We start from the raw sequence: 72,089 nt of genomic DNA, 5'->3' as shown, positions 1-72,089 counted from the left end.
TGGGCATGAGTTTGAGCAAACTCCAGGAGATAGTGAAGGTCAGGGAAGCCTGGCATGCCGCAGTCCATGTGGTTGCAGAGTTGGACATGACTTAGCAACTGAACAAAAACAAAAACCAAAATTGGATATCAGACATTGTTTCAAATTCATTGTACTAGCCTGCCTACCTAGAATCAAAGGTGTATACTATATAAATTTATTTAAAAAATGGGTTGTATCTTTTTCTCCTTTATTGTTACTAAGCAAAAAGTTGCATGTCCTGTTTCCATTGCCCTAGGTGTCTACAACACTGGAGCCAGGAGTTCTGGAGCACGCGGTTCTGAAGTTCAGGATTCTGGATTTGTTCCTTTACAGGGGAGCCGAGGAGGTTCTGTGTTGATTCATGTGATCAAGAAGCAAGAAGCTGAACCATAGGAGGTCTCATGGGGCTTTTCCCCTGAGTCAAACTACAGAGACCTGCTGCGAGTCTGCCATGGGGCAGACACTCCCACCATGTACTTCCAGCACAAGTACCAACAGAGGATCTATGTGCCCAATGCGATGTCCCTGAGGATTGAGAACCTGACCCAAGAGGACAGTGGGAAGTATTGAAACAGGCTCAATCCAGCTTCCAGGGAGGAATAGATCTTACCCAGGTTTTCCACCTCACTGTTATGGTAAGTGACACCTCCTCACCCCATCCCATGGCTTCCCTCCTTTGTGGTAGAAGTGTCACATATGCACCAGTTGTCAGGATTATTTCCAGACACCAGCCTTCAGACTCTATTTTCTCCTTTGAAATTAGGGTAAGTGGATTTATTGCAAATGATAAACATAGTTGTGATCCACACCAGGGATAAAGCCACCTCAGTATTTTGGAAGAGGAGAATGGAAATTTGGGGAAATGATATTGCCATAGCAATTATTGTTCTTTATAGGCCTATATTTACTTAAATGTGTGCATTAGTTGTGTATTGCTGCTATCATTCAGAAGCTTATCACACATGTATTTATCATCTTACTGGGCTGTAGATCACAACTCAGACACTGGGTCTCACTGGGCCACAGACAAGATTTTGACAGGGCTGTGTTGTTTTGTAGAGGTTCCAGAAGATTCATTTACTTGTATTTTCCACCTCCTAGTGGTTGCTTACATTACTTGGCTCATGACCACCTTCCAACACCTTCAATGCCTGCAATAATGGGACCAATTCTTCTCACATTCTTATCCCTCTGACTCCTCCGCTTCTTCCTTCTTCCACATTTAAGGACCTTTTTCTTTAAACTGGTCATTACACTAGGCCCATCCAGGTAGTCAACAATCTTCTTAAAGTCAGCTTATTAGTAGCCTCAATTCCATCTGCTACCTTAATTCCACTTTGCCATGTAACCTAACATAGTCACAGGTTCTGAAGATTGCACATGGACATATTTGAGGTCAGTTATTCACCTACCACAGTTCTGAAATCTAAGTGTAGTCAGTGCCTCCTCTCCTGTTACTCAGCACCAGTCTCACTCACAAAGAGTCTACAAATCCAGCCCTAGAAGCTTCGGTAGATGGAGGAGAAAGATTACACAGCAACATTTCCAAAGAACCTCACTTAGCCAATACTTATTTCCCTGAAATCTCTGCCTGAATAGAAAGTATCTGCTGTGAGACAGTGGCTCTTTAAGCTTTAGGCTCCGATGTGATTTCTGTGGCAAACTTATCAGTGTGTCAATTCTCAAGTTCAGTGGCATGTTCCAACCAGACTCAGAGTCATCATCCTAGTTGCTACCACTGTGCCTCCAGCAACTGTGTGTCCACTACTGGGAGCACAGGGCTTTTCTCTGGGCTCCCAGCACTGGTCATGTCCTTCTTCTCTAGAGCCTATGCAATCCCAGGCACTGTCTCAGCAGGAGAAGAGGACAAGGCCCTGATCTAGGAATGACCCTTGTGTTCCAGACTTCCTCCCTCCAGGAGAAACCTCATTTTCTCAGAAATAATGGGTCTCATGAAGGTGGGACCCAGGCTTTATTTTCTTATTGGAAAATTTTAAGGGTCTTCAGTCTAGTGAAACCACATAGGGCTTAACTCAGTGGCTCTCTCTTTATTGTCACCTGCTATATATTAAATATTGGGCAAATTGTGTTTTATCTGTAAAACATATCACTTAAGGGATGGTGGCATAGTTTCAATGAGATAATAGATGAGAATATGCATAGTGGAATATTTTCCAATCATGTGAGCGCCATTCTTTTATCCATCTTCTCCCAGATCCTGTGCCCCTTCCACAGATCATGCTCAAGTCTGCATCCATCACACCAGACTGGTGCAATACCACTCTGGAGTGCACAGCCTCAGGGGACACAGAGGATCTGAAGGTGACCTGGGAGAGCAAGGGCCTGCTCAGGGAGCTGGAGCAGAAAGTAACATGGGGACCACCCTCCAACTCCTAGACTCTGTCTGTGAGCCTGCTCCTAAGCCAGCCCAGTATCAGCTTGACCTGTGTGGTCAGCAACCAGGTGGACCAGAAAACTGCCACCTTAGACCTTGGAGAAGTACGTGCCCATGGTGAGTGTACCTTCCAGAGGGGATGGGTACCCTGAGAGCTCAGGTAACACTGAGTCCTTGATGTTCAGGGCTTTTCTCCCCATTGTTTTAATAGCAATGCCTTTTATCTGGTTATTTCTTACAATAGTCTGGGACACACATTCAAGTTATTTTTGCTGCTAAATGTCTTCACTTTCCTGCCCTCCTCTAAATCTCTGGTCCCTGCAAGGCCAGATCGTAGCCTTACAATACCCTTCGCCACTCCCATTCATTGCTCATGCATGGTCTTCAGAAAAGTAAATCATTTTGGATCATTTCTCTCTGCTCTTCACTGAGTCCACCCTCCAGGATTCCTCATAGGATTCAGGGGTCAGATGGGTCTCTGTCCATGTGTATGGTCCCACACATTTCACCGTGAATTTCTTGCTTATAGTTCATAGAATGTGCCTTGGTATTTCAACTCTGGATATGCTGTTTCTCTATCACTAGTCCTTCTTCATTCTGTGTCTTTGATATCTGTCTTATTTTTTATGAGGATTCTCCACAATGACTGCAGACTTGTGATCATGTGAACATGCATACACACGTGGCCCTACCCTAACAAGGGGCCCAAAATTCATTTAGTATTTTATATGTTGTCTTGAAATTTTAATAACTTTTTATCAACTTTTCTGATTGTTTTTGCACAGAGCCCTGCACTGGTTTAGCCATCCTGCCCTCCAGCATCACCTCCGTTAAGGCGCTTTCCTTAGTCACCCCCACAAGGGTAGTAATGTTTTGTTTATGCATTTCTCTCCTCCATAGACAAGAATATCTTGAGAGTGATGTTTTGTCCTCCTTTTAATTCTTGGACAAAAAACAACTTCTGGCCAAACTTTACTTGCAATCAGTGTTTTATTAAATCAATGAATGACCTGATAACTGTGTGTAGTCTCACCCTCTTTCTACTATCCTCTACATATGAGCTGGTGGAGAGACCTGAATGTTAGCCTCAATGTGTGTTACTCTCTAGACACAGGCTGAAAGGTCAGATAAATTTCAACACTCAGTATGACCAGCAAGAGCCCTCTGAACACCCTTCCCACAGCTCCTCCCTACTCTATCCCCCTGCCTGCCCTAGTTGGGTGCGGGAACCTCCCAGGGCCTCCCCTTCTGAAACAGTCATTTTCTGATCAAGGTGCGCCTCCTACCTGGAATGCAATGCCCACCCAACTGTACCTGGAAACTCCTATTCCTTCCTAAAGTCTCGTTGTGCATTACTTTTTCTGAGAGGGCCTCCCCAAAGTCCTGTGTATAAGACGTAAACCTCGATTGCACTGCAGTCCCTCTGGCTGGCAGACCTTGGTATTTTCTCAGTCCTCCCCTCTAGATGACCATGTCGTGTTCATCTCAGTATTCCTGGAACCAAACAAGAGCTCAGGACCTGGTTGACTGAATGAACCTGCCATGCTCCTCCTTCTTCAGCTTCTGAACCAGCACCCTTAGACCTATCCACCTGCTCTCTCTCTATCTCCCCTTGGCAACGGATATCTCATGTTCTCTCTTGTCTTAACATTCCTCACTCTGTGTGAGGGAAACAGGTCCACATGCAGAGACCAGTGCTGCCCCTCTGTGAGGCATCCTAGGTGCTGTCGTGGCTATGCTGTTGATCCTCGGAGGCGGACTGTACCTTTGGAAGACATGTGGTAAGAAAAAGAATAAGGAGACTGGAATGTGGAGACAAGTTGCCGTTCTCCCCGCTGCTCCAGATCCCTGCCCTCCCCGACTGGACTCAGAGTCCCTCTCTTTTGCATCTTGATATGCAAGGAATCCCTCTGCAGAGGGAATGGCAGGTATCACCCTGGCCCTGGAGTTCATAGTGATGGATGAGGAGTCAGGCTCCACTCTGTGTATGGCTCATTCAGGTCTCAGGACTGAGGGAGGACTAGAAGGACCATGCTGGTGGCATCTACTATTTAGAGCCGAGTCAGTAGGATTCTAGAGAGGGCATGGGCAAGATGACTGCTGGGAGCAGAGGCAAGACTGGGATATCCGAGATCCCTCACTGACTTTGCCTGGATTTGTCCAACTAATCACTGCTGCTTCTGCACCCTCTTGCCTCTTTAACTCTTTTCCCACAATGCACTGTCGACTAAGAAAATGTATTAGTAGGACAGTGAAGTGCTGGGTTTTTTAGAGGGAATTAGTAAGCAGTGCATGTCAATGGGAGTTGGTTCCATGTGAGTCCCTCTGGGCTTATGTATCCCTCAGCTGACTCAGGAACCCTGTTTCTTGCATCACGAGGGTTTTGCTGAACAATGTCTGGAGGAAAAGGAATATTTTACTAGTGTCTTCGGTGAGGTCCATACCCAAGCCATGTCATGAAGATAATTTAATTGGAGGAAGCAGGAGAATCGACAAGCCTGGTACATTTTTGCTGTGAACCTGACCGCTTAGATACCTGCCTCTTCCAGCTCTGCTCCAGTTCCAGATGCCCTTGGTCTGCTCTACCTTGACCCTCATGGCTTCAGCTCTTGGGGCACTGGTGGTCCTATTACTTCCTCTCCAAAATACCCTCCCTCTAAGGATTCTTACCCCTGCAGGACAAGAATTCTTCCTGTCATGGACTTGGCTCCTAATCCCTCTCCTGCTGAAGCTTCTTGAAGAGGAAATCCCTGACTATGCTCATGTTAATCCCCACAGCCTCAGCTCTGGGGCTGGAACGGGTCTTTCTGAGAACATGAGACCAGGCAGGGACTGTGTAGAAGTCCTAATCATGCCACAGAGAAAAGAGCCAGAATTGGTCCTGGATGCTGAGTTGGGAATCCATGGGGGCAGCATGAATGGATGGGAGCCCCCAAGCCCCAGGTTCCTTTGCACCTTCAATAGGGCCAAGAATCTGTGTTGGGCTGTGTGTGTGCTCGTGTCTGTGTATTGGGAAGAGTGTCTATTTCAATCATAAACATTACTACTTATTTGACATCTCCATTTGGATGTCTAGCATGTCTGAACTTGAACTCCCTTAACATGCTTCCCGTACATGCAGTCTTCCCATTTAATAAATGTTATTTCTCTCTTTCTTTTTCTTTTCCTTACAAAACATTGGTGTCATCCTTGGTTTATTCTTTTTTTCTCATATACCATGCTCTCTCAGAAAATATTTATATATTTTACATATATATGTTATATTATATATTTAATATATATAATGCTGGAGAAGTCTCTTGAGAGCCCCTTAAACAGCAAGGAGATCAAACTGGTCAATCCTAAAGGAAATCAGCCCTGACTGTTGGAAGGACTGATGCTGAAGCTCTAATACTTCACTATGTGATGCAAAGAGCCAACTCACTGGAAAAGACCCTGATGCTGGGAAAGACTGAGGACAGGAGGAGAAGGGGGCGACAAAGGATGAGATGGTTGGATGGCATCACTGCCTCAATGGACATGAATTTGGGAAAACCCTGAGAGATAGTGAAGGACAGAGAAGCTGGGCATGCTGCATTCCATAGGGTGACAAGAGTTGGATGACTTAATAGCCAAACAATTATATAATATATGTATGTATATGTATACATACACACACATACACATAATCCTATCACCACACACACATACACATAATCCTATCACCACTTCCCTGATTCAATATGACCATCATCTCTCATCTGACAATTATAATAGCCTCACTGTCTCTTTGTTTCTATTCTTGTCTCTTTCGGGTCTATTTACAAATGTGTGTCCAGAGCAATAATTTCAAATAGGCATGCTTGCATGCTACGTTGCTTCAGTCTTGTCTGACTCTTTGTGACCCTGTGGACGGTAGCCCATCAGGCTCCTCTGTCCAAGGGATTCTCCAGACAAGAATACTGGAATGGGTAACCTTACCCTCCTTCAGGGGATCTTCCTGAACCAGGGATTGAACCAGTCTCTTTACGTCTCCTGCATTGGCAGGTGGGTTCTTTATCTCTAGCACCACCTGGGAAGCCCTCCTTTCAAATATAAATTGTATTAAATCACTCTAGCTCAGTACTCCTCCGTCACTTCCACCTTCTCTGAGGGACCCGGCACCATCTGACCTCACCTCCCATGCTCCCTTCTTTCCTTAGTCCATTTTGTACACTGGCTTTTTGCTATGCCTTCAATAAAACAGGCAGGCTCATGCCTCAGAGTCTTTACTTTTCCATGGAATTCACTTCTTCCATGAATCTGTGTGTGTCATTCCCTCACTTTCTTTGGGGGTTTGCACATATTTTCTCTTCCCCTCTGCCCTATTTAATAATGCAGCCTTCTTCTGGCGTCCTCCTCACTCTTCCTTGCTCTATTTTATCCATAGCACTCAACACAAGGTTAGAGGCAGAGCACATTCACTCCGGGCTGTTCTTTGAAGACAAACACGTGAACCAGGTCTCAACAAGTAACCTGGAAATGCTAGTATTCCGACGTCTTCATTATTCCCAGGAAATTGCAACACTGAGAAGTTAATGCACTTTCCCTGGATCAGGTAGCTAATACATGGGCAGAATTGTAATCCAAAGTTGGAATCAGATTCAGAGGTCACTGATCTTGACCACTAATTAAACTGACTTATAATGTATAATCTATCTACAAGATACTATTTAATTCAAAAAAATATTAAAGCTCATTTTTATATATTTAAATTGGAAGGTGTGCATGAAATATTAAAGATTTTATAATTAGAGTAATGTGCAGTATTACTCTACAATTATAGATATAAATGTATGTATATTTATATGTATTGTTGTGTTATAAAGCATATCTAAATGTTAATGTGTCAAGCAGTCAGCAGTGGTTATCTTTCGGGGTATGTCTCTTTCTTTATATTATCAGATTTTGATAACCGTTACCAGACAAACCATCAACTATCAGAAGTTTTGAGCAGAGCAGTGACATGATTAGAGTTCTGTTTCTGATAGATAAAACTACATTTACATCAGTACCAGGCTTATAATCTTGGAATCTAAAGTACTTTTTTCTCAGACTCTACGTTTACTTTTTATTGTGCTCAATATCAGTATCTTTATTGAAAGATTGTTCAAAGTAATTTCTAGTATTTTTATTGAAATCAGCCTAAATATCTCTAGATCTGTCTAGACAATACAGGAAAAGTGAAAATTTGGCTTAAACTAGAAAATTGTTCACAATCACCAATCGAACTTGCAAAAATAAAGATGCGTGGACCCTTTGAGCACACTTGATGTCATATGTCCACATTTCCATAGTTTCCTGGATCACATGCAAACTTTTATTGTCTCTGTGTCTTCCCACAACTAATATTGGCATCACATTTCCTGGGGTGGAAAGCCCTACACACCGCACCCCAATCTCCAAGGGGAAAAGTATCCCAGGAGTCTTAACACATTCACTTCGCTGAGCACTCTCTGCATCCCAACAGACTTCTCCAAGATCTCAGGTGACAGTTTTCTATTCCATCTGATTACTGATCACACAGGTGAGGTTGGAGTCAGGATAAGTCAGAGGCCAGCTCACAGGGAGAGTCCAGGAGGGGGCTGGCCCCCGTTTTACTTTCTGCTCCAATTACCTGGGGAAGCACTTGCTCACCCAGGTCACCTTCAGGTCCTCCGTGACCCCTGTGGCCCTGCACTCCAGGGTAGTTTTGCACCAGCCTGGTGTAATGGATGGTTAGTTGGCCAAGATTTGGAGACAAATAGAGTTTTATAATGCATTTGTAGAGCATGCTACTCATCCATTATGTAGTTTCTGAGAAGCCAGGTGGGATGAAACTGCATTTCACAGCCAAAAAATTGAAGCTTCGAGAGGTATAATTGCTTGCTAAAATCAAATAATAAAGTGATACGAAATCTCTTTTTTTAAGAGAATGAAAGCCAGCCAGAATCTCTCAGCTCCTTCCACCATCCATATCCCCTGTCTGTACCACACAGCTTAATTCACACCAAGTGTCCTTCACATACATCATCAAATCCTTCACAAACTCTATAACCCTTGGAGGGTATAATCAAATCTCTTTTCTTTAATATAAATTTATTTATTTTAATTGGAGGTTAATTACTTTACAATATTGTATTGGTTTTGCCATACATCAACATGAATCCGCCACAGGTGTACACGTGTTCCCCATCCTGAACCCCCCTTCCTCCTCCCTCCCCATACCATCCCTCTGAGTCATCTCAGTGCACCAGCCCCAAGCATCCAGTATTATGCATCAAACCTGGACTGGCTATTCATTTCATATATGATATTATACATATTTCAATGCCATTCTCCCAAATCATCCGACCCTCACCCTCTCCCACAGAGTCCAAAACACTGTTCTATACATCTGTGTCTCTTTTGCTGTCTCCATACAAATCTCTTGAGATAAAACTTTAGAAGCAGAGTTCACAAAGAGATCTGAAAACTGGTTTTCAAACTCAGTCTCTCACCTATTCTAAGACACACAAAAATAGAATTTGGTGCTAAGTGGGAAGAGAATTTCTTTGGGTGAGCCCTACTTGGAGTCCACCGCCAATGTTGCCTATTCTTAGTTTCACTGATCTATTCTTTTAGTCTCTATTTCATTTATTTCTACTCTGATCTTTATGATTTCTTCTCAACATAATTTTGGATTTTGTTTGTTCTATATCTAACTAGCATATTCCTTACCTCCTTTTTTTTTTTTCTTTTTTTGGTTTGCTTTCAGGGAAAACACTTAAGATTTACTCTCACAGCAGATTTCAAGTATCTGCAACTAAAAGTTTGTACCTTTGCAATCAGATATTGATATTTTGTGGAATGTCCTGCGTTTGTGATTTGTATGATGGTTCTTTCACAACCAGACTGCAGTTAAAAGGTTTCTGAAGGAAGATCACAGAACAGATGTGCTATTTTCACTATCTCAACCATTAACATGAGATGACTTGATTTTGACCATGACCTTCTGCCTGAGGTAGTACCTTGTAACAATTTTTTTTCTTTCTTTGAGTTGTTATCTCCATTTCTGAGATCTTTTCTCAATTTTCAGATTATTCCTTTCTTGCGCTGTTGGGCAAGGGTGTGTATTTTTCTAGGAAGGCATTTCTGTACTTCCATCAGAACCTCCAAAGGGAAGGAGCTTGAACTAAGTCCCAGGAGAAGATCAAGAATGAGGCTGTAGTCTGCTGCTAATTGTGGTTCAGAGAAGGGAAGGGATGGTGTTCTGCATGTCAAGAACCTCATACACAGTGCTTTCTATATATAACACTTTTGCATTGATGTACAACTTTAAATCAATGTCACATAGTCCTACATAAAAATATTAAGGTATTAAAATATCCATACAATTACAGATTCATGAAAGGCAGTAGCTACTATTAATTGTAAGAAACAAGAGAGGTTACCCCTGAGGAGAGTGGTTGTGGGAATCAAAGGCGAAACGGATACTCTTCCTATAAACAGTGGATTAAACTTTTAATCGTATGTATATTATCACATGATCTTTATGGCACAATTTGTTTTCTTTGTGTCACTTTTTAAAATTAAGCTGATAAATGTTAGATTGCTTTTAAGCAAGTGGCATTTGTTGACTATTTATATTAGGCACTGAGTGATACATCGTTCACTTAACCCTTACAATAAATGGATGAAGTCTGTCATGTTAATATCCTCATTAAGATCATGAGAAATCTGAGGTGCACTGAGGCTGAATAAACTGACCAGGCTCACACCATGGGGAAGAAGGTCAGACTCACAACCCCAGCAGGCAGTTGCTCAGTTGTGAGTGCTCAGGATGAGAATGTGGCAGGAAACGACCTACAGGTTCCAAATCACTGCCCATCATTCATCCCAGCTGTCTCCATAGTGATCTGTGAGGCAATGGTGACTAATCTCCACTCTACAGAAAAGAAAACCAGCTCTCAGAGAGGAGAAAGTGATCATGGAAAAGGTAACAGAGATCTGACATGGGAGCTGGACTTGCTGTTGATGTGTGGTCTTCTCTTAGTCTTTCAAATCAGGCGACCTTCCAGGGACCAAAATAGTTTCTCCAGGGTTGGGTATTTCCCCATGAATTAATTGTACTTCATGGAAAACCCTGTGAAGTCTTTTCCACTTGTGTCCTCAGGCTTCCCACAGGCCCTTCAGAGAGTGGGTGCTGAATAAACATTTGCTAGATGTTAGGATGACTCAACTTCCACCTGAAACAGAGAATTCCTATAATACATATAACTGAAGATAAGGGCTTTCCTTGGTCTCTGAGCTAATCTTTCGCCAGAAGATATTCCAGACTCCAGTCAGCGCTCAAAGTTGCAAGCCTGACTGAACTCTGCTCCTCTGCCTGCCAACCACCCAGTTCCCAGTGACCCCTACATCCAAGGCTGCCTCCTCCCACTACCCCTGACCTAACCCGGTGAGGATCAACTTCCCCTTGAACCAGTACAGCTGAGACACAGGACCTGTGCAGGTTCAGGATGGGGACAGTGACTGTGGGTGACATGCCAGGAGTTTCTCTCAAACATTCCATGGACTTAGTGAGCATTGGTTGACTGTTGTTCACATCGTCTAGACAGCCAGGAACAGAACTGAACGAAAATGGCCCTGGAGCTCAGACTCGATACTCTGGACATCATCCCAAATAACATTAGGTGTTTCTCCTTCTCCCAGAAGAGTCTGTAGCCAAACTCAACTTCCTATGAGATCCTTAGCTCTATCCCTGGACCAGAGGACTTACAAATGTTCCACTTCCTCAAGTCCATGGTGCTGGGATGCCTACAACCAGAAAACCCTTTAAAATTGCTGACAGCTAACCTGGACTCTTATTGCCTGTCCCCTCACTGTAAGCAGTGAGAATACCCCAGGAGCAGGATCCTTCTTCTGAGCACAGCCCCACTCTGTGCATCCAGCAAATGGTTGAGGTCTGACCACTCCTTTCTATGGATGTTGAGAGAGCCAGGATCACATTCCCCTTCTCTTCTTGCCAACCTCTCTTGGTAACTTTTCTCCATAAAGCCAGTTCCTTAACTGTATGAATTTTCAGGAATTCTACCTTTGACTGGTATACATCATGTTAATAACAAAAGACCCACCTTGCAAACCAGCACAAGACTGGAAGTCAACAGTGAGTCATTAAAATGATTTGTTTAAAAGAATCAAAGGCAACGGGGCTGTTTCTCCAGGCCCCACACTGCCCACAGCATCCCTACCCAGCCAGGGAGTGTCCCTTCTTCCCAACAATGCCTGCTGCCCATCACTATATATTCCACTTTCCAGCTTTCTTTCTCTTGCCTCAATATCTCTGGGAGAAAAAAAATATATCCAAAAAGCCTAAGGATTCTCTTTCTCTTAAATATAGATTAAATAATTCCCATTTGTAATGTAAAGATCCGCCTACTGAAAAGTGAAGCAGCACCCTCTTATCAATGAAGGATGATGATGAAGAGTGAGGCGTGGGAGACAGAGGGGTAGGTCCTGCCTCGGGCAGCTTTGTCCTGGTCCTGGAGGAAAATTCTAAGGAACTCTCAGGCTGGGAGCTGTGTGAATAGCAGAGAATAAAATGCTGAGACTGCTCTGGTGGCCAGGAGGACAAAACTCAATTTCAGGGTGCTGGAAAGAAGTGCTGGTGCCAGGATCTGAAGCAGATCAATACTAAGAATGGGAGCAAAAAGAATCCTCCTTCAACATGCTGTTGGGCCCATATCAAAGAAGGAGGGTAAGGGTGAAACTGTAGTAAGTCCCCACCATGTTCAGGGCACTGTGCCAGGATCTTGTATACATTCTCCCACGTTATCCCTATAACTCTAATTCTGCTCCTAACTACCTGGTCTACACAAATGCATACACCTGGCTCCAAGGGACATGAGAAAAAAAACTTCTGTAATGTTGGGTGAAGCCAGAGGAGAAAATACAAACTCTGTGCATTCATTGTGTGAGCCCCCAAACAAGCAATGGAAGTCTCCATGTTCGTGGATGCCAACCAAGGGGGGTGAAACTCTAGAGAAAAGTGAGTGTTTATCTCTGGGAATGGGGACCTTGTCATTGGTAAGGAACACACAGAGATTGTGAGGATGTAAGGGTGTTCCATCTAGTGACTTGTGGTGCTTTTGTTGACTGTTTCTTGATAATTCATTAGGCTATTCATTAATTGTTATGTTCTACTGTTGTTTTTCACAATTAAGGTCTTTAGCAAAGAATACTATGAACAACCTTGAAGCATAAATTATTTACAATATTTTTGAGTTTTTTCCTTAGAGTTTATTCCCAGATATGAGTAATGAAGCAGATGGCATGAACAATTTAAAATTTTTGATACACATTACATTTGAAATTTCACCACTGCAAGTAAATTCAATTGTGTGTCGAAACGTTTATTAACGGCTTATATTTTTATTTTCTGAACTCTCTATACATCAGATCAGCTCAGTCACTCAGTCATGTCCGACTCTTTGCGACCCCATGAATCGCAGCACGCCAGGCCTCCCTGTCCATCACCAACTCCCAGACTTCACTCAGACTCGCATCCATTGTGTCCGTGATGCCATCCAGCCATCTCATCCTCTGTCGTCCCCTTATTCTCCTGTCCCCAATCCCTCCCAGCATCAAAGTCTTCTCCAATGAGTCAACACTTCACATGAGGTGGCCAAAGTACTGGAGCTTCAGTTTTAGCATCATTCCTTCCAAAGAAATCCCAGGGTTGATCTCCTTCAGAATGGGACTGGTTGGATCTCCTTGCAGTCCAAGGGACTCTCAAGAGTCTTCTCCAACACCACAGTTCAAAAGCATCAATTCTTCGGCGCTCAGCCTTCTTCACAGTCCAACTCTCACATCCATATATGACCACAGGAAAAATTATAGCCTTGACTAGACGGACCTTAGTCGGCAAAGTAGTGTCTCTGCTTTTGATATACTATCTAGGTTGGCCATAACTTTTCTTCCCAGGAGTAAGCGTCTTTTAATTTCATGGCTGCAGTCACCATCTGCAGTGATATTGGAGCCCAAAAAAATAAAGCCTGACACTGTTTCCACTGTTTCCCTATCTATTTCCCAGGAAGTGATGGAACCGGATGCCATGATCTTCATTTTCTGAATGTTGAGCTTTAAGCCAGCCTTTTCACTTTCCTCTTTTACTTTCATCAAGAGGCATTTTAGTTCCTCTTCATTTCCTGCCATAAGGTGGTGTCATCTGCATACATGAGGTGATTGATATTTCTCCCGGCAATCTTGATTCCAGCTTGTGTTTCTTCCAGTCCAGCATTTCTCATGATGTACTCTGCATAGAAGTTAAATAAGCAGGGTGGCAATATACAGCCTTGATGTACTCCTTTTCCTATTTGGAACCAGTCTGTTGTTCCATGTCCAGTTCTAACTGTTGCTTCCTGGCCTCCATACAGATTTCTCAAGAGGCAGGTTAAGTGGTCTGATATTCCCATCTCTTTCAGAATTTTCCACAGTTTATTGTGATCCACACAGTCAAAGGTTTTGGCATAGTCAATAAAGCAGAAATAGATGTTTTTCTGGAACTCTCTTGCTTTTACCATGATCCAGCGGATGTTGGCAATTTAATCTCTGGTTCCTCTGCCTTTTCTAAAACCAGCTGGAACATCTGAAAGTTCACGGTTCATGTATTGCTGAAGCCTGGCTTGGAGAATTTTGAGCATTACTTTACTAGCATGTGAGATGAGTGCAATTGTGCAGTAGTTTGAGCATTCTTTGGCATTGCCTTTCTTTGGGATTGGAATGAAAACTGACCTTTTCCAGTCCTGTGGCCACTGCTGAGTTTTCCAAATTTGCTGGCATATTGAGTGCAGCACTTTCACAGCATCATCTTTCAGGATTTGAAATAGCTCTACCAGAATTCCATCACCTCCACTAGCTTTGCTCATAGTGATGCTTTCTAAGGCCTGTCACATCACTTCATGGCAAATAGACTGAGAAAAATTGGAAACAGTGACAGATTTTATTTTCTTGGACTCCAATATCAGTGCAGATGGTGACTGCAGCCATGAAATTAAAAGACACTTGCTTCTTGGAAGAAAAGCTATGACCAAACTAGACAGCCTATTAAAAAGCAGAGACATCACTTTGACAGAAAGAACTGTATAGTTAAGAAATGATTTTTCCAGTAGTTATGCATGGATGTGAGAGTTGGAGCATAAAGAAGGCTGCTGCTGCTGCTAAGTCACTTCAGTCATGTCTGACTCTGTGCAACCACAGAGATAGCAGCCCACCAGGTTCCCCCATCCCTGGGATTCTCCAGGCAAGAACACTGGAGTGGGTTGCCATTTCCTTCTCCAATGCATGAAAGTGAAAAGTGAAATTGAAGTTGCTCAGTCATGTCTGACTCTTAGCGACCCCATGGACTGCAGCCTACTAGTTTCCTCCGTCCATGGGCTGAGGGAGAACCGAAGAATTAATGCTTTCAAACTGTGGTGCTGGAGAAGACTCTTGAGAGTCCCTTGGACTGCAAGATCAAATCAGTCAATCCTAAAAGAAATCAGTCCTGAGTATTCATTGGAAAGACTGATGCTGAAGTTGAAGCTCCAATAATATGGCCACCTAATGCAAAAGCTGACTCATTGGGAAAGACTCTGATGCTAGGAAAGATTGAGGGCAAGAGGAGAAGAGGACTAAAGCGGGTGAGATGTTTGTATGGCATCGCCAACTCAATGGACATAAGTCTGAACAATCTCCATGAGATAGTGAAGGATAGGGAAGCCTGGCATGCTAGTCCATGGGGTTGCAAAGTGTAGGACATGACTTAGTGACTAAACAATAAGCAACAAAAGAACCCACGTGGAACCAATGCTGCTGACATGCACTGTTTATGGATGCCCCCCAAGTTCCCAGTACTACACGGGCCTCAAATGTAAAATTTCCTAGTTCAGAAAGAGGCAGTGGGACAAGAAGTAGTGGTGATCAGGTGCCGGGGACCAGCCCTGGTGGATCCAGGGTAATTCCAAGCGGGGATGGCATGGCGAGAGAGATATATAGATTTAGACAGAGATAAGGAAAGAGTTTGCAGTTAAGAGAATAGAGGAGAGAAAGAGCTGTGTATTCCTTGGTTTACATGGAAAGCCAATAAAGCCTCAGACAAGAGAATTACACCATCTACGTAAGGCTACAGGCACCCACTTGAATAGCGGAGGGTGCCCCGCCTTGGGCTCCCTCTTGCGTGGGTCTTAGAAGCCCAGGCAAATAAGTAGACACGATGAGCCTCTATGCTCCAGATGGGAATCAGCCAGAAAATAGAGTAAGAAAGAAAAAGAAGAGACGGGGGAAGCCAGATTTCTGAGAAACTTGTTTGTCCTTTATTTTCCAGGAAAGGTTTTATCCTTTTTTTGTACATAGAGATCAATGGATAATACAAAGTCATGCAGGGTCAGCAGCCCTGACCCTTATTGAGACCAGGCTTTCTCTCTGCATACCTAGCTGTATACACAGGTCTTAGGTGATTTACATCATCTTCTGGCCAGGAGGCCTGTTTGCATTTTATGGCCCTTTTCTGATAAGGGTCCATCAACCAGAAAACTTATTTGCCCTAAAAGTGTTGTTCTTACTAAAGTCTGGTGCCACTCTCAGAAAGCACTAATTAAGGTTACATTCTTACATAGCAAGGACACAACAATTTATAAAAAGGAAAGAGGAGTACAGTGATTTATAACAACGAGAAAATTCATTAACTCAAAAGTCTAGTATTGCTAACATCAAAACTACTATATTCTTTTTTCTACATCCCAATTACATTGATTAATATCCTCCAGGTACCTAAAAGATAAAGGATATGGAGGCCGGCGGCACCCATTAACTCAACAATGAAAACCCTCCACCAATATAATTCTTAGCTCTTTATAAAAGGCTCTGCGTTTTTAAGGTGTTTTAAGCTTCGTGCCTCTCGCAGTTGGGAGACTGTAAACAATCACATGCGTAGTTGTAAAAATCTGGGTAAGGCAAGCTAGCCATCAGAGGGGTTTGAGCTGAAACACTCCTTTTATATGCAGGAGACTGTTAACTGGAGCTCTAAGTTAACTTTTTCCAGAGAAAGGTGGTCAGGGATAGCCCCTGTTAATGTCAGAAACGTTGGTGAAAGTCATAAAATAATAAAACAGACAGATTCTGGTTTTGGGGTAGATGCTCAAGAAGGCCCATGGGGGTTTCCTCGAGGCCTGATCTCGCCTTTGCCTATCAGGCCTCTTCATCATGACCTTTGCCACGGGTGGGATTCCCCATGCTGGCTTCTGGCAATTAGGTTTGATAAGCACAAGTGCAGCTGCAGAGGAACCTGGTGCAGCCCTCGATGATCACAGCTCCCGCCTCTCACCTGGTACATGCCTTCTTGATATTCTTCTTAACTTGGCTCTGTCCCGTTGCCATCATCATGGCTCCTGTGATCCTCCTGCAATGCTTCTGCTGAGTCACACACATACACAGAGTGGAGCTTGAATCTCAGTCTCAAAAACCTGAGCCCAGCTCCATGGTTATGACCCCAAAGCCATTTTCACACCCATCAGCCCTTTTGCAGGGGGAAATCTCTGAGCAGCAAAATGAAGAAGAACGGGTTTCAGTGAAAGAGTGGAGTTATCTGGGGAGGAAAAAGAAGTGCAACTTGCCTCTTCCAGTATCCATGTTCCTTTACCTCTTATACATTTTCCAAAAGCACAGTCAAGTTCCCAGGAAGAATAGCACAACCACGATGGTCCATAGGATGCCTCCAAGGGGGCCAGCAATCGTCTGTCTGTGTGAACCTGTTTCCCTCACACAGAAAGAATGGAGAATGGTTAAGGGAAGACAGAATTTTAAATACCCATTGCCACAGGGAGATAGAGAGAACACATGGAGAAGTCTAAAGTCCTGGTTCAGAAGTTGAAGAGGTAAGAGTGCAGTAGGTTCATTCATAACTGAACTGAGAAAATACCACCTTGTACACATGCCTTCAGGGTGGGCCTTCCAGAGGATGTGATGCATAACCTGAGTCTTGAGGGAGGAGTAGGAGTTCCCCAGATATTCAAGGTGGGCACAGAATTTCAGAAAGGAGGAGCACCATGCTCAGGGAATGTTACTGTCAGATCATCAACCCTGGGGGGTTGCCATCACCCCATGCTGCATGCTGGAGAGGGACAGAGCAGGAAGGAGCCAAATGAAGAGGATAAGAGGGAGAAAGAATCTCCTTCTCAAGGGTCTTGCTGAATGTTTATTTTATCTGAGAGTCCATGATGAGGCTGAGGGGAGGGTAATAGGGGTTTAAGTGATGCTGATATATCAGGTCCCTCCGGCAGCTCAGGTATCCCTTGTGGAGGATGGGTTAGAAGGGCAAACCACACATATTCTTTCATGATTCATGAATGTGAGCAAACATTGCCAGAATATTTGCTTAGGAGATGAATTCAAAGAAAACAAGACATGGCCTCTGCCCTCAAGGTGTTCTAAGTTACACAGGAGACAAGTCCATAAACCATTGTTAACTCAGTGTAGGGTGGCCTTGGATCACTCCTTTAAAAAGGTTACAGCACCTGCAAGGCCCTGTACCAAATGAGATGGAGGTTCCTTTTCTTCGAACATTATTAAGAGCAGAACCATAACCAAGCACACAACCCTGTGTAACCATATTTATCACTCCCCCATGAAGCTGGCCTTTAACTGAGAGACATCCTTCAACAGGAGTAAGTAAGAAAGTGAAGGATTCTTGACTTTGGAGGACTGATGGTAGAGGAATCAGCATTTCCAGAGGGTTGGAAGCTTGTAATAGCAAGACTCATTCAGGGTCTCTATGTAAACAATTCAGTGTGAAATATGTGAGGAGAGAGACGTGGGCAGAGAAGCAGTTGAGCCCTGAATCCTACAGGGAGACACTGGAGGTCAAAACCCTCAGATGACACAGTTGACACAATCCAATTCACTTTTTCTAAAGACCACACTAAACACACAATGAATGATGAATGAGTGTGGAGAGAGTTACTGAAAGGCTACTGTCTGGATCAACAATGGCAAGAGGTGGAAAGGAGAGCATGGATGTAAGAGAAATTTAAAAGCAGAAGCAAATTGGTTGTGCTTCCCAGGCTCCTGTATCGGGTGACCCCGGTGGAATGTGGTGCTAATAACACAGTGGGGAGAATAGCCCAGAGCTCTCACCCCAGTACGCTTGAATTCTGGGAGTGTCCCTCCCCTCTGGCAGGTTGTACTCACTATGAGAACAGACTTGCACAAAGTCTACAGAGGCAGTTTTCTTGTCCACATGGTTGCTGACCACACAGGTGAGTCTGGCATTGGGCTGACTCAGGGACAAGTTCATAGTCAGTTGCCAGGTGTTGGGAGCTAGTCCTGGTCTCCCACTCCACTCCAGCTCCCTGGGAAGGCCCTCACTCTCCCAGGTCACCTTCAGCTCCTCTCTGTTTCCTGGGGACTTGCACTCCAGGGTGACATTGCACCAGCCTGGTGTGATGGATGATGACTTGACCAGAATCTCAGGAAGGATCACGGGCTCTGGGGCAGGTGAGACAAAAGAATGAAGCATCACATGCGTGGAGAACATGGCAGTTCACACTCTCTCATCCATTGTCTCACTGAAGCTCTGGCAACCTCCCTATCAGGATGGTCAATGCATTTTCCAGAAGAAACACTATTTTGCCAAATCCCAAATATACAGCAATGGCAATAAGAAAGGAAACAATTGAGGTAAGCCCTATGTGATCTTACTAGATTACCAAGCCTTAAAATTCTTCCATTAAAAAGAAAAGCTATATGCTGGACCTCACCTTCCAGGATTCATTGTATATAAGAAATTGGGATGTTTCCTTCTTTCCAGGGGAAGAAGTGAGGAAAGAAAGGACTTGACCTGGTCCAGGACCATTGCCCTGCTTCTCCTGTTCAGATGATGCCTGGGACTGCACAGCCCTTATGGAGCATTGACAAATTGCCTGTGCTGGGATGCCAAAAGTAGAGACATTTCTGAGAGATGCAGTGGTAGTGACCGGGAACTACAAACCAAGTGCAGTTAGAACATGCCACTAAACTTGAGGTCCGCACAGGCAGAGAAGTCACGGAAAAGTTTGTCATAGATATCACATGGGAAACAAAAGCTGTCAAAGTCACTCATAGCAGATATTTCCCTATGCAACAGAAACTTTAGGGGGAAAAAGAGTTGACTAAATGAGGCTGTTAAGATGTATCGCTGTGTAAATTTTCCCCTATATCTATTGAGGACTTTAGAGCTAGATTTGAGAGGTCTTTGTGAGCAATTGTATCTCTGGCCTTTTCATACCAGAGTTTGAGCAAGCTCCGGGAGTTGGGGATGGACAGGGAAGCCTGGCATGCTGCGATCCAGGGAGTGGGAAAGAGTCAGACACAACTGAGTGACGGAACTGAATTGAGACCTCTGGCTGGTAAGAAGAGAGAGGACAGGGGGGACTACCTACATATGGGTTTCCAAATTGTGGTAGATGAATAGGGCCCCAATCTCCAGAACCTCTGACTGTGTTAGGTTATTTGGCAAAGGGTAATGAAAGCAACCAATGAATTAAGGATATTTATTAACTGACCTTCAAATAGGGAGATATTCCAGAATATATGGTTGGAACCAAGGTAATTACAAGGGTCCTTACAAGAAGAAGGAAGAAGAGGAGGAGGTCAGAGAGATCAATGTGAGGAGGAATTGTCCCTCCATTGCTGGCTGTGAAGATGGACAAGTGTGACCATGAGCCAAAGAATGCAGGCAGCCACTAAAAGGTACAAGGTGAAAGAAAATGTTTTTCCTCTGGAACCTCCAGGAAGGCACACAGCCCTGACAGCACTGAGAAATGGAGCATTTTCTGCCATATTAATATACAAGGATGTCACAGCCATCAGTGATTCCAGCCCCCAAATGTGAATTTCTGAGCTCAAAAGGGGCCCAGGAAGAACAGTGCCTGTTATCTTCCAGCCATCAGTCATTTCCCATGGCGATCTCTAAGGGGCTGCGGTGGTGGAGGCAGGAGGTGTGTGAAAAAGCCCCAGAGAGCTGAGATGAATATGAAAGGAATGACTTCAGTAAGCCCAGACTTTTGCACCTTCCCACACATAGAAAGTGCTAAATTCCTTGAGATATCTGTTTTTCTTTAATTAACAATTATGTTTTGATGTTCAGACTACCCGCCCCTTGTTGCAAACTTCTATATGACCTGACTCCTCCCTCTGCCTCCTCAGAGCAGTTCTCTCAGGGTTACTTGAGATGCTGTCTCTCAGGCTTGAAATCCTAAATATGTCCACCGAATAAAACATAATTCTCAATTTCTAGGATGCGACTATTTTTTAAAATTGACTTGATTTAGCCCAGTGAGACCCCTATCTGACTTCTGATATCCAGAAAGATAAAATAATACCTTTGTGTTTTAAGCCACTAACTTTGTACTAATTTGTGATAGAAGCAATAAAAGATTAATACACAAATCAAATAAACTGAGTCCTATAAAGAATAATAATTATTGTGACAAATGCTAATGAAGAATTATGGATGGAGGTTCATAACATTGTACAGGAGGTGGTACTCATAATCATCCCCAAGAAGAAATGCAAAAAGGCAATGTGGTTATCTGAGGAGGCATTACAAATAGCTGAGAAGAGAAGAGAAGTGAAAAGCAAAGGAGAAAAGGAAAGATATATCCATCTAAATGAAGAGTTCCAAAGAATAGCAAGGAGAGATAAGAAAGCTTTCCTCGGTGATCAATGCAAAGAAATAGAGGGAAATGATAGAATGGGGAAGACTAGAGAGCTCTTCAAGAAAATTAGAGATACCAAGCGAACTTATCATGTAAAGATGGGCACAATAAAGGACAGAAATTGTATGGTCCTAACAGAATGAGAAGATATTAAGTGAGGTGGCAAGAATACACAGAAGAATTAAACAAAAAAGATCTTAATGACCCAGATAACCATGATAGTGTGATCACTTAAGTAGAGCCAGACATCCTGGAGTATGTAGTCAGGTGGGCATTAGGAAGCATCACTACAAACAAAGCTAGTGGAAGTGATGGAATTCCAGCTGAGCTATTTCAAATCCTAAAAGATGATACTGTTAAAGTGCTGCACTCAATATGCCAGCAAATTTGGAAAACTCAGCAGTGGCCATGTTGCAAAAGTACAACTATTGAGAAACCAAGCACCGCACTTGGAGGGTTGGAGGACTCAGGTTTAGTAAGCCAGCGGTCCCAGATGAGCTACCGCTCTGAAGTTCTGGGAGCCTGAACTTAGGATGAGCTTTACTCTTATAGGTTCCGTACACACAGTTACACTTGGCACCGGTTGATTGATTACCTGGTTGCTATGGTATACGGGCAGTTACAGAGCACGGGAGTTGCTATGGGTTATGTGCAGGGAATTGCCAAACAGAAACTCATAGAAACAGGAATAGAACATTCCATACCTATCAGAACATCTTATGCTAATAGTTGATTGCTAGGTCATCTTGTTCCTATCTTGGCGCAGCAAGCATACTTTATAGAAGCAGAACTAGCATGAAGTTATTTCTGAATGTAAGTTTTAATTTTTCCTCTTCAGTCTCCCCTCTTGGAGCCCCTTAAATCTTATAAGGCATCAACTTCCTGATCTTCTTGGCCCAGGGGCTGATAACCTCTCAGGCTAGGAGGTGTGTGGTGCCCTCTGTCTGCGGCAGCTTCTGCTAGGCTGGAAACTGTCCTCAGGATTAATGGCAAAAGGCACGATAAGAGGAGACAGGTCCCAAGGAAGAGTTGGACTATTCATACTAGAGTTTTGAATCCTCCTAGATAAGAAAACCATCCCTCAAGTAGCTCTCCAGGATTCCATCCCTTCCAAGTCTGGACTGGAACATGAGCTATTTTAGTCATTTTCCTGGTTATTTCTTCCGTGACCTTGCCTTTATCATCTATCTGCAGACAACAGTTGCTAAGACTGAACTTCCCACATATGCCCCCCCACCCCCTGTAGCTGGTAAGTAATCTAGAGCCAGGTGGTTCTGATAGATAACATTATGCATCTTGGTTTGTTGTTCTGCCAATAAGTTAAGAAACTTGACCATTTCATTAGTAAAGATCTCAACCACCGCCAGGAGCCAAATAATTCTGTTAAGCATGTAAATTGGGGTTTGGTAGCCCCAGGACCCATCTTCTGCCCAATTGGCTAGCGCATAGTATTGGATTATATATTCAGGAGGCCATTCATCATCTTTCTAATTTCCAATCTGTAGAGAGCTGCACTTTTTGATGAGGCCTCTGTCTTTATAAACTGGGACTCCCAATGATTCACCTTGGGCTAGGGGAAGTAGGAAAAAGGAGAGATGATTAATCCCCAATAAGCATGCCTCCTGACCAGTTGGCTGGCAAAATTGAATATGCGTTAGCCCCACAAATCCATTATAATAATCCTTCTGGAGCAGGCCAAGGGCCTTCAGTGGACAAGTCATCCCATCTGGTCTTTAAATTGGGGAAGCTTGCGAGAGGGTGAGGATTAGGCTCTGTATAGTTTGTGTTTCCCCACCAATCAGAGGTGTGAGTAGTTACACTATAATATCTTTGGCCAAGACAAGTGAGGCTTCCTACCAGAACATTGAATATTGGGCCCCACAGCACTGGAGAGTTTTTGCCAATTATGGAAGTCTTTAAATGCCAAATTCTGACCCTGGTTTTCTTGACTTCCGCTGAGCTGTTGAAGGGTCTCTGGAGATCTGATTCTTTAGCTTCCCAGGGCCTTTGTTCTCCCATCTTAGTTAACCCACACACATAGCAAGAAATAACCATTAATGTCTGGGCTATGGTCTCTGCTAAAGCTAAGAACAGGTTTTTAGTTTTGACTGAAACAGGAGGGGGACCACTTTCTATCTCTTTATAAAAAGAATGGAAGAGCTTGTGTGTGGATGCCAGGAATGGAACAAAAATACTCTGGAAATCCAACACAGTTCCTGGGTCAGCACCTCTCCCATTGATATAAATACCAATTTTAAAACCTTTTTTTTTTTTTTCATTTTGTGTCCCCAGGGTTGAAGATAGTGAAACTGACAGGATTATACATCCCTAGTTCACAACTGGGGACAACAGTTCCCTTCTGAAGGAGAGTTATCTACTTTTATCTTTCCAGGTTGTCCATGTGACACAGCTCCAGTGAGGACAGTAAGCCCAGTAATCACCATAGCAAGAGCATTGGGTGGGTGCTAATTCACACATATATTTGTCATTAAACACATACTCTTGTCCCATGATAAGCCCCACATTTTATAGTATTCCAGGGGTTTCTGTTAATAGCAGCACACACATCAAAGTGAACTGATGCCAGAAATTCTAAATTTGTAATTCATGTCTGGTTAATCAGAAGCCCTCCTTCTTGGTGCCGAACCTCTAACCAATCTTCATTAGGAGGCGATCTGGGGGTCAAAACAAGAGTATTGGCCTTCTTGTTGACAAATAGAATAGGTTGCCTTGTTATGAACACAGGTTTCTTGGGCCTCTCCTTGGCAGGGGAAGTGAGTATGGTGAAGCAAGGTCCAGGTGACCCCCTGACCTGATCTAGTCATGTGAATGCATGGAGTACATGTGGGGTCTGTTTTACTTTCTAATACACTATAGCTCAGCAGGATATAAACTGCTATTATACAAAACATTTAATCCCACTTAATAATCCCATTATTTTGAGGATAGATTGTAGCCAAAGCAATCTCTCATGTTTGACTCACAGAAAGCATCAAGGCCAGTTGTGCAACCAGTCCCTACCTGGCAGGGTGTCATTGTAATCCTGACTTTCAGATGTCCCTTGTCAAATTCCTCAAGTTTCCACCATGTGTGGACTGCCAGCCCTGGAGTGACAGGAGCAGGGTTGAAGATCTTGGGCAGGATTTGGGTGTATATAAAGGAAGACCCAAAGTGGCTGGTTCAGATGAGCCTCAGTAGTCCAGTTCTCTCGCACTTCTAGAGGGGCTACTATCTACACCCAGGTATGGTGAATCCAAGAAGTGACACTTGTAACTTACCAATAGTAGGGGTCACCAGGATGACTGTTTGAGGGCCTGTCCAGACTGGCTGAAGTGGTTCCTCTTTCCAATCGTTAACCCGTACCTCATCTCCTGGCTTACAGGAATGAACCCAATTGCCCTAGGAACAGGGGTCCTTTCTAAGGTTTCTCGAGTAACATGGTGAAAGACTTCCCAGGGCCTGGAGGTGTCAGGACATCCTCAGGTCAGCTGGTTGTTGGGAGTTTCCCTTGAGGTTCCCTATCACTGGAGGTGGTCTCCCGTCTAAGATATCAAAGGGAGAATAGCCTGAGGACCACAGGGTGCACTGGGCCCAGAGCAAGTCTGGGGTAGCATGTCAACCCAAGGAAACTGGGTCTCCTGACAGAGCTTTACTAACATAGTCTTGAGGGTCTGATTCATGTGCTCAACTTTCCCTGAGCTTTGTGGCCTGTAAGCAGTGTGGAGCTTCCATTGGACTCTCAGTGTCTTGGACAAAGTCTGGATTATCTCAGATACAAAGGCTGGCCCATTGTCATACCCTATGGAGACATGTAGTCCATACCTTGGGGATATCTCTCTTAGTAGGGCCTTGGCCACCTTGCATGCCTGTTTAACATGCCTGGGATAGGCCTCAGCACATCCCTAGTAGGTGGAGACTACCACAAGTAAATATTTAGAACACTTGCAGGGCATGACTTCAGTGAATTCAATTTCTAAATCTTCAAAGGGCAGTGTCCCAATTGTCTGAACCCCTGGGCTGGGTTTTGGTCCTTGGCTGGCATTGTTATGTGCACAAGTCATATACTTAGCACAGATCTGGGGACACAGGGTCAGGAGCTTAGGAACGAAATAGTAGCAGCTCAGTAAACTTTCCAGCACAGTTTTCTTTAGGTGAGTTGTCTCATGGAACTGTTTCACCAGCTGGACTGCTATACTGCTGGGGACAAAGACCCTTTGGTCTGGAAGCCTCCACCAGCCCTCTTTTTCTTTTGTTCCTCCCTCATAGAAAGCCCATTGGTCTTCCTTGGTATATCTCAGGGATGGAGGCAATTCTGGGGCCAAGAGTACCTTAGAAATTGGCTCATGGCCTACCGTGGGACTTGGTTGGGTTGCTGCCTTCTTGGCTATCTGGTTGGCCAACCGATTCCCTTTGCTAACTGGATCAGTTCCTCTTTGATGGCCTTTGCAATGAATGCCTGCCACTTGGGAAGACTTTCAAACTGCCTCTAACAGCTGAAGGATTTCTTCTTGTTTTTGATCTCTTTTCTCCCTGCTGTCAGTAGTCCCCTTTCTTTATAAAGGACTCCATGAACATGTAAAGCAGCAAAGGCGTACCTTGAGTCAGTGTAGATATTGACTTGCTTTCCTTCAGTGTGCCTTAATGCCTGGATAAGTGCCCACAGCTCAGCCCGTTGTGCTGCCCACCCTTGTGGAAAGGCCTCAGACTTTACTATCTTGTCTGTTGTTGTTATTACATAGCCTGGCTTGTGTTGTGTGCCCTGAAGAAACTGCTTCCATCAGTGGACAATTCCACTTCTGGGTTTTGGAGGGGAACATCCATCAGGTTTGGCCTGCTCAAGTAAATTTCATCTATGACTTCATTGCAGTTATGATCAGGGGTTCCTGCCTCCTTAGGTAAGAAGATAGTGGGATTCAGCATTTGCACAGTCTCAAAGTGGACCCGTGGCTTTTCACAGAGTAGTCCCTGATAGTGAGTCATCCTGGTATTGGTGAGCCACTTGTGCCCTTGGCTGTTCATCAGCGCAGTAAGAGCATGGGGAAATTTTACATTTATATTTTGTACTAGTGTAAGCTTATCTGCTTCTCTAACCAGGACCACAGTGGCAGCTAATGCCTGGAGACATAGAGTCCATCCCATGGTCACAAGATCCAGTAGTTTGGGCAGATATGCGACCAGGCACTGCCATGGCCCAACTGTGTGAGGACCCCCAGTGCAGTGTGATTTTACTATACACGAAGGGGTTAAAGTCCCATGTCACATCTAGCAGCTCTAATGCTGGAGCGCTGGTCAAAAGTCTCTTTATCTCCCTGAAGGCTTTTCCTTGTTTAGGCTCCCACTCTAGGGGGTCCTTACCAGACCTTGCTATGGTTTCGTGCAATGATTTGGCAATTTCAGAAAAACCAAGTATCCAGATCTGGCAAAATCCAGCAGCCCCAAGGAACTCACAAACATTTCTTGGTGCCTGGCCGAGGTATTAAGCAGATGGTTTTTTTCCTATTATGCCCAAGTGCCCGGTAGCCTCTAGAGGTGACAAACCCAAGGTACTGACCTCCTGTCTGCAGATCAGAACCTTTTTCCATGACATCTTATACCCCGTGGTGGAGAGTAGAGTCATCAGGGCTTTGGTGGCTTTCCAGCAGTCCTTTTTGGTTTGACTGGCTAGAAACAGGTCATCTATGTTCTGGAGTAGGGTGCAGTTCAAAGTTTCTCTGGGGAAGGCAGCAAGATCCACAGCCAGGACTTCACCAAACAGGGTAGGTGAGTTCTTGAAGCCTTGCAGCAGTCAGGTCCAAGTCAGCTGTGTCTGTCTCCTAGTGGGTCTTCCCACTCAAAGGCAAAGAAGGGCTGGCTGGCTCATGACAGCAAGACAGAAGAAGCCATCCTTGAGATCAAGAGAGGTGAACCAGCTTGCATAGCTGAGTAAGAGGCTCAGGAGTATGTAAGGGTTTGAGACCACTGGATGGATAGTGATCATTGTGTTGTTGATGGTGCAAAGATCCTGGTTATGGAGACAGTCGTTCCCTCCAGGTTTCTTAACTGGTAGGAGCAGAGTGTGGAGCAGTGAAGAGGGACTGACAATCAAAATTTTGGTGCCATGCAGGCATTGGATTCCCAGGCATGCCTCCTGTGGTATTGGATATTGCCTCTCTCTGACAGGCGTGGCCCTTGGCTTCATGTCCACCATGATGGGCATGTAGTTTTTAGCCAAACCTGGGGGCCCCTTTTCTGCTCAGACAGCAGGAAACTCCTTTAGCAGGCTGGTTGGATTTGTCTGTTCTCTCTCTGTGGAATAGAGGCACACTTCATCTTCCCTGGACATGGTCACAGCCATCATCAGAGCTAATTGCCTCCACAGGATGAGGCTCGCATGCTTCCTGGGGGCAAAGGTAATCTGCACTCCAAGCTTTGTCAGTAAGTCTCTGCCCAGTAGGGGAATGGGGCACTCCAGGAAGTACAAGATTCGTGAGTCACTAGGGGGCCTTGCTGGCATGAGAGGGCCTTACAGAATGAGTGGGCAGTCCTGTCCCCTGTGGCCCTAATAATAGTTGCTGTTTGACCTGTTAGGGGAGTCACAGGTGTGATTATCACAGAGCATTCAGCTCCGGTGTCCACCATAAAAGTCATTGATTGTCCCTCTACTTTCATTGCCACCATAGGCTGCCAGGAGACCTAGTCTGATTCTGCTCCTGCCAAGCTGATAAGGTCTTGAATGACTGACTCAGGCTGGTACCTTCCTTTGTTGAGTTGATTGAACTTCTTTGACCATTCACACATCCTTCTGCAATGGAAGCATTCATTCTTTCAGTGTCCGGTCTCTTTGCAATAGGTGCACTTATCAAGATGTAGTAGTGGTCTCTTCTTGTCTTCCCCTTTCCAAGGGGGAACAGTCTGTTTCACTGGATCTGAGTTCCCCAGTGCAGCAGCCAGCAATGACAGCTTCTACTTCATTCACTTGCCAGCGATCCTTTGGGCTTCTCAGTAGTGGTTCACAAACACCCTGTTTGCAACCTCCAGCAGCTGAGTGGCATTCATCCCAGTGAAGCCCTCTGTTTCTGGAGCTTATGTCAGATGTCAGCATAAGACTGAGCCACAAACGCCGTGTTGACCACGCGTTGGTTTTCTTGCACTTCAAGGTCAAAAGGGGTGTACACCCAGGATGCTTCACATAGTCTCTCATAGAACTCCATGGGTGATTCACCTGGCTTCTGGTGCACCTCTGTTGTCTTAGACATATTGGTTTGTTTTCTGGCTCCTGCCCTCAGCCCCTGTAGCAGGGCTTTCCAGTATTTGTCAAGGGAGTCCTTCCCATCCAGGCCATTGAAGTCTCAGTTGTGCCAAATGTCCAGGGTAGCCCCGAGGGTGCCTACCCTTGGATCCATCTCTGAGCCTCTGAAAGGATTCAGCAGCATTTCTCAGTGTTGAAGAGAGTCAGGAGAAGATGGCAACAATTGTCTTGGGTAGGTTTGTGGGTGTGAAAAATAGACTCAAAAAGATCAATCATTGCCTGCAGTTTCTCTGAGTAAGATGGAGTGTGGTGTTTCCAGTTGAGGAGGTTGGTAGTGGTAAAGAGTTGGTAATAAAGGAATGGGCATCCTAGCTGGACAGAGTCATCCTCATTAATCGGGGGGCGGGGAGGGGGGCTCAGGTCTCATGTAAAGGCATCAGCAGGGCTGTGGGCTGTTGAGCTGGCTGGTTGTCTGAGCGAAGTTGCTGTGGGCTCTGAGGGTGCTCTGGATTTGGAGGTGATGGAGACACAGATGGTGGAGGGCTGTCTGGTAAAGGGTGAGGAGGCTGAATGACGACTGGTGGAGCAGTTGGAATGTAGGGCAGAGGCACAGGAGGCTCTTCTTCAGGGTCCCCTTGGTGGATAACCTTTTTACGGCCCTTTTTTGCTTTCCTGGTGGCTCAGAGGTTAAAGCCTCTGCCTGCAATGTGGGAGACCTGGGTTCGATCTCTGGGTCAGGAAGTTCCCCTGGAGAAGGAAATGGCAACCCACTCCAGTATTCTTGCCTGGAGAATCCCAAGGACGGAGGAGCCTGGTGGGCTACAGTCCACGGGGTCGCAAAGAGTCGGACACGACTGAGCGACTTCACTTCACTTCACTTCACCTCACTCGCCTTTTCTTGGAGCCAGCTGGGCCACAAAGATCCTACAATGTCCCTGCTGGTTTGCATAGAACTTAACCCAAGGAGTTAGCTGATTGGTATTTGCGACCAGGAGTCTATGTATGGAAACTGGTCTGGGTGCCCAGGGGTCCCTGTCACCGCTCAGTATACAGCTCTAACCGTAGGAAGGTCTAGAGTACCCTCTGCAGGCCAACCCACCCTGAAGGTGGGCCATTCTGACTTACACAAGGTGCAGATCTTTCCCGAGGTCATCTTAACCCCATAGTCTCCAGAGAAGTTTTTCTTAAAATTTTTCATCATACAATCTAAAACAGTTGGCTTAGAGTAGCTTCCCCCATATTGATAAATGGAACCTACCTCTCTGACCAGGAAGGAGATGGGTGCACACGGGAAGGGCCTAGTCTTAGGGCCTTATAGCCTAGGTAGCACTGACATCACCACTCCTGGAAAGCCCAGTATTCCCACACAGTGCAGTTTCGGGTCTCCTTGAAGATGGCCCTGATCGCTAAATGCCTCAGGGAGACAGGACTGAAAGGAGGCAATCCCTTGTCATGGGATTCATGGAGGAATAATTTCAGGTGGGGTTCCGGAGGGGGTCTGGGGTGATTGACCCTCTCGCAGGCACTGAACAAGTGGAGAGAGCAGTATGCATACTCCTTGCCTAGGTGAAGGGCCTGAAACCCTTGGGGAATCAGGGAATCATACGGAAAAGGTGAAAGAGGAAGGCAGCCTCATAATGAGAATCCAAAAGTATGCAGGAGCATGTCAGAGTGTGCCCCTCCACACCCGCTGGCTCAAGGGACCAAGAGAAAGGGAGGTACAGAACCGCCTGGCAAAAGAGGAAAGTTTTTTGAGGAAAACTCAATTTCTCAATAATTGGCTCAAAGAGTCAGCTGATGGAAAGGGAAAATGAGCATTCAAAATGTTAAGAAAATAATTTTGGCAGAGGGTCCTAGGGCAAAAGAGCCATTTGTACATACACAACTTCTAATTCAAATCAGTAACCAGTTGTCCCCCTCCCTGTGTATCCTTCCTTGTGTTGGTGGCATGAAGACAAACAAGTGTGGGTACCCCCTCCAAGAGGAGACCATTCAGGTGCCCACCTGGCCATGTCCCCATGGGGAACTTAGATACCTCTTAGCTTTGGTAGGTCAGTATAAGCCCCTGACCAGGATCTGACTCACAGGGAGGGACTGGGTCCCTAAGAGACAGACTCTTCCCTGAGCCATATGAGGTCACCACAGAGCCACAGGTTAGGACCCACTCAGAATCCAAAACCATGAGTGCTGTGTAGCCACACAATCACCCTGGAACGAGGACAAACCAGGGCATTCACTCACACACACATTCAGACCAGAGGTCGTCACAACAGCTCCCTTCTCCGTAGTTCCCAGTGTTCCCTAACTGTTGCTCAAGGAGATGATCAATCTCCTCTTCTACCCATTGAGGTACAACATGACTGGGGACTGGCCCTGGGGCCTTACCTTATTGAGAAGTCTTGCCTGGTGAGTTGGTCCATCCCTCCAATGAGTCCAGTCAGGGCTCAGCCACATGGAGTGTCAAAATGGCAGTCCAAAAGAGAACCCAGAAAACCATCAAGGTCCTCCTTGTTTGTCTCGGATTTCCTTCACTCCGAACTGGCCAAGCCACTGGTGCAGTGTCTCAAGGGGCCAGTGTGGTTGGAATCTCCCTGGGACTTCCAGAAATGTTTCAGAAGTCAAACCATTGAGAAACCAAGCACCACACTTGGAGGGTTGGAGAACTCAGGTTTATTAAGCCAGTAATCCCAGACAAGCTAAACTTCTGAGGTTCTAGGGGCCCGAGTTCAGGGTGAGCTTTACTCTTATAGGGTCAGTACACATAATTGCAGTTGGCACTGATTGACTGGTTATCTGGTTGCTATGGGTTATGGGCAATTACAGAGCATAGGAGTTGCTATGGCTTACACGTAGGAAATTTCCAAACAGAAACTCATAGAAGCAGGAACAGAACATTCCACACTTAGCAGAATATCTTATGGTAGCAGTTGATTGCTAGGTCATCATGTACCATCTTGGCCCAGCAAAAATATCTAACTGAAGCAGAATGAGCATGAAGTTATTTCTAACTGAGTGTAAGTTTTAAATTTTCCTCTACAGCCACAGGATTGGAAAAGATCAGTTTTCATTCCAATCCCAAAGAAAGGCAATGCAAAAAATGTTCAAACTACCAGAAAATTGCACTCATCTCACACGCTAGTAAAGTAATACTAAAAATTCTCCAAAATAGGCTCCAACAGTATCTGAACTGAGAATTTCCAGGTGTTCAAGCTGGATTTAGAAAAGGAAAAGGGACCAGAGATCAAATCAACAACATCTGTTGATTATAGAAAAAGCAAGAGAGTTCCAGAAAAACAGCTACATCTCTTTCACTGACTATGCTAAAGCCTTTGACTGTGTGGATCACAACAAACTGTGGTAAATTCTTAAAGAGATGGGAATACCAGACCACCTTACCTGCCTCCTGAGAAATTTGTATGCAGGTCAAAACCAACAGTTAGAACTGGGCATGGAACAATAGACTGGTTCCAAACTGGGAAAGGAGTATGTCAAGGCTGTATGTTGTCACCCTGCTTATTTAATTTCTATGCAGAGTACATCATGTTGAAATGCCAGGCTGGATGAAGCACAAGCTGGAAACAAGATTGCCAGGAGAAATAGCAATAACCTCAGATAAGCAGATGACACCAAGCTTATGGGAGAAAGAAAAGAGGAACTAAAGAGCCTCTTGATGAAAGTGAAAGTGATGAGTGAAAAAGCTGGCTTAAAACTCCACAACAAAAAACTAAGATCATGGCATCCAGTACCATCGCTTCATGGCAAATATATGAGGAAACAATGGAAACAGTAACAGACTTAATTTTCTAAGGCCCCAAAATCACAGCAGATGGTGATCACAGCCATGAAATTAATAGACACTTGCTCCTTGGAAGCAAAGCTATGACCAACCTACACAGCATATTAAAAAGCAGAGACATTATTTTGCCCACAAAGTTCCATGTAGTCAAAGCTATAGTTTTTCCAGTAGTCATGTATTGATGTGAGAGTTGGACCATAAAGAAAGCTGAGAACCAAAGAATTGATGTTTTTGAATTGTGGTGTTGGAGAAAACCTTTGAGAGTCCATTGGACTGCAAGGAGATCAAACCAGTCAATCTTAAAGGAAATCAGTCCTGAATATTCATTGGAAGGACTGCCCCATTGGAAGGACTGATGCTGAAGCAGAAGCTCCAATACCTTGGCCACCTAATACAAGGAACGGACTCTTGCCAGCATCAGAAAAGTCTCTGATGCTGGGAAAGACTGAAGACTGGAGCAGAAGGGGAAAACAGAGGATGAGATGGCTGGATGGCATCATCTACTCATTGGACATGAGTCTGAGCAAGCTCTGGGAGTTGGTGATGAACAATGAAGCCTGGCATGCTGCAGTCTATAGGGTCACAGAGTCAGACATGACTGAGTGACTGAACTGAACTGATGACAAATACACTTCTCACAAATTTTCTTTCTCCTTTTCCAAAACACTGAAATTATTTTATCCCTGGTTTGAATCCCAGCTCTGCTCATTTGTGGTCAACTTACTTATCCTAATTCTGAATGAGAAAATAGGATATGAAGACTGATGTCTTGAAGGGATCCTGAAAAATGGAGCCTGTGTGAAACTCCTACCACAAAAGCAGGAGGGAAGCCATAGGGTAGGGTGCGGAGGTGTCACTTACCATTGACAGTGAGGCGGAAAACCTGGGTAAATTCTATTCCTCCAGTGAAGCTGGCTCGAGCCCGGTACTGCCCACTGTCCTCTGGGGTCAGGTTCTCAATCCTTAGGGATGTCACATTGGGCACATGGACCCTCTGCTGGTACTTGTCCTGGAGGCTGACCCAGGTTGGGGTGTCTTTCCCACGGTGGACTCGCAAGAAGACTCTGTAGTTTGACTCAGGGCCAAAGCCCCACGAGACCTCCTCTGGGTCAGCTTCTTGCTTCTTGGTCACATGAAACAACACAGAACCTCCTCGTATCCCCTGCAGGGGAACATGAGCTCCAGAATCCTGAGCTTCAGAACCACGTGGTCCAGGATTATGGGCCACTGTGCTGCAGATGCCTAGGACAATGGAGATAGTAGTTTTTCAGTTAAGAAAAGAAGAGAAAGCAACAGAACTCATCTTTTTCATGAAATCCAACCAATACACTCTCCTGATTCTTGGAATGCAAATACAATGAATTTAAAATAATTCTGGAATCTAATCCTGGTTCTGATGGTGCCTAACCTTGAACAATTTACTTAAACTTGCTAACCCAGATTTTCCTTGCTTGGCTGATAATGATGTGTGTGAATTATGTGAGATCATGGTCTGAATCACATTTTCAGGTACATATAAGTGTGAAATTGTAGAAGGAGCTACCCCAGTGTCTCGCAAAGACACTCCTTCCCCCTGTTAACACCGTTTTGACACCTCTTCCCCTGGAATATGGGCTGCACCTAGTGATTTGCTTCCAAGGAATAGAATACAGACACAGATGGATGTCACTCCATGTTACTAGGTTACACAAGACAGTGATGTCCTTCTTCCTTACACACATACTCTCTTTCTCTCCTTCACTCTCTTTCTCACTCTGAGGAATACACCTGTCATGTTTTCAGCAGCCCTAAGGAGGGGCCCACATGGCAAGGAACTGAGGGAGCCTCTGGCCAACAGCCAGGGAGAAACTGAGGCCCTCAATCCAACAGGCACATTGCCTCCCATCAGCAATTGCCCAAGTGAACTTAAAAACAGATCCTTCTTAGATGACCCCGGGCTGATGCAGCCCCAGCCAAGACTTTGATTTTAGCTGGGGACCCCTTGAGCCAGACAGGACCCAGCTGAACTACCCCTAAGCCCTGACCCACAGAAATTGTGAAACCATATTGGGTGGTGATTAAGGCACTAAGTTTTGGGGTGACTGGTTATACAGCAATAGACACCTAATACAAATATGAAGGCTGCTCTCCTTCCTGTTCTTTACAGGCAGTGTAGTAGTCAGGACAGATAGACTGTGCTGTGTAAAAAACAGTTATAATACCCCAGGGTCTTAGAACAAGGGGTGTTTATATCACCCACCCCAGGCCCCAAAAGAGAGTGAGAGAGAAGTCCTATCACACATGGAGGAGGTGCCACCTCCTTGTAGCTGCACCCATGGAACTCAGAGCATCCTCACAGGCTCCCAGCCCCACAGCAGGGAGGGGAGACTGGAGAATCACCCAAGGGTTTCCCTGCTTCTGTCCAGAAATAGTGTGATTTCTGTTTTTGCTTTTTTGCCACCAGTGGTCACAAGGCCCTGGCTAACTGCCAGCGACTAGAATATGAGAGGGAGCACGTGAGTATTTAGTGAATTCTGCTGTCCCTGCCACCAAGTCAGCACTTCCCAACAAGCCCCTGAGAGATCGTAATGGGCCTTCCTCAGACACTTTACTGCAGAACTGTGACCAGTTGGCACTTTCCCCTCAGGGCCAATTGCTCCAGAGCTTATTTTCTCCCTTGAGGCTTAAACTCCAGGGACCTGATACCCTCTGCCCTTTAGGAGACCACGGTAGGACAGTAAGGACCAGGGAAAGTGCCACAGAATAACTTTATCCTGAAAGGAAAAACAACCTCCTTCTTCCAGCATATCAAGGTTTGCCTGGGTGGGGCTCTGACTGCCGGGGACACAGTCTTCTCTCCAAATCAGTACATTCTCATCTCAAACCTGCCTCCCTCCTGCTGTACTAATGCCCATTCCTGGTCTCACTGGAAGCAGAGAATAGCTCATGCCAGCATTCATAAGCACAGGTGTTTCAGATATTTTTGTATTCATTTAATCATCAACTCATTTAATAAGGCATTTCCTCAGGATCAGGCCTTCACCACAGTCCTTTCAGCTCCTCTTACAGAACTCACAGACCCTCTTACAGACCCTCATAATGAGGTTAATGACCTTTTAGTCCCAAGTCAAAAGGCTTCACAACATGTATCATTAGGGAAAGTGGTCCATGAGAGTAAAAGTTATTCATTCATCCATATATCCTGTCTGGCTCCTCAGAGCTCATCCTTTGTCCCTTCTTTCCATACCTCACTCCCCTATGAGACCCTAGTGCAAGACTACGTCTGGTGCAAAGGACTGCTGCCCTGAAAAGCAGCAGTCACCAATCTTTTGAAACTAGTGACTGGTATCATGGAAGACCATTTTTCCGCAGACTGGGGATGGTTTCAGGATGATTCAATCATATTACACTTACTGTGCACTTTATTATTATAATGATACATTGTGATATATAATGAAATAATTATATAGCTCACCATAATGCAGAATCAGTGGAAGCCCTGAGTTTGTTTTCCTGAGCTTTGGTAGTAATTTGAGTGATGGGGAGTGGCTGTAAATACAGATGAAGCTTCACTCACTCACCTGCCACTTATCTCCTGCTTTGTGGCCAGGTTCCTAACAGACCAGGGACCAGTGCTTGTCCATGTCCCAGGAATTGGGGGCCCCCACATCTGGTCCCTTCACTTCATGGGAAGTAGATGGGGAAACAGTGGAAACAGTGTCAGATTTTATTTTGGGGGGCTCCAAAATCACTGCAGATGGTGACTGCAGCCATGAAATTAAAAGATGCTTACTCCTGGGAAGAAAAATTATGACCAACCTAGATAGCATACTCACAAGCAGAGATATTACTTTGCCAACAAAGGTCCATCTAGTCAAGGCTATGGTTTTTCCAGTGGTCATGTATGGTTGTGAGAGTTGGACTGTGAAGAAAGCTGAGTGCTGAAGAATTGATGCTTTTGAACTGTGGTGTTGGAGAAGACTTGAGAGTCCCTTGGACTGCAAGGAGATCCAACCAGTCCAATCTGAAGGAGATCAGCCCTGGGATTTCTTTGGAAGGAATGATGCTAAAGCTGAAACTCCAGTACTTTGGCTATCTCATGTGAAGAGTTGACTCATTGGAAAATACTCTGATGCTGGGAGGGATTGGAGGCAGGAGGAGAAGGGGACGACAGAGGATGAGATGGCTGAATGGCATCATTGACTCGATGGACGTGAGTCTGAATGAACTCCGGGAGATGGTGATGGACAGGGAGGCCTGGCATGCTGTGATTCATGGGGTCGCAAAGAGTCGGACACGACTGAGTGACTGAACTGACTGACTGACTGACTGTAAAGTACACACCCTGGTGTGAGAATGGACTCCCCCACACAGTTCACAGAAGGTCAATTGAGAAGAACTGGGCAAAACTTTTCTACCAGTCCCTCTAAACAAATCAGGACAAAAACCCGATGGCCAGAAGGTCCCCATGACACAGTGCCCTATCCCTCTCTCACCAAAAACAGAGCTGGCACAAAGCTTGATCTTAGAATATAGCCTCCAGAACTAAGGGAAACAAATGTCTGTCGTTAAGCCACTTGGTCTGAGGCATCTTGTTTTGGCAGTCCACACAGTGTAACACGCCCTGCAGATTTTAGAGAGAATATATTCCTGCTGACACCTTGATTTTGGACTTGCGAGGACCAGAACTGAAAACATACATTTTTGTTCTTTTATGTCATCCAGATTTGGGATTCTCAAGAAGAGATTAGTGCCTAAACAGGAAGAAGAAAAGAAAGAGAGAAGTCTCTCTCTCTCTCTCTCTCTCCCCCCGCCCCTTTCTCTCTCCCTTTCTCCCTTTCTCTCTCAGCCCTCTCCGCATGTCTGTCTGTCTTTCTTATGTAATCTTTGAGTCCCAGAAACTGTAGGAAAAACAAAAGAACTCTAACATATCTCTCTAGTGAAATAAAATTGAGAGAAGGGAAAGCTTACATTTTACTGTTGACATTAAGGTACCTAGTCAAACGGGATGTAATGTCATGCAAAGTTCATTGTTATTTCAAGATGTCTGTTTACAAATGCTTTCCAGGTGGCACTGGTCATAAAGAAGAAGCCTGCGAATGCAGGAGACTTAAGAGACATGAGTTCAATCCTCGGGTCAGGAAGATCCCCTGGAGGAGGGCATGGCAGTCCACTCCAGTATGCTTGCTTAGAGAATCTCATGGACAGAGAAGCCTGGAGGGTTATAATCTGTGGGGTCACAAAGAGTCAGATACAACTGAAGCAACTTAGAATGAATGTTTACAAATGCTCTCTAATCCACTGAATTTTATATAACTCTGACAAGTTCATATAATGACTGAGATACTAAATTCAACAATTAAAACAATAAAAGTTTTTCAAAGTTTCTTCAGAATTGATACTTCACTGGGTCTTATTATTTTTCATCAGTTTTTATTTAATTTCATTATAAACACATAACCTGTGATGAATGAGATATACAGAGAACAAGATGGTTGAGGAGTAGGTGGATGCAGAGCACATCTCCCTCCACAGATACATCAGGAATGCACCTTCAGACACAGAAGTGCTTGCAGAACACCACCTGAGAGCAGACAGGAGTACCTGACCGCTGGAAAACAATATATGGAAGGATGAAAAACTCGGTAGGATAAAGGAACTAGTGGGGGAAACACTAGGACTGGACCTGCCTCAGCAGTTGGGGAAAATGAAGCAGGCATCTGACCCCACATCAGGGCAATTGTCTGGGTAAGAGGAGAAACATTTAAGGCTGAGAGTGAAACAGCTGATCTGTGGCAGCCTAAATGGAAAGAGAATCAGTCTTTGCTGTAGTCATACCCCAGACAGGGACACAGGTCCCCTAGGCAGTGTCTGGGAGCTGGAATGCAGGGATTGTGGAGTAATCCCAGGGCAAGGGCTGCTGTTGACTGCAGAGAGGCAGACCTAGGGGACCTGAGGCAGCATGTTGTGATGGGAAACGCCTGTGGAGGAAAGTCAAGCAGCCATGGAAGCAAGGCAATACTGCTGAGTCATGCATTGGGGGTGGAGCTAAGGGGGTTGCACAAGTGAAACCCAGGGGCACCTTGCTGTGGCTTTTTTCTCCAGTGTCTGCTTCAGTTAGTTGTGTTCTTAACTGGTAGATATCATTTTTGGTTTCCTTTGTTCACCAGGTCGATCTATTGTACTTTATTTTTGTTTGTTCTGATTTTGCTTAGGAGTGTATATGTATATGTGTATATTCCATTATTTAAATAATTACTTTCCTGATTTTGTAACTGCCATTTGTCAAATCAAAAAATTCCTAGAAACAAATGACAAATTGATGACAAATCAAGACCTATGAGATGCAGCAAAAGCTGTTCTAAGAGGGAAGTTCATAGCAATACAATCCTATCTCAAGAAACAAGAAAAACCTTGAATAGACTACTTAACTTTATACCTAAAGCAACTGGAAAAAAAGAACAAAAATTCCCAAAATTAGAGAAGGAAAGAAATCATAAAGATCAAAATGAAAAAGAAATGAAAGAAATAATAGTAAAGATTAATAAAACTAAAAGCTGGTTCTTTGAGAAGATAAACAAAATGGACAAACCTTTAGCTACACTCATCAAGAAAAAAGGGAGAAGAATCAAATCAACAAAATTAGAGATAAAAAACGAGAGGTTAAAAGACAATGCAGAAATACATAGGATTATAATAAAAGACTATTATGAACAACTATATGGCAATATAATGGATAACCTGGAAGAAATGGACAGACTCTTAGAAAAACTCAATATTTAAGACTGAAGCAGGAAGAAATAAAAATTATGAAGAACACAATTATAAGCGCCGAAATAGAAGCTGTGATCAAAATTCTCCCCAAAAAAGGGAAGCCCAGTAACCAATGGCTTCACAGAATTCTATCAAACATTTAGAGAAGAGCTAATGCCTATCCATCTAAAACTCTTTCAAAAACTTGCTGAGGAAGGAACACTTCCAAACTCATTCTATGAGGCCACCATCACCCTGATACCAAAATCAAACAAAGACAACACACAAAAAAGAAAACTATAGGTCAATATCACTGATGAGCATACATGCAAAGATCCTCAACAAAATTTTAGGAAGCAGAATTCAACACCACATTAAAAAGCTCATACACCATGATCAAGTTGGGATTATTCCAGGGATGCAAGAATTCTTCAATAAACACTAATCAATCAATGTGATACATCGTATTAACAAATTGAAAGATAAAAGCCATATGATAATCTCAGCAGATGCAGAAAAACCCTTTGACAAAATTCAGCACACATTTATGATTAAAACTCTTCAAAACATGGGCACAGAAGGAACCTACCTCAACATTTCCTTCTCCAGTGGACCACATTCTATCAAACCTCTCCACCATGACCCAGCCATCTTGGGTGGCCCCACATGGCATGGCTTAGTTTCACTGAGTTAGACAAGGCTGTGGTCCATGTGATCAGATTGGCTAGTTTTCTGTGACTGTGGTTTCAGTTTGTCTGCCCTCTGCTGCCCTCTCTCAGCATCTACCATCTTACTTGGGTTTCTCTTACCTTGAATGCGGGGTATCTTTTCACAGCTACAGCAAGCAGTGCTCCAATGAAGAAGGGAATGGCTAACCACTTCAGTATTCTTGCCTTGAGAACCCCATGAACAGTATGAAAAGGCAAAGAGATAGGACACTGAAAGATGAACTCCCCAGGTCGGTAGATGCAAAATATGTTACTGGAGATCAGTGGAGAATAACTCTAGAAGGAATGAAGGGATGGAGCCAAAGCAAAAACAACACACAGATGTAGATGGGACTGGTGATAGAAGCAAGGATCTATGCTGTAAAGCGCAATATTGCATAGGAACCTGGAATGTTAGGTCCATGAATCAAGGCAAATTGGAAGTGGTTGAACACGAGATGACAAGAGTGAGCATTGACATTCTAGGAATCAGTGAACTAGGATGGACTGGAATGGGTGAATTTAACTCAGATGACTATTATATCTACTACTGTGGGCAGGAATCCTTTAGAAGAAATGGAGTAGCCATCACAGTCAACAAAAGAGTCCTAAATGCAATACTTGGATGCAATTTCAAAAATGACAGAATGATCTCTGTTCATCTAAGGCAAACCATTCAATATCACAGTAATCCAAGTCTATGCCCCGACAAGTAACACTGAAGAAGCTGAAGTTGAACAGTTCTGTGAAAACCCACAAGATCTTCTAGAACTAACACCCAAAAAAGATGTCCTTTTCATTATAGGAGACTGGAATGCAAACGTAGGAAGTCAAGAAACACCTAGACTGACAAGCAAATTTGGCCTTGGAGTACAGAATGAAGCAGAGCAAAGGCTAGTAGAGTTCTGCCAAGAGAACACACTGGTCATAGCAAACACCCTTGTTCAACAACACAAGAGAAGACTCTACACATGGACATCACCAGATGGTCGACACTGAAATCAGATTGATTATATTATTTGCAGCCAAAGCTGGAGAAGCTCTATACAGTCAGAAAAAACAAGACCAGGAGCTGATTGTGGCTCAGATCATGAACTCCTTATTGCCAAATTCATACTTAAATAGAAGAAAATGGAGAAAAACACTATACCATTCAGGTATGACCTAAATGAAATCCCTTATGACTATACAGTGGAAGTGAGAAATAGATGTAATGGACTAGATCTGATAGACAGAGTGCCTGAAGAACTATGGATGGAGGTTCATGACATTGTACAGGAGACAGGAATCAAGACCATCCCCAAGAAAAAGAAATGCAAAAAAGCAAAATGGCTGTCTGAGGGAGGCCTTACAAATAGCTGTGAAAAGAAGGGAAGTGAAATGCAAAGCAGAAATGGAAAGATATACTCATTTGAATGCGCAATTCCAATGAATAGCAAGGAGAGATAAGAAAGCCTTCCTCAGTAACATAAGCAAAGAAATAGAGGAAAACCTAGAATGGGAAAGACAAGATCTCTTCACGAAAATTAGAGATACCAAGGGAACGTTTCATGCAAAGATGGGCTCGATAAAGGACAGAAATGGTAGGGACCAAACAGAATCAGAAGATAATAAGAAGTGGCAAAAATACACAGAAGAATTGTACAAAAAAGATCTTCTTGACCCAGATAATCACGATGGTGTGATCACTCACCTAGAGCCAGACATCTTGGAATGTGAATTCAAGTGGGGCTTAGAAAGCATCACTACGAACAAAGCTAGTGGAGGTGATGGAATTCCAGTTGAGCTCTTTCAAATCCTGAAAGATGATGCTGTGAAAGTGCTGCACTCAATATGCCAGAAAATTTGGAAAACTCATCAGTAGCCACAGGACTGGAAAAGGTCAGTTTTCATTCCAATCCCAAAGAAAGGCAATGCCAAAGAATACTCAAACTACTGCACAGTTGCACTCATCTCACATGCTAGTAAAGTGATGCTTAAAATTCTCCAAGCCAGGCTTAAGCAATACATGAACCATGAACTTCTTGATGTTCAAGCTGGTTTTAGAAAAGGCAGAGGAACCAGAGATCAAATTGCCAACATCCACTGGAGCATCAAAAAAGCAAGAGAGTTCCAGAAAAACATCTACTTCTGCTTTATTGACTATGCCAAAGTCTTTGACTGCGTGGATCACAAGAAACTGTGGAAAATCCTGAAAGAGATGAGAATACCAGACCACCTGGCCTGCCTCTTGAGAAGTCTGTATGCAGCTCAGGAAGCAACTGTTGGAACTAGACATGGAAAAACAGACTGGTTCCAAATAGGAAAAGGAGTATGTCAAGGCTGTATATTGTCACCCTGCTTATTTAACTTATATTCAGAGTACCTCATGAGAAACGATGGGCTGGAAGAAGCACAAGCTGGAATCAAGATTGCTGGGAGAAATATCAATAACCTCAGATATGATGACACCACCGTTATGGCAGAAAGTGAAGAGGAACTAAAGAGTCTCTTGATTAAAGTGAAAGAGGAGAGTAAAAAAGTTGGCTTTAAGCTCAACATTCAAAAAACTAAGATCATGGCATCTGGTCCAATCACTTCATGGCAAACGGATGGGAAAACAGTGGCTGACTTTATTTTTTCTGGGCTCAAAAATTACTGCCAATGGTGATTGCAGCCATGAAATTAAAAGACACTTACTCCTTGGAAGGAAAGTTATGACCAACCTAGACAGCATATTAAAAAACAGAGACATTACTTTGCAAACAAAGGCCCGTCTAGTCAAGGCTTTGGTTTTTCCAGTAGTCCTGTATGGATATCTGAGATGGACTATAAAGAAAGCTGAGCACCGAAGAATTGATGCTTTTGAACTGTGGTGTTGGAGAAGACTCTTGAGAGTCCCTTGGACTGCATGGAGATCCAACCAGTCCATCCAAAAGGAAATCAGTCCTGGGTGTTCATTGGAAGGTCTGATGTTGAAGCTGAAATTCCAATACTTTGGCCATCTGATGCAAAGAGCTGACTCGTTGAAAAAGACCCTGATGCTGAAAAGATTGAGGGCAGGAGGAGAAGGAGACGACAAAGGATGAGATGGTTGGATAGCATCACTGCCTCAATGGGCATGGGTTTGGGTGTACTCTGGGAGTTGATGATGGACAGGGAGGCCTGGCGTGCTGTGGTTCATGGGGTCACGAAGAGTCAGATGTGACTGAGTGACTGAACTTAACTGAACTAACCTCAACATAGTAAAGGCCATTTATGATAAACCCATAGCAAAATTTACTCTCAATGTTGAAAACCTGAAAGCATTCCCCCTAAAATCGGGAACAAGACAATGGTGTCCACTTTCCCGCTATAGTTTTGAAAGTCCTAGCTAAAGCAATCAGAGAAGAAAAAGAAATAAAAGGAATCCATATTGGAAAAGAAGTAAAGTTCTCACTGTTTGCAGATGACATGATACTATACATAAAAAACCCTAAAGATAGCATCAGAAATTTTCTACAAATAATCAGTGAATTTAGCAAAGTCACTGGATACAAAATCAATAAAGAAATCACTTGCATGCCTATATACTAACAATGAAAAATCAGAATGAAAAATTAAGGAATCAATCCCATTTACCATTGCAAAACAACAACAAAAAATATCTAGGAATAAACTTACCTAAGGCGACAAAAGAATTGTATACAGAAAACAGATCACATACAAAGACATCAGATAGTAATAAATATGGTGAAAATTAACTTTACAGTAATTAAAGAAATAGATGTTAACTCAGTGGTAAAGATATACAGATAATAAGCAATGGTTTGCTCATACATTTTCTGGTGTCATTATAAACTGATTCTACCCATTTGGAAAGCAGCTTGGTTATATGTCGTAGGTCAGGGTGCTCCTACATTTTGACTCAGCAGTCCCATTTCTGGGAATCTAGCCAACAAAATACTCCAAAATATGAGAAAAAGTTCTGTGCTGCAAGTTGTACATCACAGCAATATTGAAAACTTGGTGACCACTTGAAGATGCTAGAATAGAGGCTATACCCAACTCCCTGTACTCTGGACCACGACGTTGCTTCGTGTTTCTCTTCTTTGTACACATCATTCTGATCTCTCCCTAAGCACTCTCCTTGCCCTGTGTCTGTGAGCTGAGCCCTCTTACTTATCATCAACACTTTCAATCAGCATTTTCCAGGCTCCCTCTTTCATATCCTCAGCACCTCCTACCTTCTCCCAGTTTGACACTTGGAGACCACCTGTAATTACTTGTTTACCTGCCTGTCTCCTCCACTCTACTGCACCCTCCTTCAAGGGTGTGGTCTATCTCCTTTTAATCTGAGAATTACTAGCACCCTGCCAGTGTTTCAGGTGCTTGATAAATATTTATATTAAAAATCGGTGAGTCATTTACTCAAATATTTTACAGACATTAAGGATGATGATTATAAAGAGTTATGTGGTAACATGTGACTGTATTATAATGCTCAATTTTATTTATGTGGAAATATCTCAAAGTAATAGGAAAGTTAAATGGAACAAGCAAGATGCAAAATGGTACACAGTGTAGGTTGCCATTTTTTTAATAATAATAATAAATCATGTTGCCAAAGAATGGAAAATTTATATGTGCACACTTTCTCTTGTTAACGAGTAGGCTATGTATGAAAAAAAATTTAGGTGTTAATTCTTTCAAAATGATAATATGGTTAGACTATGGGATTGTGGGTGATTGTGTTTTCATGTTTCTGGTTTCTATTTAATGTGGTTATATTGCTTTTACAATGACAAAGATAAAATTATAAGTAAAGACAAACAAATAACTAATTTAAAAAAAAGAAAATTGTATGACACTGATGAAAGAAATCAAAAATGACATAAACAGATGGAGAGATATTCCATGTTCCTGAGTAGGAAGAATCAATATTGTGAAAATGACTATACTACCAAATGCAATCTACGGATTCAATGCAATCCCTAGCAAATCACCAATGGCATTTTTCACAGAACTAAAACAAAAAATTTTGCAATTCATGTGGAAGCACAAAAGACCCCAAATAGCCAAAGTAGTCTTGAGAAAGAAGAATGGAGCTGGAGGAATCAACCTTCTTGACTTCAGATTATACTACAAAGCTACAGTCATCAAGACACTATGATATTGGCACAAAAACAGAAATATAGATCAATGGAACAAGATAGAAAGCCCAGAAATAAACCCAGGCACCTATGGGTACCTTATTTTTGACAAAGGAGGCAAGAATATATAATGGGGCAAAGACAGCCTCTTTAATAAGTGGTGCTGGGAAAACTAGACCATTACATGTAAAAGAATGAAATTAGAACACTTCCTAACACCATACACAAAGATAAAATCAAAATGGATTACAGACCCACATTTAAGATCAGAAACTAGAAAACTCTTAAAGGAAAACATAGAACACTCAATGACATAAATCAAAGAAAGATCCTCTATGAAACATCTTCTGGAATAATTGAAATAAAAACAAAAGTAAAGAAGTGGGACCTCATTAAACTTTAAAAATTTGCACAGAAAAGGAAACTATAAGCAAGATGAAAAGACAACACTCAGAATGGGAGAAAATAATAGCAAATGAAGCAACCAACAAAGGATTAATTTCCAAAATATACAAGCAGCTCATACAACTCAATACCAGAAAAACAAACAACTCAATCAAAAAAGGGAGAAAGGCCTAAACAGACATTTCTCCAAAGAAGACATACAAATGGCTAACAAACACCTGAAAAGATGCTCAACATTGCTCATTATTAGAGAAATGCAAATCAAAATTACAACGATATAGTACACTCATTGTACAACTACAATCACCTCACTCTGGACAGAAAGTCATCATCAAAAAGTCTACAAACAGTAAATGCTGGAGAGGGTGTAGAGAAAAGGAAACACTTGCACTGTTGGTAGGAATGTAAATTGATACAGCCAGTAAGGAAGACAGTATGGAGATTCCTTTAAAAACTAGGAATAAAACCACTATATGACACAGCAATCCCACTCCTAGGAACATACATGAGGAAATATCAATCTCACTCCTAGGCAATATCATGAGGAAACCAAAATTGAAAAAGACACACATATCCCCTTGTTCATTTCAGCACTATTTACAACAGCTAGAACATGGAAACAACCTAAATGTCCATCAACAGATGAATGGATAAAGACGTTTTGGTACATATACACAATAGAATATTACTTTGCCATAAAAAGGAATGCATTTGAGTCAGTTCTAATGAGGTGGACGAACACAGAGCCTATTATACAAAATGATCAGTCAGAAAGAGAAAGATAAATATCATATACTAACGCATATATATGGAATCTAGAAAGATGGTACCAAAGAATTTATTTGCAAGACAGCAATGGAGAAACAGACACAGAGAACAGACTTACAGACATGATAAGAGGGGAGGGGAGGGTGAGATGTATGGAGAGAGCAACAAGGAAACTTACACTACCATATGTAATATAGATATACAATGGGAATTAGCTGTATGTCTCAGGAAACTCAAACAGGGGCTCTGTATCAACCTAGAAGGGTGCGATGGGGAGGGAGATGGGAGGGAGTTTCAAGAGGGAGGATATATATGTATATCTATGGCTGATTCATCTTGAGGTTTGACAGGAAACAACAAAATACTGGAAAGCCATTATCCTTCAAAGTAAAAAATAATTAGAAAGGTAAAAATAAATAAATAAATGAGATATATAACTTTCTCATGACAGTCATTCTTTAAGTTCCCTTTTTGCTTAGTTCCATCCTCTCTGCTTCGCCCTCCTTTCTTTCTTCTCCAAGTTCACCCCCTGCTGCAACCCACTTAGCAGTTTACTGTTCCTTCCATGGTTTCTTCATTCTTTTACAACATGTGGCTATACAGACACCCTTAAATTTTGGAGGCCACTCTTCCTTTTACAAAATTAGAATTTTATAGTCTTCAACATCCTGCATCAGCCCAAGAAAACTAGACTCCAGATGCTTCCTCCAATTCAGATACAGGGTTCTAGGTCTGCCCCTTCTGCATGGACAGTGGCAGAGGCTGTTACATCCCCTCTGTCAGGTCAAGGGGGCCTGGTTCCCACTCCTTTGGTCCCCAGAAGCTGTTTCCGTATCTCTCTCTATTCCTCTCCCCAAGTAGCCCCAGGCTGTCTTTGCTTCCCTGTTATTGAAACAGTAGTGACCTCACCTCCCTAGTAATGGATCCCTTACTCTAGCCAAGGCTGCCTCCAATCAGGGGTCGCAGCCTCAACACAACTTAAGACATCAGAGAGAGAAGAGGTCCCTGTATCTTGCCTCCTGCCACAAAGAGCCCAGGCTACTCACTGAGGAGAAGGCTGGTGAGTCCCAGGAGCCGGGTGGTCCGGTAGAGGTGGGGGTCTTCTGAGGAGGGTTCCATCTCAGGCTGCCTGCCAGCTTATGCAGCTACAGAGGAAACATTTAGGAGGAACAGCGAGAGAGCGGGAAAGGCTTCACTCCTAAGAGTTCTTGGGCTCTTGCCCACCCCAAGGGTGGGGCTATCAAGTTAGTTCTGGATGTCAGCTCACAAGGCTAGAATAAGCCATTCAGATGTTTCTTATTATCCCCAGAACCTACAATAGGACCTCAATAAACTATTGCAGAATAAATATATAAACAATTCTACTTTATGACTATGTTGCTGATGGATAGGGAGGCCTGGCGTTGTGCAATTCATGGGGTCGCAAAGAGTTGGAGACGACTGAGTGACTGAACTGACACTGTATTGGCAAGGTGCCCCATTCCTGTGGTCATGCTAATTTGGTGACCTCACACTCCTTACCCATGCCCCCATTATAATCCCTTTACTAGTTTCCCCTGGTTAACAGCTCAATCCAGGCATCCTTGGTCACTAATATCAACCTATGATCCAGCACAGAAATTACACTATTACACCCAGGATGGGCAAGATATCTTCTTCTTTATACCATTTAATGAAATAAATTTCCTGCTTGATTTTCTGTGAACTTCAACTATCAGTTGCCCAAGTAAGAAGCCATTAGCAAAAGAAACTAAAGGTTGTGAAAAGTGTCGAGTTCTTACATGCCCAGTACAAATATTAGCATATATCTGTTCTTGCACCCTTCTGGTTTTCTTGCTTGTCATTAGAAGCAGTTATCCTCCCTACACACAAGGCAATGCCAGACTCCATGGTCTCTGATAGGCTCTTATCTGCATTACACCCACCACTTTCCTTTCATCCTCTGCCAGACCTGTTCCTGTTATCACAGAGGGGCAGGAGTAGATATCTACACTCCTCCTGTCCACAGCCTCAGTTGCCTCAGACTCGCTTCCACCTGCTGAGGCTCAGGCTCTGGTGTCTTCTCCCTAGACTGAGTCCCCACACCTGAGAACTGTCTCATCCCACACTCCACAGGAGCAGCCCTATCTACCTAACTCCTGCTCCATGCCTCCTTCTCCCCACTGAGGCTTTCTCCTCAGCTGCCCGGACCCAATGCTGCATCCACAAGACTGGCATGCAATCAGTCATGCATTCAAGGTTTTCATGGGTGCACTAAACCCATTTTTGGATGTGAAAACTGAGATCAAGTGTGGCTGCATGACCTGCAAAAAAATCACACAGTGAATCAGGGAAAGGTGTGTACTCTCAACCACAAACTCCAGAAAAAATTTCACTACACCACAGCCATTGTCCCATCCCATTCTGTGACCTCACACAACTCACAAGAGTCCATTTTCTGCTCCCTTAAACTGTTCTGTAACATCTCAGACAAGAGAAATCGACCAGGCTCATTGCCTCCAACCCCATCTATTATCAAGGAAATTACTTCAAAAGATGGTCTGTGTGTCCTGTGGTCACTAACTTCTGTATGCTGTCAAAATCCAGGCAGCTCATCCATTGGTCATTCTCAGGTGAAACTGAATGAGTCTGGTATGTACTTCTCTGTCATGTCCCTACATGTGTTGTGAGCAATCTTTGTGTGAGAAATGTTTGGTTTTGAAAATCATTTGCTAAAGGGGGTTGGGAAGGAGGAGCCTAGAGAGAAAGAAGCAGCAATGTGGTACAGGCCAAGGACACTGGGAGAGAGCCACACAGTAGAATTTATATGCTAGCAAAACACCTAGAACTTTTAAAAAGTTGAGGTAGCCTATCTCATATTCAACATACTAACCATCCTGTACTAGGCATAACACATAAACAAGCAAACATACCAACTCCAGAAATCTTGCAAAGAGTTTACTGAACACAAACACTTTGTGCTGGGAATCTTTGGGGAATTAAAGGAAGACAGACCTGGATCTACGTAATGTGTGTGTCAGGAAGATCAGATAGGAGGAAAGTATAGAGTCCAGGGATATGAAGAGTCCAGGAAACAGAGATCTGAGAGATGACCAGGAGAAATTAAGCCCAAGAGAATGCACAGAAATTGTCAGGAACTCTGGATGTCCAAGAGTGGGTGATCATGTCTATTTTTGTTTGAATTTCCAAAAGCAAACTATTCCAATGGAGAGCTGAGTTATGTGAAGAATGCATTTATTAAATATCTATTCTATGTGTTTTTAATTGTACATTAAAATTAACTGCACATTATTGTTATACATAATTATGTGCAAAAAATTACACATAAAAATTTACCTACAATATATGCTTAATTAAATCCTCCTAATGGCACCCCAACCCAGGACTCTTGCCTGGAAAATCCCATGGACGGAGGAGCCTGGTAGGCTGCAGTCCATGGGGTCTGAAGAGTCGGACAGGACTGAACGACTTCACTTTCACTTTTCACTTTCATGCATTGGAGAAAGAAATGGCAACCCACTCCAGTGTTCTTGCCTGGAGAATCCCAGGGACGGGGGAGCCTGGTGGGCTGCTATCTATGGGGTCACACAGAGTCAGACACGACTGAAGTGACTTAGCAGCAGCAGCAGCAGCAGCAACATTATATTACTTAAGCATTACATGCATCTAATGAAAGATCATCCTGATATTACAAAGAGATTAAATAACTTGTTCAAGGTTGTGTTTTAAGTAACTGACAAGTTGCTCACAAGGATCAACATCAGCCCAGTCATGGACTTGCTCTGGAGAGTATAATTTCTGAGGAACTTACATCATGATTGTGAAGGGTCTGAGGAATTAGAGGTTGGCTGTTTCCTTATATGGGAGGAAACTGCTGCTCTGGGAGAAGGATTAGGTAGCCTAGGTAAAGGAAAATTTGGGGTAGAGGATCTCATTAGTCTTTTCCACAGTCACCCTTCCTGGGTGAAAGACAAGAGGCACCAAGCTAGCCATGCATGGTTTACCACAGAACAGCAGAGAAGCCCTAGAGGTGGGCTGGCAAGAGAAGCAGACAGAAGCAGGTAGAGACTAGCCATCAGCAATCCTCCTCTCCTCTTCTCTTCCTTTGTAATAAAACTAATAATTTACCAGTTTAAAATTATATTTAATATTTTTAATGAGAAATAGACAGCACTAAATTTTTTAAATTATTAAGAAGATGATGAGTGGTTTCAGTGAGTCATTCAGGGAAAAGTAGGTAAATACTGAGCAACTATAGCCATAAATAGAAAGCAATGAATAATTCAACATGCATGTTAAAGTGTGAAAGGTATAAAATCTGAGTAAGAAAATTCTCTCCTTTATAAAAGAAATGAGAAAAATGGCTTCCCTTGTAGATCACTTTTTCAGAACTCTGGAAACTAACTATGACACGCAGTAATATGATGAGGGCATTTATTCAAGAAAAACAACAGAATCCCGATAAGAACAGGAAGTTTTGTTCTGTTTTAACTTGCTCCATGTTTTCAAGTAGCGTAATTCACCTGAAAAAGAATAGCTTGTATTCTTGGTAAACACCAGAGACCTTGCAGCCATCAGAGAGAGCCAATTCAGAGTTTTATTCCCAATAAATCTGTCATGACTTGACATATCTGTTGGTGTAGCAGCCTAGAGTGCTGGGCTGTGACGGCGCAGGAATGGCCGAGAGGAGCTACCCTGTGTCCGAGGTCAGTGGCGGCCTGGAGGAGCTACCCCAAGTCCAATGTCAGGGGTGGCCGGGAGGAGACACCTTGCACCCGAGGCCAGGGGCAGTGACCCTGAGGAGCCACCCCGAGCCCCAGGCCAGGGGCGGCAGCTGGGAGGAGCCACCCATGCCCGAAGCCAGGGCCAGCGACCAGGAGGAGCAACCTGAGGAGTGATGGCTGTGCAGGCACAGGAGGGCCTAGAAGAGCTATCCCACGTTGAAGGTCAGGAGCGGCGGCGGTTAGGAGATACCCTTCATCCAAGGTAAGGAGCAGTGGCTGTGCTTTGCTGGAGCAGCCGTGAAGAGATACCCCACTCCCAAGGTAAGAGAAACCCAAGTAAGATGGTAGGTGTTGCAAGAGGGCATCAGAGGGCAGACACACTGAAACCATACTCACAGAAAACTAGGCAATCTAATCACACTAGGACCACAGCCTTGTCTAACTCAATGAAACCAAGCCATGCCTGCCGGGCAACCCAAGACAGGCAGGTCATAGTGGAGAAGTCTGACAGAATGTGGTCCACTGGAGAAGGGAATGGCAAGCCACTTCAGTATTCTTGCCTTGAGAACCCCATGAACAGTATGAAAAGGCAAAATGATAGGATACCAAAAGAGGAACTCCCCAGGTCAGTAGGTGCCCAATATGCTACTGGAGATCAGTGGAGAAATACCTCCAGAAAGAATGAAGGGATGGAGCCAAAGCAAAAACAATACCCAGTTGTGGATGTGACTGGTGATAGAAACAAGATCCGATGCTGTAAAGAGCAATATTGCATAGGAACCTGGAATGTCAGGTCCATGAATCAAGGCAAATTGGAAGTGCTCAAACAAGAGATGGCAAGGGTGAACGTCGACACTCTAGAAATCAGCGAACTAAAATGGACTGGAATGGGTGAATTTAACTCAGATGGCCATTATATCTACTACTGCAGGCAGGAATCCCTCAGAAGAAATGAAGTAGCCATCATGGTCAACAAAAGAGTCTGGAATGCAGTACTTGGATGCAATCTCAAAAATGACAGAATGATCTCTGTTCGTCTCCAAGGCAAACCATTCAATATCACAGTAATCCAAGTCTATCCCAACCAGTAACACTGAAGAAGCTGAAGTTGAATGGTTTTATGAATTTAACTCAGATGGCCATTATATCTACTACTGCAGGCAGGAATCCCTCAGAAGAAATGAAGTAGCCATCATGGTCAACAAAAGAGTCTGGAATGCAGTACTTGGATGCAATCTCAAAAATGACAGAATGATCTCTGTTCGTCTCCAAGGCAAACCATTCAATATCACAGTAATCCAAGTCTATCCCAACCAGTAACACTGAAGAAGCTGAAGTTGAATGGTTTTATGAAGACCTACAAGATCTTTTAGAACTAACACCCAAAAAAGATGTCCTTTTCATTATAGGGCACTGGAATGCAAAAGTAGAAAGTCAAGAAACACCTGGAGTAACAGGCAAATTTGGCCTTGGAATGCAGAATGAAGCAGGGCAACGACTAATAGAGTTTTGCCAAGAAAATGCACTGGTCATAGCAAACACCCTCTTCCAACAACACAAGAGACGACTCTACACATGGACATCACCAGATGGTCAACACCAAAATCAGATTGATTATATTCTTTGCAGCCAAAGCTGGAGAAACTCTATACAGTCAACAAAAACAAGACCAGGAGCTGACTGTGGCTCACATCATGAACTCCTTATTACCAAATTCAGACTTAAATTGAAGAAAGTAGGAAAAGCCGCTAGACCATTCAGGTATGACCTAAATGAAATCCCTTATGACTATACAGTGGAAGTGAGAAATAGATGTAATGGACTAGATCTGATAGACAGAGTGCCTGATGAACTATGGAATGAGGTTTGTGACATTGTACAGGAGACAGGGATCAAGACCATGCCCATGGAAAAGAAATGCAAAAAAGCAAAATGGCTGTCTGGGGAGGCCTTATAAATAGCTGTGAAAAGAAGAGAGGCAAAAAGCAAAGGAGAAAAGGAAAGATATAAGCATCTGAATGCAGAGTTCCAAAGAATAGCAGGAAGAGATAAGAAAGTCTTCTTCAGCAATCAATGCAAAGAAATAGAGGAAAAGAACAGAATGGGAAAGACTAGAGCTCTCTTCAAGAAAATTAGAGATACCAAGGGAACATTTCATGCAAAGATGGGCTCGATAAAGGACAGAAATGGTATGGACCTAACAGAATCAGAAGATATTAAGAAGAGGTGGCAAGAATACATGGAAGAACTGTACAAAAAAGATCTTCAAGACCCGGATAATCATGATGATGTGATCACTAATCTAGAGCCAGACATCTTGGAATGTGAAGTCAAGTGGGCCTTAGAAAGCATCACTACAAACAAAGCTAGTGGAGGTGATGGCATTCCAGTGGAGCTGTTTCAAATCCTGAAAGATGATGCTGTGAAAGTGCTGCACTCAATATGCCAGAAAACTGGAAAACTCAGCAGTCGCCATGGGACTGGAAAGGGTCAGTTTTCATTCCAACTCCAAAGAAAGGCAATGCAAAAGAATGCTCAAACTGCTGCACAGTTGCACTCATCTCACATGCTAGTAAAGGAATGCTCAAAGTTCTCCAAGCCAGGCTTCAGCAATACGTGAACCGTGAACTCCCTGATGTTCAAGCTGGTTTTAGAAAAGGCAGAGGAACCAGAGATCAAATTGCCAACATCCACTGGATCATGGACAAAGCAAGAGAGTTCCAGAAAAACATCTATTTCTGCTTTATTGACTATGCCAAAGCCTTTGACAGTGTGGATCACAATAAACTGTGGAAAATTCTGAAAGAGATGGGAATACCAGACCACCTAACCTGCCTCTTGAAAAATCTGTTTGCAGGTCAGGAAGCAACAGTTAGAACTGGACATGGAACAACAGACTGGTTCCAAATAGGAAAAGGAGTATGTAAAGGCTGTATATTATCACCCTGCTTATTTAACTTCTATGCAGGGTACATCATGAGAAACGCTGGACTGAAAGAAACACAAGCTGGAATCAAGATTGCCGGGAGAAATATCAATCACCTCAGATATGCAGATGACACCACCCTTATGGCCGAAAGTGAAGAGGAGCTAAAAAGCCTCTTGACGAAAGTGAAAGAAGAGAGCAAAAAAGTTGGCTTAAAGCTCAACATTCAGAAAATGAAGATCATGGCATCTGGTCCCATCACTTCATGGGAAATAGATGGGGAAACAGTAGAAACAGTGTCAGACTTTATTTTTGGGGGCTCCAAAATCACTGCAGATGGTGACTGCAGCCATGAAATTAAAAGACTCTTACTCCTTGGAAGAAAAATTATGACCAGCTTAGATAGTATATTCAAAAGCAGAGACATTACTTTGCCAACTAAGGTCCGTCTAGTCAAGGCTATGGTTTTCCTGTGGTCATGTTTGGATGTGAGAGTTGGACTGTGAAGAAAGCCGAGTGCTGAAGCATTGATGCTTTTGAATTGTGGTGTTGGAGAAGACTCTTGACAGTCCCCTGGACTGCAAGGGGATCCAACCAGTCCATTCTGAAGGAGATCAGCCCTGGGATTTCTCTGGAAGGAACGATGGTAAAGCTGAAGCTCCAGTACTTTAGCCACCTCATGTGAAGATTTGACTCATTGGAAAAGACTCTGATGCTGGGAGGGATTGGGGGCAGGAGGAGAAGGGGACAACAGAGGTTGAGAAGGCTGGATGGCATCACGGACTCGATGGACGTGGGTCTGAGTGAACTCCGGGAGATGGTGATGGAGAGGGAGGCCTGGCTTGCTGCGATTTATGGGGTTGCAAAAAGTCGGACACGACTGAGCGACTGAACTGAACTGAACTGAACTGTTGGTATTCCTGAAGATCCCACTTCTGAAAAAAAAAAAAAATCTGTATTTGCCCTAGCAAGGGATATTCCTTTGAGCTTCCCAAAGTATTGAATAACAGTTAATGCAAACTATATACTAATTAAAGGCTTATAAGGGAAAACTGGGGAGTGAGGGTGTTTTGAAAGGAGCCAGAGATCAAATTGCCAACATTCATCAGATCATGGAGAAAGCAAAGGAATTCAGAAAAACTTCTACCTTTGCTTCGTTGACTACACTAAAGCCTTTGACTGTGTGGATCGCAACAAACTGTGGGAAATTCTTCAATTAATGGGAGTACCAGGTCACCTTACTTGTCTCCTGAGAAACCTGTATGTGGATCAAGAGGAAACAGTTAGAACCAGATATGGAACAACTGAATGGTTCAAAATTATTAAAGAGTATGAAAAGGTTGTATATTGTCACCATGTTCCTTTAACTTCTGTTCAGAGTATATCATGTAAAATCCAGGCTGGATGAATCACACGCTGGAATCAAGATTGCCAGGAGAAGTATCAACAACCTCAGATATGCACATGATACCACTCTAATAGCAGAAGTTGAAGAAGAGCTAAACAACCTCTTGATGGAGATGAAAGAGTGAGACAGTGAATTCCTAGGCAGGTTGATAAGAAGTCTGGGGTCCCCAAGGAGGAGAAACCAGTCTGAGGCTCTCAAGGAGAAGATAGGGGTCTGGAGTTCTCAAGGAAGAGAAAAGGACAAACATTTTTTCTATAAGCCCAGAGCAGATGATTGCACAACAAAACAACTCATCTTGCTCAAGGATGTGTTTTCCCTTAAACTCTGTACCAATGATTATATAACAACATTGTATGCTTCTTAAGGACATGTTTCTCCTTCTTGAGAACCTTCTGACTAATCCTGTCATCTTAAAATGTATAGCATGGGAGTTGGTCTGGTAAGATCTTTCTATTGTTAGCTTTAATCCTGTTGTCTTAAAATGTATATTGTGGGAGTGGGTCTGATAAGACCTTTACAACCTTGAGACACACTTTTCATTTATTGTAATAACCAATTGAAAAAATATATAGCTCCCTTGCTAAGACTAGAGAGGGACACTCTCCATAGACCTTCTGATGTCTATGTCAGAAGCTTTCACTTTAATAAAATTCTGCTGCACAAAACTGCTCGAGTGATCAAGCCTTGTCCCTGGCCCCAAGGATAAATCTTCGGAGATCACAAATCCAACATCATTCACTGTAAGCTAACAAAACGAGAGTGAAAAACCTGACTTAAAACTCAATATTCAAAAAACATATTCTTTGATTCTGATCCCATCTTTTCATGGTAAATAGATGATTAAAAAAAAGTGGAAACAGTGGCAGATTTTATTTTCTTGGGCTCCAAAGTCACTGCAATGGTGACTGCAGCCATGAAATTAAAAGACAATCTCCTTGGAAGAAAAACGATGGCAAATATAGATAGTGTATTAAAAAGCAGAGACATTGATTTGCCAAAAAGGTCTGTATATTCAAAGCTATGGTTCTTCCAGTAGTCATGTACAGATGTGAGAGTTGGTCTATAAAGTAGACTGAGCATCGAAGAATTGATGCTTTTGAACTGTGGTGGAGAAGACTCTTGGAAGTCACTTGGACTCCAAGGGTATTAAACCAGCCAATTCTAAAGGAAATCAACCTCGAAGAAAGAAGAGAGAAAGAAAGGAAAGGAAGTAGAACAGGATCTAAACCTCTTGTGAGCAGTTGAAGTGATGGAGAGGTTCCTGCACCAAGGGAAGCCCACTCACTGATGGGGAAATCAGTTGGGATGGAAGGGGAGCATCTGAAGCTATTGAAAGGGGATGAATCAACTGATCTGTGACAGACAGAAGAGAGTGAGACCTACAGATGGTCTGTGCCAAAACCCTGAACACCCAAGACTTTGGGGTGTGTTTGCCAGTTCACAGTGGGGGCTGAAAGCTGGAACATGGGGATTGGAGACAAAACTCAGGAGGAAGAGTGCTATTGGCTATGAGGAGGCAGCCAGAGGGAACGAAAAGGAGGAAATTCACAGCCAGGAATGCTTGTGGAAGAAACCCAGACTGCCATAGAAACAAGGCACTGCTGCTGAGTGACATCACATGCAGGGGATGGAGCCACCATTGCAGCCCCACTCTCCCTACATGATAGCGCCTGACCCACCAGGTGTTAGGAAAAGCCCCCACCATGTCTGGCCTTCTGGTGCTGGCTGCCAGGATCTAGGAAAGTCTCCCCCTAGGACCAGATCTCTTGCAGCCATGGCCGCTGGCTTTTCTGCTCATCTATTGCCACTGAGGCCCCTGTGACTCAAGCAGTAATTCCACCTCCGCATCCTGTCCTCACCAGGCAGACTGCTCCAGGGCGGTCTTGGGAGCAGACTCCTGTGACTGGGCCCCATACACAAGTGGGGTTCATACCAGAGCTGAGCCCCAGGGGTGGAATGACTAAGGAAGAGGAACAAAAATCTTTCTGGGCAGTTGCAAAAGCCACAGCTTAAATTCCTCAGATCACCTTAGTAAATCTTACATCCTTGGAATATCTGAATGAGTGCTCCCACAAATGAAACCAATCTAGCTCTAGCAGCTGTGGATTTGGGGGACTAGTACATGTAGGAGTGGGACCAGGTCTAAGCTGCCCTTGCAACACACACAGAGAGACCAGAAACCTACCTAGAGGTTTTGGATGGCTTCTTGAGGAGGCAAAGGTTGGCTGTGACTCACAGTGGGAACAAAGACAGCTGAGATACTAGGAAAATATAATTATTATTACTTTTTCATGTTTTGCTTTGCTATATTGTTGCTGTTTATTATTATTTGTTTTTATTATTTCCAGTGGTCATGTATGGATATGAGAGTTGGACTGTGAAGAAAGCTGAGTGCCAAAGAGTTGATGCTTTTGAACTGTGGTGTTGGCAAAGACTCTTGAGAGTCCCTTGGACTGCAAGGAGATCCAACCAGTCCATTCTGAAGGAGATCAGCCCTGGGATTTCTTTGGAGGGAATGGTGCTAACGCTGAAACTCCAGTACTTTGGCCACCTCATGTGAAGAGTTGACTCATTGGAAAAGACTTTGATGCTGGGAGGGATTGGGGGAAAGAGGAGAAGGGGACAACAGAGGATGAGATGGCTGGATGGCATCACCGACTTGATGAACGTGAGTCTGAGTGAACTCCGAGAGTTGGTGATGGACAGGGAGGCTTGGCATGCTGCAATTCATGGGGTCGCAAAGAGTCGAACACAGCTGAGCGACTGAACTGAACTGAACTGATTATTATTTGTTTTCAGTTTTAGTTTTTTAAGTTTTAATATATTTTTTATATTTCTATTTCAATGTTACTTTTTAGTTGGTCTGTGTTTTTCCTTGTTTTTTTTTCTTTCTTTTGCTCTACTTTGTTTTATCTTTTTTTAATCATTATTTTTACTTTATTTTGTTTTACAACACTGTATTGGTTTTGCCATACATTGGCATGAATCCACCACAAGTGTATATGAGTTCCCAATCCTGAACCCCTCTCCCACCTCCCACCCCGTATCATCTCTCTGGATCATCCCCGCGCACCAGCCCCAAGTATCCTGTATCCTGCATAGAACATAGACTGGCGATTCGTTTCTTACATGATAGTATACATGTTTCAGTGCCATTCTCCCAAATCATCCCACCCTCTCCCTCTCCCTCTTCCTCAGAGGCCAAAAGTCTGCTCTACACATCTGTGTCTCTTTTGCTGTCTCGCATAGAGGGTTATCTTTACCATTTTTCTAAATTCCATATATATGTGTCAGTATACTGTATTGGTGTTTTTCTTTCTGGCTCAATTCACTCTGTATGATCAGCTCCAGTTTCATCCATCTCATTAGAACTGATTCAAATGTATTCTTTTTAACAGCTGAGTAATACTCCATTGTGTATATGTACCACAGCTTTCTTATCCATTCATCTGCTGATGGACATCTAGGTTGTTTCCACGTCCTGGCTATTATAAACAGTGCTGCAATGAACATTGGGGTACATGTGTCTACTTTGTTTTATATCTTTTTCTTTGTCCTATTTGTTTCTGTTGTTGTTGTTGTTTAATTACTAAGTGGTGTCCGACTCTTATGACCCCATGGACTATAACCACCATCCATGGAATTTCCCAGGGAAGAATACTGGAGTGAGTTGCCATTTCCCACTCCAGGGGATCTTCCTGACCCAGGGGTCTTCTGCATTGCAGGCAGATTCTTTACTGTTGTGCCACCAGGAAAACCCCTCTCTCTCTCTAACTTTTTTTTTTAATCATTTCTGTGCTTGCTTTGCTTTGTTTGCTTTTTCCTCCAGTTGGAATTCTGCTTTTGTTTATTTTGATTTTGATAGTTTTGTTTTTAATTGTCTGATTTCATTTTGGGATTTTCATTTTTGCTTCTTATTTTGAACGTACATCTGCTTCTTTGGGGCTTTTTTGCTTTTGCTTATTTGCTTTTGTTTTTACCATTTTTCTGGGGTATTGCTTGTCTCTTTTGTTTTTAATCATTCCTGTTTGCTTATTTTTGTCTTCACCATTTGTCTTGGTTTGTTTGTTTTAACCCAATATTTATCTTCCTTTTTCCCTTTTTTGCCAAGCTGTGCAGCTTGCAGTGTTTGGTTCCCAGGCTAGGAGTCCAGCCTGACCCTCTGAGGTGGAAGCACTAAGTCCAACACTCCGGAACACCAGAGAATTTCAAGACACAGAGAATTTTAATCTGTGAGAGCCCTCCCAGAAGTCTCCATCTCAACTCCAAGACCTGGATCCACCAAACTATCTGCAGGCACAGAGCTAAATGTCCCATGCTATCAACAATTAGGATAGGAACACAAACACACCAATCGGCAGACAGGCTGCTTACAAATCCACAGACACCCCCAAAACACACCCTCTGATATTGCCCTGCCCTTGGGAGGGAAAAGATCTTGTTTGAACGACCAGAAAACAGGCTCCTGTCCTTCCCATCAGGAACCTACACAACCACTGAACCAATCTCACCCACTGGAATGAGATGCCAGAAGCAAAAAGAATTACTGCCCTGTAGACTGTAGAAAAGAAAAGAGAGAAAGAAAGTGAAGTCTCTCAGTCATGTCTGACTCTTTGCGACCCCATGGACTGTAGCCAACCAGGCTCCTCTGTCCATGGGATTTTCCAGGCAATAGTACTGGAGTGGATTCCCATTTCCTTCTCCAGGGGATCTTCCTGACCCAGGGATCAAACCCAGGTCTCCCACATTGTAGACAGATGCTTTACCATCTGAGCCACCAGGGAAGACCTCAAATACAATAAGTTAGACAAAATGAAAAGACAGAGAAATATGCTGCAGATGAAGGAAGAAAGTAAAAACTGACAACAACAAATAAATGAAGAGGAACTAGGCAACTCACCTGAAAAGGAATTCAGAGTAATGATAATAAAGATGATCCAAAATCTTGAAAATATAATGGGGAAAATATAAAAAACATTTAGCAAGAGTCTAAAGAAACTAAAGAACAAACAATCAATGATTAAGGACACAGCAGATCGTGGCATCTGGTCCCATCACTTCATGGGAAATAGATGGGGAAACACTGGAAACAGTGTCAGACTTTATTTGGGGGGGCTCCAAAATCACTGCAGATGGTGACTGCAGCCATGAAATTAAAAGACGCTTACTCCTTGGAAGAAAAGTTATGACTAACCTATATAGTATATTCAAAAGCAGAGACATTACTTTGCCGACTAAGGTCCGTCTAGTCAAGGCTATGGTTTTCCCTGTGGTCATGTATGGATGTGAGAGTTGGACTGTGAAGAAGGCTGAGCACCAAAGAATTGATGCTTTTGAACTGTGGTGTTGGCGAAGACTCTTGAGAGTCCCTTGGACTGCAAGGAGATCCAACCAGTCCATTCTGAAGGAGATCAGCCCTGGGATTCCTTTGGAAGGAATGATGCTAAAGCTGAAGCTTCAGTACTTTGGCCACCTCATGCAAAGAGTTGACTCATTGGAAAAGACTCTGATGCTGGGAGGGATTGGGGGCAGGAGGAGAAGGGGACAACAGAGGATGAGATGGCTGGATGGCATCACGGACACAATGGGCGTGAGTCTGAGTGAACTCCGGGAGTTGGTGATGGACAGGGAGGCCTGATGTGCTGCGATTCATGGGGTTGCAAAGAGTCGAACATGACTGAGTGACTGAACTGAACTGAACTGAACTGAAATTGAAAATACACTCGAAGAAGCCAATAGCAGAATAACTGAGGTAAAATGAATGAGCTGAATAAACAATGGATATATAGAATGGTGAAAATCATTGCCACAGAACAGAATTTAAAAAAAGAAAAAGAAAAGGAAAAGAAAAAAAATTGATGTCAGCCTTAGAGACCTCTGAGAAAACATTACATGCACTAACATTCAAAGTACAGAGTTCCCAGAAGACAAAGTGAAAGCATCTGAGAAAATAGTTCAAGAGACTATAGTAGAAAGCTTCCCTAACATAAGAAAGAGAATAGTCAATCAACCCCAGGAAGTACAGAGAGGTCCATACAAGGTAAACCCAAGGGGAAACATGCTGAGGCACATATTAATCAAACTATCAAAAAATAAATACAAGGAAAAAATGTTAAAAACAGCAAGGGAAAATCAACAAATAACAGACAGAGAATCCCCATAAGGTTATCAACTAACAGTTCAGCAGAAACTCTACAGGCCAAAAATAAGTGGCAGAATATATTTAAAGTGATGAAAGGGGAAAACCTACAACCAAGATTACTTCATCCACCTGAGCTCTCATCCAAATTTGACAGAGAAATCAAAAGCTTTACAGACAAGCAAAAGCTAAGAGAATTCAGCACCACCAGACCAACTTTACAGCAAATGTTAAAAGAACTTTTCTAGGTAGGAAATGCAAGAGAAGAAAAAGACCAACAAAAACAAACTGAAAGCAATTAATAAAACGGTAGTAGGAATATATATATTGATAATTACCTTAAGTTTAAATGAATTAAATGCTCCAATCAAAAGAAATGGACTGGCTAAATGGATATTTTTTAAAAGGCCTGTATATATGTTGTCTACAAGAGACCCACTCCAGACCTGAAGACACAGAGAGAGGGAATGGAGAAAGATATCTCATGCAAAGGGAAATCAAAAGAAAGCTGGAGTAGCAAAACTCATATCTTTATGAGTTTTGTCTCATTAAAAGAGATAAGGAAGGACACCACATAATGATGAAAGGATCAACCCAAGAAGATATAACAATTGTAAATATTTATGCATCTTATATAGGAACACCTCAATATACAAGACAAATGCTAATATCCATAAAAGGGGAAACTGATGGTAACACAATGATAATGGGGAGCTTTACATTCCACTTACACCAATAGATAGGTTGTCCAGACAGAAAATTAGTAAGCAAGCACTAACTTTATATGACACATTAGAACAAATAGACTTAATTGCTATTTACAGGACACTCCATTCCAAAGCAGCAGAATACACTTTCTTCTTATGTGCACACAGAACATTCTCCAAAATAGATCACAACTTGAGTCACAAATTAAGGCTTGGTAAAGTAAACAATATTGAAATCATATCAAGCATCTTTTCTGACCACAACACTATGAGGTTAGAAATTAATTACAGGGAAAAACTGTAAAAAACACAAACACATGGAAACCAAATGATGTGCTATTAATAAACCAAGAGAATACTGAAGACATAAAAGAAGAAATAAAAGAATACCTAGAAACAAATGACAATGAAAATACAATGAACCAAAATCTATGGAATGCAGCAAAAGCCGTTCTAAAAGGGAAGTTTATAGCAATACAGTTCTATCTCAAGAAACAATAATAATCCCAAATAAATACTCTAACCTTATGTCTAAAGCAGCTAGAGATAGAAGAGCAAACAAAGCCCAAAGTTAGTAGAAGGAAAGAAATCACAAAGATTAGAGCAGAAATAAGTGAAATGGAAATGAAAAAAAAATTGCAAAGAACAATAAAACTAAAAGCTGATTCTTTGAGAAGATAAATAAAATTGACAAATCATTACCTGGACTCATCAAGGAAAAAGGGAGAAGCTGCAAATCAATGAAATTAGAAATGAAAAAAGTTACAACTGACACTGCAGAAATACAAAGGATCATAAGAGACTACTATGAGATTTGAGCTTCACTACTACTACTGTATGACAATAAAATGGACAACGTGGAAGAAATGGACAAATTCTTAGAAAGACACTGAACAAGGAAGAAACAGAAAATACTAACAGACCAATCACAAATAATTAAGTTAAAAGGATTACTAAAAATCATCCAATAAACAAAAATCCAGGACCAGATAGACACGGGTGAATTCTATCAACCACTTAGCAAAGAACTAACACCTATCTTTCTCAAACTCTTCCAAAAATTGCAGAAATTGGAACACTCCCAAGCTCATTCAATAACAGCACCATCACCCTGATAACAAAACCAAAAATATCGTAAAGAAAAAAATTACAGGCCAACAACACTGATGAAGATAGACACAAAAATCCTCAATACAATACTAGAAAATGAATCCATTAACACATTGAAAGGATCATATAAATCAAGTGGGATTTATTGCAGGGATGAAGGATTCTTTGATATATGCAAAGCAATCAATGTGATACCCCATATTAACAAATTAAAGAGTGAAAGTTATGTGATCATCTCAACAGATGCAACAAATCTTTCAACAAAATTCAACACACATTTTAGATAACGCTCCAGAAATTGGGCACAGAAGGAACCTATCTCAACATAATAAAGGTCATATTTAATATGTAACAAACCCACAGTAAACATTCTCAATGGGAAAAACTGTAAGCATTTCTTCTAAGATCAGGAACAAGATAAGGGTGTCCACTCTCACTGCTATCATTCAACATAGTTTTGAAAGTCCAAGCCACAGCAATCAGAAAAGAAAAAGAAGTAAAAGAAACCTAAATTGGGAAAAAGAAGAAGAAGAAATAAATCTATCACTGTTTGCCAATGACTTGATATTATGTAAAGAAAATCCTAAAAATACCACTAGAAAACAACTAGAGCTAATCCAAGAATTTAGTAAAGTCATAGAATACAAATTAGTATACAGAAATCTCTTGCATTCCTATTTGCTAACAATGAAAGATCAGAAAGAGAAATTAAGGAAAGAATCCCATTTACCATTGCAACAGCAGCAACAAATGCATAGACATACGCTTATCTACGGAGGAAAAAGACCTGCAAGCTGAAAACCATAAGACAGTGATGAAAGAAATCAAAGATGTTATAAAAAAATGAAGAGATATACCATGTTCTTGGATTGAAGAATCAATATTATGAAAAAGACTATACCACTCAAAGCAATCTACAGATTCAATGCAAACCGTTTCAAATTATCAATGGCTTTTTCAAGGAACTAGAAAAAAATGTTTACAATTTCTATGGAAACACAAAAGACATTGAATAGCAAAGTAATCTTGAAGAAAAAAAAAAAGGAGTTGAAAGAATCATTTTCCCTGACTTCAGACTGTACTACAGAGCTACAGTAATCAAGACAGAATGGCATTGGCACAGAGAGAGAAGTATAGATCAATGGAACAATGCAGAAAGTCCAAGACCAAACCACCCACCTATTGTCACCTAATCTATGACAGAATATACAATGGAGCAAAGACAGCCTCTTCAGTAAGTGGTGCTGAGAAATCTGGACAGCTACATGTAAAAGAATGAAATTAGAAAACTCCCTAACACCATGCGTGCATGCAGGTCGCTTTAGGCATGCTGACTCTTTGCAACCGTGTGGGCTATAGCCTGCCAGGCTCCTCTGTCCGTGGGATTCTTCAGGAAAGAATACTGGAGTGGATTGCCATGCCTTCCTCCAGGGTATCTTCCCCACCCAGGAACAAACTCGCATCTCCTCTGTCTCTTGCATTGGCAGGTAGGTTCTTTACCACCAGCACCACGTGGGAAGCCCCGCTAGCACCATACACAAAAATAAACTCAAAATGGATCAAAGACTTAAACATAGGGCCAGAAACTATAATAACTCTGAGAGGAAAACATAAGCAGAACACTCTTTGACAGAAATTGTGGCAAGATCTTTTATGACCCACCTCTTAGTGTAGTAAGCTAATGGGACTTAAATAAATTTAAAAGCTTTTGCACAGCAAAGGAAACCATAAACAAGATGAAAAGACATGGGAGAAAGTATTTGCACATGAAGTAACTGACAACAGATTAATTTTCAAAATATACCAACAGCTCATGAAGTTCAATATAAAAAAAAAAAGTGCCAATCAAAAAATGAGTAGGAGACCTAAACAGACATTTCTATACAGATGACCAACAAACACATGAAAAGATGATTAGCATCACTAATTATTAGAGAAATGCAAATCAAATCTACAATGAGAGCTCACATCATACCAGTCAGAAAAGAAAAAGTAGCCATCCTAAATATTAAAACCTAGTGTGTTGTCACTGATTCTGTGTTCAAGTCCCCAACTGATTAAGCTCCTTCTTCGGGTTATAAGACATGTTTGATTAAATCTCAACTCCAAGTTTCCAGGTCACTTGAGTGGAGAGACTATGCTAGGATCAAGAGAACAGAGTGGCACCATTTTCTTCCCTGACAGACACCATATTCAAGATGAGCCTGAGTCTCCTTCCACTGCACTTGCCAGCATGTATTAGGAGACTGATGACAGCTGATCCTCCTACCCCGTCTCCAGCTCCAATAGGAGGTTCTCAGCAGTTTATCATTGTGTATACTGGATTTTCACTTTTTCAATCAGAAAAGTTTTGGTTACTTTAAAAAGTGGATGGGGGTGGAGAAATGAAAATCCAAGAGTCTAAAGAAACAAAGTCCAATAGCTACTCTAGTTGGAGCCTGGAAACAGAAGAGTTTGAATTTAAATAATCCCAACCTATGAGAGTAAAAAGGCATCCACAGTAGGCTTTTAACCAGCCATCTTCCTTGAGACCCTCCATGGGTTTTGAAGTCTACTAAGTATGCACCATACTTCAAAAAGCAATAAGACAAATAGTATAATCATTATTCTGAAAGTTGCAAAAGTGGTGTAGGCATACACAGTATAATTTAGTTACAGTGTGTTGTACTGTTTCTATTATATAATCACATTAACTGCTTTTTTCCTACATAATGATCTATTCAGCCAAGTTATAGTTGAACATGAAACCATCCTTGTATCACTACTGATAGTTGGTAATAGCTCTTTGATAGCAAACCTGCTATCAAATAAAACCTATTCTACTGTAGAAATTATCCTGGAACTGGAAAACAGTCCACAATCCAAGTCCAGTCATGAAATACTACCATATTTGTGAAGACTCTTCTAAATTCTGTGTCACTTTTGGGGAAAATATTACTTGTTGCTGTAAGAAATGCTGCATCTGTGATTTAAAGTCTCTTATTGGAATTTGGTGAAAGTGATGAATTTCAGCCAAAGTGGCAAAAAGAAACAGTGTAACAGCAATCCTCAAGGCCATCAGCACCTCCATCTTTCCTTTCTTCCTTGTGTTGCCAACTCTCCTTTACTTTGGTAAGAGCTCTTTTCTGAACTTGGATGATGTCAGGGAAATTGGCCAGGTGCCTCTGACACAGCACTAACATGCCCATGATGGGGTCCAGGTACTGCCTGGCCTGCTCTAAGAGCTCACCAACGGCTTCCTAGGTATGTGCAGTGAAGGCAATGGTGGGCCCAGGTTGCCATCGCCTGTCAGGCCAGGCAAAGGGGTATGGATCACCTTCACGTACAAGGCCAAGAAGAAACCCGGGTCCCCAAAGCTGCTGATCCCCTTGAGCCAGCCCTCAATGTCCTGCTAGCTGTGCAAGCTCAGCACCTCATCCTCCCACCACAAGATCACGTCCAAATTTTTCCACCTGAAGTGGGCGCTGAGTGTGCAGCTTCATGGTCCCGGCGCCTCGACGATCTGCCCCCAACTCGCAGCTCCCAGAGACTGGTGCCCACCTGAAGGGCCCACGGTGGTGCCCACTCTAGGGTGCAGGGAGAGGAACCCCAAAGGCCACGCATACCTCAGCCTCTACCCAACAGTTGCACCCTCTGCACAGATATGCTTGCAATTTTTTGCTTTGAGTGAGTCTAGTTTTAATATATGGATCAAAACTATTCCAAGAGCCAAAATATAGTGATACCCAGGCAGATAAATTAGTGGTAGATGTGTTTTACAACTGGGGATGGAGATGTTGATCAGTTGCCTAGATTCTGATAAATGAATCCTCCTAGATCTGCCAACCCTACAGAGAATGTGGAGTGGACTCGACTTCCCTCTTCCATATATTCTCTAGCGGAAGGCTCAGGGGAAAGAAAAGGTAAACAGTGTCACGTAGTAAAACATTATTAGAATGCGCAAAGGCCAGTTGGCTTGACAAGCTTGAAGAGACTCAGAAGCAGATCTAAGTATGTGGATGGTTTCAGCCCACGGTAGGAGCTATTTCTGGCAAGCACATATTCTTTTTTTTCTTTTCTTATTTTATTTACTTTTAATTGAAGGATAATTGCTCTACAATATTGTGTTGGTTTCTGCCATACATCAACGTGAATCAGCCTTAGGCATACATATGTCTCCTCCCTCTCGGACGTCCCTCCCACCTCCCACCCCTTCCCCCTCCTCTAGGTTTACAGAGCTCAGATTTGGTTTCCCTGAATCATACAGCAAATTCCCATTGGCTATCTATTTTATATATGATAGTGTATATATTTCCATGCTACTCTCTCCATTTGTCCCACCCTCTCCTTCCACTCCTCTCCACCCCCAATCCAGGTCTGTTCTCTATGTCTGCCTCTCCATTGCTGTCCTGCAAATAGGTTCATCAGAACCCTCTTTCTAGATTCCAAATATATGCATTAATATACTATACTTGTTTTTCTCTTTCTGACTTACTTCACTCTGTATAATAGGCTCTAGGTTCATGCATCTCATTAGAACTGACTCAAATGCATTCTTTTCTTTATCTAAGTAATATCTTATTGTATTAATCTACCACAGCTTATTTATCCATTCATCTGTTGACAGACATCTAGGTTGCTCCCATTTCTTGCTATTGTAAATAGTGCTGCAGTGAACATTAGGGTACATGTGTCTTTTTCAATTTTGGTTTCTTCAGGGTATATGCCTAGTAGTGAGCTTGCTGTGTCATATGGGGCTTCCTAGGTGGCACTAGTGGTAAAGAACCCACCTGCCAATGCAGGACATGTAAGAGATGCAAGTTCGACCCCTGAATCAGGAAGATCCCCTGGAGCGGGGCATGGAAATCCACTCCAGTATTCTTGTGTGGACAATTCCCTGGACAGAGGAGCCTGGAGAGCTACAGTCCATAGGGTTGCAAAGAGTGGGACACAACTGAAGCAACACAACACAACTGAAGCAACTTCACACACGCACACGCACACGCACACGCACACGCACACACTAGTTTTATTCCAAGTTTTGTTTTTTTTTTTAAGGAATCTCCAAACTGTCTTTCATAGTGTCTGTATCAAGTTACATTCCCACCAACAGGGCAAAAGGGTCTCCTTTTCTCCACACCCTCTCCAGCGTTTATTGATTGTGGATTGTTTTGATGATGGGCATTCTGGCCAGTGAGAGGCGATTTTGTAGTTATAGTTTTGACTTCCATTTCTCTAATAATGAGAAATGTCAAACATCTTTTATTTAATAGTCATCTGTATGTCTACTTGAAGACATGTCTTTTTTCTTGAAGTAGAATTGTATTGCTATAAAATTCCCTCTTAGAACTGCTTTTGCTGCATCCCATAGGTTTTGCATCATCGTGTTTTATTGTCATTTGTTTCTAGGAATTTTTTATTTCCCTTTTTATTTCTTCAGTAAGCCATTTATTATTCAGAAGCATATTGTTTAATCTCTATGTCTTTGTTTTTTTACAGTTTTCTTTTCCCTGTAAGTGAAATCTAGACTCCTAGTGCTGTAGGAGTCTAGAGACTCCTAGAGTCCCATAAGAGACTGACCCAGACTTGCCTGTTAGTGTCCAGGAGTTTCTAGTGGAGGCATGGGTTGGCAATGGTCTGCTGCAAAAAAGATATTTAATATGATTTTGATTTTCTTAAATTTACTGAAGCTTGATTTGTGACCCAAGATGTGGTCTATCTTGGAAAATGTTCTATGTACACTTGAGAAGAAAGTGTATTCTGCATTTAGATGGAATGTTCTGAGGATATCAACCACGTCCATCAAGTCTGATGTGTCATTTAAGGCTTGTGTTTCCTTATTAATTTTCTGTTTTGATCATCTGTCCATTGGTGTAAGTGGGATCTTACATTTCCCTACTATTATTGTGTTACTGTCAAGTTCCCCTTTTATGCCTGTTAGTCTTTGCCTTATGTATTAGCTGTTCCTGTGTTGGATGCAATATTTAAAACTGTTATGTTTTCTTCTTTGCTTCTCCTTGGCCCTTGGATGTGGGGTATGATTTATTGGTAGGTTGCAACATTCTCCTGTCAATGGTTGCTCAGGAGTGAGTGTAATTTTGGAGTTCTAGCAGAAGATGAGTGCACAGCTTCTACTCTGCCATCTTGGCCATGGTGGGGCAAAGGAAAAGCCCCAGCAAGATGGTAGAAGGGGAAAAATCATGTTTAGAATCAAACCCCATACCCACTCTCGAGATGCTCAGAGGACTCAAACAAAACCTTGTGCACACCAGGACCCAGAGACAACAGAGACCAAGCCACACCTGCCTTTGAGTGTTTGAGTGTCTCCTGCAGAGGAACAGGTCAGCAGTGGCCTGCCACAGGGGCAAGGGCTCTGGGTGCACCAGACCTGGGTCACACAGCATGTGGCATAAAACCTCCTGGAGGAGATCACCAGTAACCCTGCCATAGAGCCGCTGAGCAGATGACACACAAACTGTAGAACAATTATACCAAATAAATTCTACACTGTTAAGAAAGTTCTAGGACCCACAACAGATTTCCCAACCTGGAGATCTGACAAAGGGACTGAGAACCCACAGGCAATTTGACTTTTGAGACCAGTGGGAATTGATTACAGAACTTACACAGGACTGGGGAAACAGACTCTTGGAAAGCACAAACAGAACCTTGTGTGTAACAGGACCTAGGAGAAAGGATCAATGATCCCATAAGAGACTGACCCAGACTTGCCTGTGAGTGTCCACGAGTTTCTAGTGGAGCCATGGGTTGGCAATGGTCTGCTGCAGGCTGGGGGCACTGAGTGCAGCAGTCCATGCATGGGACACTTTGAAGGAGTTTGCCATTCTCTTCATTACCTCCACCATAGTTTGGTCTCCGGTCAAACAACAGGGAGGGTACACAGCCCCACTCATCAACAGAAAATGGGATTAAAGATTTACTGAGTATAGTCCTGACCATCAGAACAAGACCCCAGTTTCCTCCACTGGGGAAAGAGTTGGGGGAAAGACTGGTGGGAGAGTCAGTCTCTCCCATCAGGAACCTTCCATAAGCCTCTATCCTTACCCATCAGAGGGCAGACAGGATGAAAACCATAAACACAAGAAACTAATCAAGCTGATCACATGGACCACATCCTTGTCTAACTCAATGAAACAATGAGCCATGCAATGTAGGGCCACCCAAGATGGACAGGTCATGGTGGAGAGTTCTGACAAAATATGGTCAGCTGGAAATGGGAATGGAAAACCACTTCAGTATTCTTGCCTTGAGAAGCCCATGAACAGTGTGAAAAGGCAAAAGGATATGACACTGAAAGATGAACTCCCCAGGTCGGTAGGAGCCCAGTGTGCTACTGGAGAAGAGTGGAGAAACAACTCCAGAAAGAATGAAGAGCTAGAGTCAAAGCAAAAACAACACCCAGTTGTGGATATGACTGGTGATGGAAGTAAAGTCTGATGCTACAATGAACAATATTACATGGGAAACTGGAATGTTAGGTCCCACAATCAAAACAAATAGGAAATGACCAAACAGGAGATGGCAAGAGTGAACATTGACATTTTAGGAATCAGTGAATTTAAATGGACTGGACTGGGTGAATTTAATTCAAATGACCATTATATCAACTACTGTGGGCAAGAATACCTTAGAAAAAATGCAGTAGCCCATGACTCAACAAAAGAGTCTGAAATGCAATATTTGGGTGCAATCTCAAAAACAACACAATGATCTCTGATCATTTCCAAGACAAACTATTCAATATTACAGTAATCCAAGTCTATACCCAAACCGGTAATGCTGAAAAAAAACAGAAGTTGAATGGTTCTATGAAAACCTATAAGAATTTCTAGAACTAACACCAAAAAAAAAAAAAAAAAGTCTTTTTAATCATCAGTTCAGTTCATTCCCTCAGACATGTCCAGCTCTTTGCGATCCCATGAATTGCAGCATGCCAGGCCTCCCTGTCCATCACCAACTCCCGGAGTTCACTCAAACTCAGGGCCATCGAGTCAGTGATACCATCCAGCCATCTCATCCTCTGGTGTCCCCTTTTTCTCCTGCCTCCAATCCCTCCCAGCATCAAAGTCTTCTCCAATGAGTCAACTCTTCGCATGAGGTGGCCAAAGTACTGGAGTTTCAGCTTTAGCATCATTCCTTCCAAAGAAATCCCAGGGCTGATCTCCTTCAGAATGGACCGGTTGGATCTCCTTGCAGTCCAAGGGACTCTCAAGAATCTTCTCCAACACCACAGTTCAAAAGCATCAATTCTTTGGTGCTCAGCTTTCTTCACAGCCCAACTCTCACAACCATACATGACCACTGGAAAAACCATAGCCTTGACTAGACGGACCTTTGTTGGCAAAGTAATATCTCTGCTTTTCAACATGCTATCTAGGTTGGTCATAACTTTCCTTCCAAGGAGTAAGTGTCTTTTAATTTCATGGCTGCAATCGCCATCTACAGTGATTTTGGGGCCCAAAAAAATAAAGCCTGACCCTGTTTCCACTGTTTCCCCATCTATTTCCCATGAAGTGATGGGACCAGATGCCATGATCTTCGTTTTCTGAATGTTGAGCTTTAAGCCAACTTTTTCAGTCTCCTCTTTCACTTTCATCAAGAGACTTTTTAGTTCCCCTTCACTTTCTGCCATAAGGGTGATGTCATCTGCATATCTGAGGTTATTGATATTCCTCCCAGTAATCTTGATTCCAGCCGCTGCGTCTTCCAGCCCAGTGTTTCTCATGATGTATTCTGCATATGAGTTAAATAAGCAGAGTGACAACATACAACAATAACGTACTCCTTTTCCTATTTGGAACTAGTCTGTTGTTCCATGTCCAGTTCTAACTGTTGTTTCCTGACCTGCATATAGGTTTCTCAAGAGGCAAGTCAGTGCTCTGGTATTCCCATTTCTTTCAGAATTTTCCACAGTTTATTGTGAACCTCATAGTCAAAGGCTTTGGCATAGTCAATGAAGCAGAAATAGACGTTTTTCTGGAACTCTCTTGCTTTTTCCATGATCTCTGGTTGACAATTTGAGCTCTGGTTCCTCTGCCTTTTCTAAACCAGCTTGAATATCTGGAAGTTCACGGTTCATGTATTGCTGAAGCCTGGCTCAGAGAATTTTGAGCATTACTTTACTAGCATGTGAAACGAGTGCAGTTGTGTGGTAGTTTGAGCATTCTTTAGCATTGCGTTTCTTAGGGATTGGAATGAAAAC

The 72,089-nt window shown here is 42.9% G+C and overlaps 1 protein-coding gene across 2 annotated transcripts; it reads right to left on the bottom strand.

The window, feature by feature from the left end:
* Nucleotides 16,503-47,041, bottom strand: LOC108635661. Of its 2 annotated transcripts, XM_018046592.1 has the most exons (4): nucleotides 46,920-47,041; nucleotides 33,012-33,392; nucleotides 18,620-18,916; nucleotides 16,503-17,181 (listed from the first exon to the last, which is right to left on the bottom strand). In XM_018046592.1, the coding sequence occupies exons 1-4, from the start codon at nucleotides 46,990-46,992 to the stop codon at nucleotides 17,099-17,101; spliced, it is 834 nt and encodes a 277-aa protein (XP_017902081.1). In that variant the 5' UTR covers nucleotides 46,993-47,041; the 3' UTR covers nucleotides 16,503-17,098. The 2 variants fall into 2 exon arrangements, with proteins under 2 accessions (XP_017902081.1, XP_017902080.1); XM_018046591.1 differs by lacking the exon at nucleotides 16,503-17,181 and having other exon boundaries at nucleotides 18,413-18,916.

The sequence above is a fragment of the Capra hircus genome, chromosome 3 (genome assembly GCF_001704415.2).
Source record: "Capra hircus breed San Clemente chromosome 3, ASM170441v1, whole genome shotgun sequence".
NCBI lineage: Eukaryota > Metazoa > Chordata > Mammalia > Artiodactyla > Bovidae > Capra > Capra hircus.
Note: the sequence above shows the minus strand (reverse complement) of the source record. Positions and strands in the feature narration are given on the sequence as shown.

Excerpts from the sequence above, each read along its gene's own strand:
- LOC108635661 (XM_018046591.1), bottom strand. The coding sequence starts at position 46,992 with ATGGAACCCTCCTCAGAAGACCCCCACCTCTACCGGACCACCCGGCTC. Across the intron at positions 33,393-46,919 it reads ACTCACCAGCCTTCTCCTCA|GCATCTGCAGCACAGTGGCC; the intron begins GTGAGTAGCCTG and ends CCATTGTCCTAG. Across the intron at positions 18,917-33,011 it reads TTTCCGCCTCACTGTCAATG|AGCCCGTGATCCTTCCTGAG; the intron begins GTAAGTGACACC and ends CACCTGCCCCAG.